Source organism: Mauremys mutica, chromosome 12 (genome assembly GCF_020497125.1).
Source record: "Mauremys mutica isolate MM-2020 ecotype Southern chromosome 12, ASM2049712v1, whole genome shotgun sequence".
NCBI lineage: Eukaryota > Metazoa > Chordata > Testudines > Geoemydidae > Mauremys > Mauremys mutica.
The window spans coordinates 5822362-5888446 of NC_059083.1; the positions used below are offsets into that span (position 1 = coordinate 5822362).

The 66085-nt window shown below is 60.6% G+C and overlaps 2 protein-coding genes across 4 annotated transcripts; both read left to right on the plus strand.

The window, feature by feature from the left end:
• Window positions 1-11707: 11707 nt before the first annotated feature.
• DDR1 (discoidin domain receptor tyrosine kinase 1) lies at window positions 11708-38267 on the plus strand. 3 transcript variants are annotated; one of them, XM_044983388.1, is made up of 18 exons: window positions 11708-11971; window positions 24035-24170; window positions 26306-26408; window positions 26724-26952; window positions 27714-27861; window positions 27962-28064; window positions 29025-29211; window positions 29415-29661; window positions 30289-30447; window positions 30546-30709; window positions 31052-31250; window positions 32841-32951; window positions 33610-33848; window positions 34851-34978; window positions 35606-35806; window positions 36003-36237; window positions 36586-36735; window positions 37749-38267. In XM_044983388.1, exons 2-18 carry the CDS (start codon window positions 24095-24097, stop codon window positions 37887-37889), a joined length of 2820 nt encoding a protein of 939 aa, XP_044839323.1. In that variant the 5' UTR covers window positions 11708-11971; window positions 24035-24094; the 3' UTR covers window positions 37890-38267. The 3 variants fall into 3 exon arrangements, with proteins under 3 accessions (XP_044839323.1, XP_044839325.1, XP_044839324.1); XM_044983389.1 differs by lacking the exon at window positions 11708-11971 and adding an exon at window positions 13106-13303; XM_044983390.1 differs by lacking the exon at window positions 32841-32951 and having other exon boundaries at window positions 11709-11971.
• A 4751-nt stretch (window positions 38268-43018) lies between these two features.
• On the plus strand, window positions 43019-48951 carry LOC123346044 (zinc-binding protein A33-like). Its single transcript, XM_044983243.1, has 6 exons — window positions 43019-43540; window positions 44923-45018; window positions 45785-46018; window positions 46572-46594; window positions 47040-47389; window positions 48530-48951. The coding sequence occupies exons 1-6, from the start codon at window positions 43112-43114 to the stop codon at window positions 48571-48573; spliced, it is 1176 nt and encodes a 391-aa protein (XP_044839178.1). The 5' UTR covers window positions 43019-43111; the 3' UTR covers window positions 48574-48951.
• The last annotated feature ends 17134 nt before the right edge of the window (window positions 48952-66085 follow it).

Genomic DNA, 66085 nt, shown 5'->3' on the forward strand with positions numbered 1-66085 from the left:
TTTGATCCACACATTATAATTTTGCATTGAAAATGGAGCCATGGGGATGTGGTGGCGCTACCTGATCTGGGCACCAGGGGTCACTGTCGAGCGAGAAACTTTGGCTGCTTGGTAAATCCCTCTTGGGAAGAGGCTGCCGGGTAGGGTCCCCCCCTCCCCGCACGCTCTGGGCAGGGGTGGGCAACTTTTTGGCCCGGGGGCTACATCGAGGTGGGGAAATTGCAGGCAGGGCCAGGGGGTTGGGGTGCAGGCAGGGGGCTTGGCAGGGAGTTGGGATGCAGGAGGGATGCAGCAGGGGGTTGGGGTGCAGCAGGGGACTCAGGGCAGCGGGTTGGGGTGCAGGGGGTGTGGGGTACAGCAGGGGTTGGGGTACAGCAGGGGACTCAGGGCAGGGGGTTGGGGTGCAGGAGGGGGTTGGGGTGCAGGGGGTGTGGGGTACAGCAGGGGGCTCAGGGCAGGGGGTGTGGGGTACAGCAGGGGTTGGGGTGCAGCTGGGGACTCAGGGCAGGGGGTTGGGGGGCAGGGGGTGTGGGGTGCAGCAGGGGTTGGGGTGCAGCAGGGGGCTCAGGACAGAGGGTCGGGGTGTGGGGTGCAGGAGGGGGCTCAGGGCAGGGGGTTGGGGGCAGGGGGTGTGGGGTGCAGCAGGGGACTCAGGGCAGCGGGTTGGGGTGCAGGGGGTGTGGGGTGCAGCAGGGGGCTCAGGACAGGGGGTTGGGGTGCAGCAGGGGTTGGGGTGCAGCAGGGGGCTCAGGGCAGGGGGTGTGGGGTACAGCGGGGGCTCAGGGCAGGGGGTTGGGGTGTGGGGTGCAGCAGGGGTTGGGGTGCAGCAGGGGGCTCAGGGCAGGGGGTTGGGGTGCAGGGGGTGTGGGGTGCAGCAGGGGTTGGGGTGCAGCAGGGGGCTCAGGGCAGCGGGTTGGGGTGCAGGGGTTGGGGTGCAGCAGGGGGCTCAGGGCAGAGGGTTGGGGGGCAGGAGGTGTGGGGTGCAGCAGGGGGCTCAGGGCAGGGGTTTGGGGGGCAGGGGGTGTGGGGTGCAGCTGGGGACTCAGGGCAGCGGGTTGGGGGCAGGGGGTGTGGGGTGCAGCAGGGGTTAGGGTGCAGCAGGGGGCTCAGGGCAGCGGGTTGGGGTGCAGGAGGAATGTGGGGTGCGGCAGGGGTTGGGGTGCAGGCAGGGGGCTTGGCAGGGAGTTGGGGTGCAGCAGGGGGTTGGGGTGCAGGGGTTGGGGTGCAGCAGGGGGCTCAGGGCAGCGGGTTGGGGTGCAGGAGGAATGTGGGGTGCAGCAGGGGTTGGGGTGCAGCAGGGGGCTCAGGACAGAGGGTCGGGGTGCCGGCTTTGGTCCTGCACCACTTACTGGAGCGGCTCCGGGGTGGCGGCAGCACCACCCCACTAAGGCAGGCTCCCTGCCTGCCCTGGCCCCGCTGCTCCCCGAAGCAGCCGGCACCACGTCCCTGCGGCCCTTGGGGTAGGGGGGCGCAGAGGCTGCAGTGCAGGGACATGGTGCCGGCCACTTCCAGGAGCGGCACGGGACCCGGTGCCATGAGGGTGGCAAACCCGCCGGCCAGGTCCTAAGCCCTGAGGGGCCGGATCCGGCCCGTGGGCCGTAGTTTGCCCACCGCTGCTCAGGGGGGTGGGGGAGCGGTGGCTGGATGGGGGGAGGGGAGGTAGATATTCCCCCGCAGCAGAACTGGCCAGCTGGAAATGAGCCGGGCCAGTCCCCCCCCCTGCTTCCTGCCCCCGACCTGGATCTGAGCCGGGGGCTCCTGGGTACCCCCTCCCCGGGGCCCAGCCAACCGAGGCCAACTCCGATTTCCCACCCGGCCGCTCCCATGACCCCAGCGGAGAAACATCCCTGCCCAGGCCATGAGCCAGCCCCGGCCTGGGGCTGGGACCCCGGTGCCCGGCTAGTCCTTTGGGCACAGGGCCATGGTGGGCACAAATCGTCACTGAAGGGGAACAGGCCACCTGCTCCTCCCCCTGAGACGCTGCTCTGCCCCGCGAGACCCCACTGCCCCCCCTCCCCTCCCAGAACCCGTGGACAGAACCCAGGAGTCCTGGCTTCCAGCTCCCCCTGCTCTAACCACCAGCCCCCGCCCCCCTCCCAGAGCTGGCAGAGAACCCAGGAGTCCTGGCTCAGCCTCCTGCTCTAATCACTAGCCCCCACTCCCCTCCCTAGATCCTTGGCTCCATAATCCCACGGGGAGCGGGGCCTCGTCATGGGGCAGGAATTCCTGAGAGGCACAAATTATCCTGCCGGGTGAGTGGGCGCGGAGCCGGCTCTTAAAGGCTCCCTGCCCTGGCACACGGGGGAGGGAGGAGCCCAGAGCCCTGGCTGGGAACCAGAGACATAACGAGCTCGTCAGCCAATGAGCCCATGGGGCCTGCAAGGGGGAGGGGATCCCCAGGAACTGTCCCGTTCCCTGACTCAGCTGCTCTCTCTGGAGCCCGGGGTTGGACCAGGACTCCTGGGTTCTCTCCCCAGCTCTGCAAGGGGCGTGGGGCCTAGTGGTTAGAGCGGAGGCTGGGTGCCAGGACTCCTGGGTTCTCCCCAGCTCTGGGAGGGGAGTGGGCCTAGTGGTTAGAGCGGGGGCTGGGAGCCAGGACTCCTGGGTTCTCCCCGGCTCTGGCTCAGGCACCTGGTGTTTCTAGGCAGCCCGTTCCCCTTAGGGGGCCCAGGGGACCCTGGCTAATGGCTGACCCGGCAGCTTCAGCCTCCGCTGATCTCCCCGCAGGGAGCCGCCTGCCCGTGACAGTCACGCCTGGGCCGGGAAACAAACGGGCTTTTAAGAACCCATCAATGTCAGTGCGGAATGGGTGGGGGAGGGCGGCGGGGGGGGGGTGCTGACCCCAGGGCGGCGCTAGGGGGCGCTGTGCTGGGCAGGGGCACGGGGCGGGGAGGGGAGCGGGGAAGCCAGGACTCCTGGGTTCTTTTCCCACGCTGCCTTTGTGGGCTGGGTTTGGCCAGATCAGAGGAAAGGGCTTTTCCCCACCCCCACCCCCACCTCAGCTGTTTCCATCACCCCCCCTCACCTTGATCCTTCTCCAGCTGTTCCTGAGAGACAACAGGGAGCAGCTGGAGCAACAGCTATGCCCCGGAGGGTGGGGGGTGAAGGGGGAGACTGGCTGGCTCGGGGGGTGGGAAATGGGGCAGGGGCCTGGCCCCTCTGGGGGGCGCCGGCTCCCATCTGGCCCCAGGGCAGGGACCGGCTGGCTCAGTGGGGCAGGGAATGGGGCAGGGACTGGCTGGCTCAGGGGGGTGCAGAGGATGCGACATGGGGCCTTTCCTCTGGATAAAAATCTCCCCCTGGCCTTGGCCCTGTGCTGGGTCTCAGTTCCCTTGGCCGGTAGCAGCAGTGACCCTGGCTGGTAGCCGAGGTGACCCTGGCCGTAGCCACGCCCCCGTTGGCCTGGGGAGCCCTGGAGCCTGCGGGGCTCTTGGCCGGTTGATGGGACCAGCGCATTGTTTGGGGGAAGGATCCCTGTCCCCTGCAGGAGAGACTGGGATGGGGAATGGGACCCAGGCATCCGGGAGGGCAGCGCAAGGCGGGACCCAGGTCTCCCTGCGGTTCTGATGTGCTCGGAAATCGATGGCTTCCTCTCTGCAGGGATCAATAGCGGCTGGAAGCAAAGCTGATTTAGTCACTTTTATTTGTGGAGGGGAGGAGAAAACACGGATAATCATTCGGAGCCCAGGGCTGGGCTGGCAGGGGCTGCGGGTCGGGAGTGAGGGGCATCGGCAGGGTTGGGCTAGCTGGGGCTGCGGGTCGGGAGTGAGGGGCACCGGCAGAGCTGGGGGGGGCAGGGTGCTGCAGGTCGGGAGTGAGGGGCATTCAGATCCGGGGTGACTGCATTATATTGCTGCCCCCCCCCGGTATTTTTAGCCTACGCTCTTGTTTGCGCCGGAGGATGCAAAGGTCACTGCTGCAAACGAGCCATTAGGTCACCACTCATCCATTCCCGGCCCCCTGCGCTGGTGGCTGGGGGCAGGGCTGGGAGCCAGGACTCCTGGTTCTGGCTTTGGGATGGGAGTGGGGTCTAGTGGTTAGAGTCGGGGGGGGCTGGGAGCCAGGACTCCTGGGCTCTGGCTCTGGGAGGCGAGTGGGATCTAACTTGCTTCTCACCCCTCCTGGCTCAAGGGGGCAGGATGGAGCCAGCTGCCCCCTGGCCTTTAGGGCTGGAGGCGGGGTTAACCCCTTGGCTGCTGCTCTGCCATGAAGTGAAGAGGGGAAAGCGACTGTCTCTGTGGCTGGGCCGGTGCAGGGGGTGGGGGGAGGTTCTGGGGGGGGCAGCGGCTCATCACCTGCTCCGGGGATCTGCTGATGCAGAACGGGTGTTATTGGCAGCGCCATCGATCCATCGATCCCACCCCGCTCGCTTAGATTCCCATTCGGCTCCTCTCTCTGTTAACCCTCCAGGGCTGCCTGAGCACCAGGGGCAGAGCTGGGAAAAGAACCCAGGAGTCCTGGCTCCCAGCCTCTCCCCCTGCTCTAACCACTAGCACCCATTCCCCTCCCAGAACCGTGGACAGAACCCAGGAGTCCTGGCTCCAAGCCCTCCTCCCCCCATCCCCGAGCTGGGATACCCAGGGGTAATGTGGTTGCCTTACATTGATTACCCATCATGCAGTTCAGTGTGTGGGGGGGAGATCAGAGCCCCCCAGGCGGATCCAGACCCCTTTGCACTGCCGTGCTAATATCACAGGGCGAGGGTGAGAAATTTCACACATGGGGCAAAATATTTCACAGGCGTCAGCGTGGCCTGGATCTCTGAGCCGCCGCCTTCTGTGGCCAAATTCCACAGCTCAGCAAGGTCCCCCAGGACTCCTGGGTTCCCGCCCCAGCGCTGGGAGTGAGCGATAGGGGTTAGCGGAGCCAGGACTCCTGGGTTCTATCCCCAGCTCTGGGTGGGGAGTGGGGTGGGGGGAAGGAAGCCAGGAGTCCTGGGTCCTAGCCCTGGGATAAAGTGGATGGTGTGGCTCTGTGCCTCAGTTTCCCCACTGGGAGGGAATGGCGCGGGGCTGCATCTGTGTCCCAGGCCCCTTCCCCGCCCCAGGCCGGTTCATCGATCGCTGGCAGCTGCTTTCCTGGGGCTTCTGAATAATTCACCAGCTCCCCCACTTCCCGTGGGGGGCTCATTTCACAGCCCGGCTGGTGAATAATGGATGAACGAGTCCTTGCTAATGGGGGCTGCAGACCCCGCAGGGGGGTGGGCGGGGAGTTTCTGTGAACAGCCCCCCGCCAGGAGAGCGGGGGGGGGGGGGGGAGAGGTGAGTCCATTCCAGGGATGGGGCGATCCGGTGCCGGGGTTTCCTTTAACCCCCCACCTGCCGGCCCCTAACAGGTCTCTCGCTGAAGCTCGGTGGGAGGGAAAACCTGGACTGGATCCACTAGGAATCCGGAACCTGCCCATCCTGGGTTCTAGAACAGGTTCTAGGTGCCCTGATCTGGGATGGTGCCTGGGAATTTGGTGGCCTTGAACGTGTGTGTTGTGTGGGTGTGCGGCCTGTAGCTGCCTGCCCCAGCTGGAGCTGTGGCTCAAGGGAGCAAGGGGGGGGTGTGTCCCTGCCTGTCTTTGTGTTCCCGTGTATGTGGTTGTTGCCTTGTGGGTCTGTGGGTCCTTGTGCTTCTGTGTTGCAGGGTACCCGTGTGTCGCACCGTGTGTTGCATTGCGCATCTTTGGCAGCGGGTGTGCGTTTCCTGCTGCATCGCTGTGGCCCGTGGCGTGTCTCTGTGTGGGTTGGCTTGTGCGCCTGTGTGTGTGTTTGTTTCCTTTGTGTTGAGTGGTGCGTTGCACGTATCTCCTTGTGTTGCGGGGTGTGTGTGTGTGTGTGTGTCTGACTCAGCCTGAGCAGAAAAACCGGACAAACCAGAAACTTGGGAAGGAAAACAGAGAAGGAGAAAGTGACTGAGATGGGGGTTGGGAAGAAATGATCTCAGCGGGGTGCGAGTGTGTGTGTGTGTGTGTGTGTGTGTGTCTGTGCAGGCATCTGTCTGTGTCTCTGTCTATCCCCCTATCGCCTCCCCCTCCCCCCAGCCTGTGTCTATATTTAACAGTCCGTCTCCAGCCGCCAGGAATCTCTGCTGATAAAAACCCACTTGTCAGGCAGAGCCCCCGGCTGCCGCCTCTCCCCCGCGCCCTGCCCGGGCTGGGCCCTGCCCCGTGCCCAGGGCTGGCAGCGCCGGGGACCAGCAGGGCTGCGAGGGGACAGGCCGGGGCTGGGGGGCAGGAGTGAGGGGGGCTGATGGAGCTGTGGGGTGCCCGGGTAGCTCATTATCTGGCCCCCCATCACGGGCCGCATGTGTCCCCGTGGAGATGGGCGCAGATGTGGAGCGAGAACTAATGAGCTCGGGCCGCTCCCGCTGTCTGGGGACGGTGCGGATCTGTGGGCGCGTGTGTGTGTGGAGAGAGAGATCAGCGCTGTGCTCGGCCGCGGGGATTCGGGGCGGTGTCTGTCTGCAGCTGTACCTCTCGCTCCTTTTCTGCCTCAAGGTCTCCCCTTCTGGCTGGGAAAAATGAGTTTCAAAGCCCTGGGTTGAAAGGTGCTCCCCCACCCCCACCCTGCCCTGGAGGGATGTGGGGGTATGAGCCTCCCTCCCCCAAATCTGGGTCAAAATCTCCCCCTTGCATCCTTTATTTAAAAATTCTTGCAGGGTTTTAGCTCTCTGCTCCCCACTGCCCCTTCATACCAGGGTAAAATGCATTTCAAATCCCCTTTCTTGCTGGGTTAAAAATCGGTTTCAAATACCCTCCTCCCTCTTCTTGCTAGAGAGAGAAGTGAGTTTCTAGTCCTGCCTTCATGCTAGGATAAAGTGAGTTTCAAATCCACCTTCCTGGGTTAAAGGTCAGTTTCAAATACTCCTCCTCTGGGAAGAACTAAATGAGTGTTACAGAGCCCCCCACCTCTCTTCTGGGGGACAAAAGAGTGTTTCAAATCCTCCCACAGGGACCATGTGAGTGTTAAATCCCGCCCACACCTTTGTTAGCACAGGCTGTATTCTGCCCCTGCCCAAGTCCTCCCCTCCAGTGGGGCAGGGATGTGTGTTAAAATCCCCGCACCAGACTCACTGCTATCGCTAGTGGTGGCCGGGGGGGAGCCTGGAAACAGACCCAGCTGTCCCCTCGCACTCGCAGCACGCTGCTCCCTGCCCCACTCCTCCAGCCTGGCAGCCAGGAGATCGCACCTGCTGGGGATGGGCCCCCGCACGCCTGCCACCGAACCCGGCACCTTCCCTGGCTTTATTGGCAAAGGTGCCCAGGGCGGAGCCGGGACAGGGCCTGAGCAAACAGCTCAGCTGGGGCCCGATTCCTATTAACCTGCTGAGTGCCAGTGCCGGGACCTTCACCGCTAGGGGATGCCGGCTCCAAGGGCTGCGGCAGGGACGGGTGGGTGGGGGAGGAACCTCTCTCATCCCTGGCTGGGGGATGATCTTGCTGCCTCCTGCAAACTGGCACCAGCGCTGATCTCGCATCCGACTCAGCTCCGGGCAGCTGGGGGAGGCAGCCTGGGAGCAGGCCAGAGATAAGGGGGAATGTCGGTGCCTCTGCCGGTGCCCCTCACTCCCGACTCGCAGCCCCTGCTAGCCCGGCCCTGGGCTCCCCCCAGCCCTGCCGGTGCCCCTCACTCCCGACCCGCAGCCCCCTGCCTGCCCAGCCCCGCCCCCGTTCTGCGGCTGCAGCAGACCACGGCCTGCTGGGCTATTCATGCCCCTTGTTCTTTTGAGCCCATTGAAATCTCAGCACAAAGCCCCCGTGTCTGGGACACACAGGATTCTGGGAAACCCGCTTTTCATGGCATCATGGCTCAGTGGCTAATCCCCCCCCTTGCAAACCCAACCCCCCAAATCACCTGATCCCACCCACCCCCCAGCGCTGCTGGAGCCTCCAGATTAACCCTCTGCTCTCTGAGGTTGGTGTTCGGGGGTGTACAGCACCTGGCGCAGGGGGTGCTGGCCTGGGAGGGGGCCAGACGTTGCCCTGGCTGGGGGGGCAGAAGGGGGCACACCGAGCAGAAGCGGGTGAGGGGCTGCAGTAGAGGGGGATGGAAGGTGGCTTATGGGGGGCCTGCCCCCCCTCTGGTTGCCATGAGCACAAGCTCCGAAGCCTGCGCCCCTCTGGTCACTAAGGCCCTGGCTGGGATGCTCAGACGCTGGAATCGAGCCCCGTCCCAGGGGCCAAGGGGCACTCGCTTGCCCAGGCCTGTCCAGCCCAGGGTCTCCCAGCTGCGGCTGCCGGCCACGAGGCCGGGGCTCTGGCCAACTCGGGCCCGGAGGGGGCTGGGGGCTGGCTGGGATGGCAGGTGTCCTATGGAGAGCTGATGGGGGCAGGGCTGGGAGCCAGGACTCCTGGGTTCTCTCCCGAGTTCTGGGAGGGGAGTAGGGTCTGGTGGTTAGAGCAGGGGGGGTTGGGAGCCAGGACTCCTGGGTTCTCTCCCCAGCTCTGGGCAGGGAGTGGGGGCTGGTGGTTAGAGTGGGGGGCTGGGAGCCAGGACTCCTGGGTTCTCTCCCCAGCTCTGGGAGGGGAGGGGAGTGGAGTCTAGTGGTTAGAGCAGGGGGGGCTGGGAGCCAGGACTCCTGGGTTCTCTCTCCAGCTCCGGGAGGGAAGGGGAGTCTAGTGGTTAGAGCAGGGGGGGCTGGGAGCCAGGACTCCTGGGTTCCCTCCCCAGCTCTGGGCAGGGAGTGGGGTCTGGTGGTTAGAGTGACGAGGGGCTGGGGGCTGCATGCCAGGACTCCTGGGTTCTATTTCTATTTATTGTTTCCCTGTCTGGGCTGTGGGGGGGGCTCTTTATCAACCAACCCCCCTTTAATCCTGCCTCACCCCACTTTCCTCTCCTTCCCTAGGAACGCCCCCGCCCCCACCCCCACCCCCTTGGCAGGAGCGCTGCCAGGGATGACGCGGGAGGGGAACAGGCGTCTCTGCCGGGTGCCCAGCGCCAACGTGCCCAGACAGGGCCGGGCAGGGGAATCTGCCGCACGTGGGGCAGCGTCTCCTGGCAGCTCGGACCGCGGGCGCTGGCACAAGTCTCAGCGCCTCCCTCCCGCTGTTTGTCTCTTTCTTCCCCCAGCCCTCGCCCCCCCCCTCGCCCTCTTCTTCGCTCCTGCCTCCCCCGGCCCCCCCGGGCCCTCCCCTCCCTGCCTGGCTTAGCACGGCCCTGCCCTGGTTTTCCCCAGGCCTCTGCAAGCCGGGGCCAAGATTTCCCACCTCGTGGGACCGGGGCGGGGGGAGACATGGGCCCCAAAATCTCCCTTTCCCTCTGCCCACCCCCGGCCTCGCCCTGCTCTGAGTCACCCCAGCGCCAGGGCCCAGAGCTGCCTCGGCAGAGCCGCCTGCTGGGAAAGGCTCTTCCAAGCCGCTGGAGGTCCCAGGAAGGAATCTGTGTCTTCAAACCTGCCGCCTCCCCCGCCTGGGGCCGGATCGGGGCCGGCGCCCCCTAGAGGGGACAGGCCCCTGCCCCATTCCCTGCCCCCGAGCCAGCCAGTCCCTGCCCCGGGGCAGGATGGGAGCCAGCGCCCCCTAGAGGGGACAGGCCCCTGCCCCAGTTCCCACCCCCTGAGCCAGCCAGTCCCTGCCCTGGGGCGGGTGGGAGACGGCGCCCCCTAGAGGGGACAGGCCCCTACCCCAGTTCCCGCCCCCTGAGCCAGCCAGTCCCTGCCCTGGGGCTGGGGGGAGCCGGTGCCCCCTAGAGGGGACAGGCCCCTGCCCCATTCCCTGCCCCCGAGCCAGGCAGTTTGGGTCCGAGTTGGTGCCCCCTAGAGGGGACAGGCCCCCGTGGCTGTAGGGAAAATCCTCCTCTGCTCTTGTGCTTTCTAATCCCAACTTTCACTCTTGCTATTTTCCTGTCCCCAAAGCCACGTAAGGCCTGGAGGGTGGCTCGAAGCCAAACTGAAGGGCCAGCAGGAGCCAGGATATCCGAAGATTGACTCCTGCGTGATTCACACCTTCAGCTCAGCTCTCACAAACGTTGACTCCGGCCGTTGCCTCTTGCTGGGAATAAATGAGTTTTGAAGCCGTGTCCAGTTACTGGGAAAATGTGAGTTCCCTCTCCCAGCTGTTGGCTGGGGAAATGACTTGTGATAGGAAATGTGAGTTTCAAGTCCCCCCCCCTTCCTTCCTGGTGAACGTGTGAGTTCCAAATCCTCCATCTTGTTAGGAGAAAGTGAGTTTGAAATCACACCTCTTGTGAGGACTAAAGACTTTCAACCCTTCTGTCTTGCTATGGGGGAAATGAGTCTCGTATCCTCCTTTTGGCTGAAGGGAAAATGTGAGTTTTCATATAAAAGTTCCCAGCACAGGGACTAGAACCCAGGTGTCCTAGCTTCCAGCCCCCCCCCCACTCCCTTCCCAGAGCTGGGGATATGACCTGGCACTACTGAATTCCAGTCTTGTGACTTGGTGACACAACAAGGCTGCAAAAGAGGGAGGCTCTTTTCCCAGCGGTGGCAAGAATTTGGGCTGGGGCAGAACCGAGGCCAGTGCTAGTGCACAGGGGCGACTCGAAACTCACATTTCCCTCCAGGCAGAAGGAGGGCGTGAAACGCTTTTTCCAGCAAGCGAGGAGGTTTTTCCTCACTTGTCCCATCAAAAGGGAAGATTTGAAACTCACATTTTGTCCCCCAGAGGATGGACTCGAAACTCATTTTTTCCCAGTGGGAGAGGAGATTTATAACTGACCTTGTTCCCAGCAGGAGGAAAGAACTGAAACTCCTAATTTCCCCACAAAACCCACAATCATTCAGACAAGTGGGAGGGATTTGAAACTCACTTTATCCAGACAAGAGTGCGTGGATTTGAAACTTACTTTGTTTTGCATGTGGAGCATGTGTGTGTGTGTGTGTGTGTACACAAAAGAGAGTTGGGGTTAAAACTCACTCCTTTTCCACAACAGGAAGGCAAGAATTGAAATTCCCTTTATCCCAGGAATGGGAGGTCAGGGGTAGGGGAGAATTTGAAAATCACTTGATCCTAGCGTGGGGGTGGGGCTGGGGTAGGGTGACCAGACAGCAAGTGTGACAAATCGGGACAGGGGGTGGGGGGGTAATAGGAGCCTATATAAGAAAAAGCACCAAATATCGGGACTGTCCCTATCAAATCGGGACATCTGGTCACCCTAGGCTGGGGGGAATTGAAATGTGCCTGAGCCTAACATGGTGGGGGGGGGAATTGAAACTCACTTTATCCTGGCTTGGGGCAGGGGAAGGGGGGAATTGAAACTCACTTGATCCCAGCATGAAGTGGGGGTTGGGGTGCAGGGGGGGGGACCCACTCACTTGATCCCAGCAATGGGGTGGGAGGAATTGAAACACTCTTTATCCTGGCATTGGAGTGGGGGGAATTGAAACTCCCTTGCTCCTAGCCCTGGGCAGGTGAGCAGAGAGAGGGACCCCCCTTGCTCCTTTCCCCAAGCCAGCAGGTGGGAATTTTGCAAACAGCTCTCAGACAACGTAGCTGGGATCCCCCCCCCCTTCCTTTCTGTGCTCGCTGGCCATCCAGGGACCCCCCCGGAGAGCTGCCTCCTTTCGGCCCGGGGTTACTAGGCGCAGCCCCCCCCTGCAAGGGGCCCTCCCGTGGGAAGCCCGCAGCCAGCAGCTGGGCGGGGGGGGGGGTTAATTCCAGAGCAGAGGGAGGCGGGGTGTGTGGGGGAAGGGGGGGGATTTCTGGGCTTTCTGCCCAGCCTCTGCCAGCGAATCGCGGCCCCTGCAGCAGGCACCAGGCTGCGGATTTGCATAAACGCCCGATGAGCTCAGGGGAGCAGCTGGGGAGACTCCGGAGCGGCAGGACTCCGGGCAGAGCCGGGCGCCGGGATTGTTCGGAGCTGGGGGGTTCGCTCCGGAGCCGGCTCCCCCGCAAAGCTGGATTTACACCGCGGAGGAAAACCCGGATCTTTCCCTTCCCTGCCGAGGGATTTCCCCCTTCCTGGTTTCCAGGGGATTTCATGGTGTTCGGCGCCCGCCAGGCGGAAGATCGGCGCGGCCGGGAGAGGTACCGTGGTTGGGCTTGACCTTGATCCGGGAGGGCAGGAATCCGGGGGGATCTGGCGGCTCCCCAACACTTCCGGATCTCTGACGGGGGGTGGAACTCCGCTGGCTTCTGATCTCGGTGATCCCGGTGTAAATCCGGAGTGACCCCGCTGCAGGTCCCGACTCCAGGCTGGATTCTGCTCTCAGTGACCCCGGTGTAAATCTGGAGTGACTCCACTGCAGGTCCCGAGTCCAGGCTGGATTCTGATCTCAGTGACCCTGGTGTAAATCCGGAGTGACTCCGCTGCAATGGGGTCCAGGCTGGATTCTGATCTCCAGTGACCCCGGTGTAAATCTGGAGTGACTCCCCTGCAGGTCCCGAGTCCAGGCTGGATTCTGATCTCAGTGACCCTGGTGTAAATCTGGAGTGACTCCCCTGCAGGTCCCGAGTCCAGGCTGGATTCTGATCTCAGTGACCCTGGTGTAAATCCGGAGTGACTCCGCTGCAGTTCCTGGAGTCCAGGCTGGATTCTGCTCTCAGTGACCCCAGTGTAAATCCGGAGTGACTCCACTGCAGGTCCCGAGTCCAGGCTGGATTCTGCTCTCAGTGACCCCGGTGTAAATCCGGAGTGACTCCCCTGCAGGTCCCGAGTCCAGGCTGGATTCTGATCTCAGTGACCCCGGAGCAAACTGAGCTCAGCGTCCGCCTGTTGCTATTTCAGGTTCCGCCCGGGCTGTGAAGTTCCCAGACGGCTCCGAAAGTGGCGTGCGGGGGAGACGCCAGGTAGCGCCTCAGACCTGAGCCATTTTTAACCAGCCACTTCCAGGCGGGTCCCTCCTCGCCAGCCGCTGCGTCCCACTCAGCCGCTCCCAGCCAGCTGCTGCGGGGCCAGCCCGGGGGGGGGGGGTAATTACCCCCGTGCAGGGTGACACCCGTTGTGCCAGGGGCTCTGTGTGGGTATGTAGCTTCCTGCTGCATGTTCCTCCGCCTGCATCCGATGAAGTGGGCTGGAGCCCAGGGAAGCTGGTGCTCAGATATGGTTGTTAGTCTGGGAGGTGACACAGGGACGCCTGTTCTTTTAGCAATTACAACAGCGCGAACAAGGACCCTTATTCCCTTGCTAGGAAGGTGGGGGGAGAAAATCTAGCACTCGTGGGCCATGAGTCCAAAGGAACAGGCCTGAGAACCAGCCCTGCCAGTGGTGACGGCAAATGTGAATTAACAGCGTTGCTACTGAATGAATAGAGACAGTAATAACTAGAGCCGCTGCTGCTGTTAAAAGTGAACAAAGAAAGTAGGAAGAAAAGGGAATATTAACAGCGAATGCAGCAGCACCTTGTTATGGCATCACAGGTGAGACTAAACAATAGAATCGACTGTTCCTATTACACTCATGTATCTAAGTATTTATTCTATTGTTTATGTATTTATTTGTGTATATGCTGCAGCTGAGATCAAGGCCCCGTCGTGCCGGGCGCTGCACAGACACACAGGTAGAGACAGTCCCTGCCCCAGCTGAGATCAAGGCCCCGTCGTGCCGGGCGCTGCACAGACACACAGGGAGAGACAGGCCCTGCCCCAGCTGAGATCAGGGCCCCGTTGTGCCGGGCGCTGCACAGACACACAGGGAGAGACAGTCCCTGCCCCAGCTGAGATCAGGGCCCCGTTGTGCCGGGTGCTGCACAGACACACAGGGAGAGACAGTCCCTGCCCCAGCTGAGATCAGGGCCCCGTTGTGCCGGGCGCTGCACAGACACACAGGGAGAGACAGTCCCTGCCCCAAAGATCTTACACACAAGCCAGACAAGGGGTTGGGCTGGAAACTGAGGCCCAGAGAGCAGGGCCGGCTCTAATATTTTTGCCGCCCCAAGCAAAAAAAAAGAGCTATGCCCTGCCCCCATGAGCGCTGCACCGCCGAACCCCCCCCGAGCGTTGTGCTGCCCAAGCTCCCGCCCCCCTGAGCGCCGTGCCGCCTAAGCCCCCTGCTCCTCACGAGCACCACACCACGCCACCCAAGTCCGCACCCCCAAGTGTTGCGCCGCCGAAGTCCCCGCCCCCCTGAGCATCATGCCGCCCAAGCCCCGCCTCCCAGCGCCACGCCGCCCAAGCCCCGCCCCCCAGCGCTGCCCGGCCGAACCAAACAAAAACAAAACCAAACCCTGAGCGCTGCCCTGTCCCAAGGTGCTGCCCCAAGCACGTGCTTGGTAGGCTGGTGTCTGGAGCTGGCCCTGCCAGTGAGGGCACAGAGCCAGGAGCAGAACCCAGGTGTCCTGCCGCCCAGGGTGGAGCCCAGCCCACTCGACTGTCCTCATGCAGATAAGCACTGATAGTAGCAATGACAACGGGTATAGTCAGTTAAGCCGTGGGGTGAAAGGTCGTGATTATTTCTGCAGCAAAGCCTCCTTTAGGAGTGAATCCACTGACTGAGCGGACATGGTCTGCATGGGTGGTAGCCTGGGGTGAACGCAAGAGGTGGATTTTTCGAATCTAAGTAATAGTCTCATTTTGATTTAGCTGAAAACAATTAGGAATTGATTTAAGTTTCAACCAAATGAAAACCCACCCCGGGGTTTGGCACCCGGCTAACACAATTGTTTAACGGTGGCAGATTTGTGGGCAGATAAAGCTGGGATTTGAGAGGGGCCTTGAGACTCACTTTGTCCCCCAACAAGATGGGGAGGTTTGAAACTCATTTTTTTTCTCCAAGGAAGAAAGAGGGGGATTTGAAACTCACTTTTCAAAGGCCCAAATCCCATTTTATTTCAGCAAGAACCTAGTGCTGTCAGAAATCTGACCTGAGATCCTCATTGCTGTGATGCCACTTAAGCATCCATGGTCTTGTCCTTGTTTCTTGTGAATATATTCATTGCAATTGCGGTTGTGTGTGATGTCATTGTTCAGAAGTGTGTGTGTTGCTGTTCTAATTGTCAGGGGGCATTGTAGTCTATTGTGTATGTTCATGTTGTGGTTGGCTGTTGCTACTGCAGACCTGCATCATTGTTTAGGTCTTGCTGGAAGTACATAAGAACATTAGAACGGCCGTACCGGGTCAGACCAAAGGTCCATCTAGCCCAGTATCTGTCTACTGACAGTGGCCAATGCCAGGTGCCCCAGAGGGAGTGAACCTAACAGGCAATGATCAAGTGATCTCTCTCCTGCCATCCATCTCCACCCTCTGACAAACAGAGGCTAGGGACACCATTCCTTACCCAAGTTGTTTCTTGCTACTATTTGTGTGCGTTGCTATTGTAATTGTGTGTTCTCATTTATTGTGTGTGCACCTGTATTGGTGGCTAGCATTGTGTTTCATGCACTGGTTTCTCATCTTGTGGTTGTGTGTTGGTTCTTGTCCTGGTTCGTATGTGTGCGATATGGTTATGCATTGTTGTTTATTGCAATGTGCGTATTATTGGGAAGTGTTGTAACAGTGACACATTTTGTTAGTTTTATGTTGTCGCTTCTTGTCACAGGTTTGGTAGATCTGGACAGGAACTGCCTTTTCCATTTTGTGGGAAATTCCACAATGTTGAATTTTTTTCCTGTTCTAAAGTGAAACAAAAACACATTTCGTTAAAATTTCCCATGAACCAAAATTCCCAAATAACACCATTTTCAGGCCAATCAAAATAGTCCATTTCAAGGGCTGTGAAACATTTCATTCTGCTTTTGAGCGTACACAACTTTTTATTATTTGTGTCTCTGAAGAAACAAGGCCCTGTGTTTCCAGGTGCAGTTTCCGGACGAGAACTCCAAACCATTCCGAAAACGTCAAAACCGGGACGTTTCCGCAGGAGCCAAACGCTTCGTTCCGGGTTGTACCAAAATGAAATGTTGTTGAAATTGACACGTTTTTTTGAAACGTTTTGGTTTAGCCGAAAATTGTGCTGGCGATGAGGGTGGGGGTTTTGTCACCAAAAAGAAAAAAGTTTAGATGAAAAATGTCCAGCTTTGCTGATCGTCCTGGAGTGTCGGGGTTTATTGTGCGGATGTGACTTGCAGACGGCAGTAAGTTTATGCCGAGGACTGGTAAATGTCTGAGTGGAATGATACACTGGGGCTGGCTGAAATAACAGGATTGGTCCCAGTGATCCTATGTTCCTCTTATCAGTAGCTCCTGTTGCCAATACAGGAGCTATATTCTCCTCCTTGCTAGCATGCCAAGGTACGTGTTGCTGTTGTGGTTTATTGTGTGTATCCATATCCGGTTGGCAGTGGCTGCTGTTGGTTTGTGTTCTTGTTAAATATATGTATCGTCGCCGGTGTGTGCGTTGTGGCATCTGTGTTTGGTTGTGGCTAAGGTCGCCGGCGGCGGGTCGTGTACTTGCTGTTTGTTTGTTAGTGTGGGGTCTGTGATTTCGATCCAGAACTCTCCTCTCTCCATCCCCGTCTGCGTCGCTCTGTATCCGTCCCTGCACGCCTCTCTCCCGATCCACCCCAAGCCAGTTTCACACCCTAGGCCGGCCTCCCATCTGCAGCCCGTGGCCAAGCGCCAGCCGTCTGACACGGGAGCTGTCTTCAGCCCTGGGCTCGTCCCCCACGGTGCACGACTCCGCGGGCACCAGGGTCGGCTGAGCATGTCGGGGGCGGTTACGGGTGCTCTGGGGATGCGTGCGTGGGCCGGGAATCCCAGCTGAGGGGGTCCCAGGGCCGTTACGGCAGGTTTCAGAGCAGCACACCAGTCTCCTGGCTGCTCCGGGCAGTGGGGGCTGGTTGGACGGCTCTGATCCAGGCCTGGGGGAAGGCAGGAGGCTTTGCAGCGGTGCCCGGGGAGGGCCGGCTGGGAGGTGCTCAGGGAAAGAGACCGGCTCTAAGGGGGCGTTGCGGCTGCGTGGGGAGCACGTGGGAGGTGGGAAAAGGGTGGCAATAAACGCTTAGCTCAATAGATCATTAATTATTAAGAATTCGTCGACTGCCCAGCTGGCTGTAATTAACCCGCATTATGACAACTCCAGAGCCCAGATCAATACGTTCTTGGTAATACTCACTCTAAGGGCTGGATCGCGACGTTAGGAAGTATTGGTGATAATTTCATACTCGTTTACGGCAGGTTGACAAGCGAAAGCACAGCGAGTGTGAGGAGTGCCTAGATTAACACTTCATTAATGACACACGAACAGTTATTAACCACTTAATGACTAGAGCAATACCTTAATACTTATTAATGACGAGATTAATCCTTAATAATTTGACTGCATTGATACATCATTACCAGTTGAGTCTAATGCCTAAATCAATACATTAATTATCTAGTCATTAGTGATAATTATTAATCATTAATGCAATGAGCTAGGCATTAGAGTAATTATATATTACTTGATTGTATTCATTAATGTATTCATTAGAATACTAAATATTAATGGATTGCTCTAATCATTACAGGAATTAATGTATTGAGTCATAATTATTTATGCATGTAGTCAGTTATTAATATATAATGTATGTCAGAGTAATAATTAGTGGATTGCGCTAATCATTAGAGCAATAATTAATGTATACTTATCTAGTTGTTAATCATAATTTATTAAATAGATCACATGAATAATCACTCTAATGACTAGAGGGATCCATTATAATTATGATGCTAATGGCTAATATTTGATCAATGATATATTAATAATCACTCCAGTGCCTAGATCAATGCATTATTAATTACTCATCCGCTGACTGGCTCAATACTCTATCACTTGTTACCCGACCAGCGGTTGGCAAACAAGAGCTGCACATCTCCGCAGTCAGCAGGTCTGTAGCGTGGGCCCAGGTCCCGAGAGGAGACAGGCACCTCACTGCACCCTTAGCCCCCAAAATCCCAGCACCAGGCCCCACCTCGGCGCCCAGGTGTCTACCGTAGATGCTCCCTGGGCGTGGCCGGCTCCGCGACCGCGACCCGCAGCGCCCCCTCCCTTCGGCATCCGGACGCCTCAACCCCAGAGCGCTGCCCCAACCTGGGGGAACATGGACGTTCCCCCACCGAACTCGCCTGTGGGCCCGAGTCGGCCGGCGAGCTCCCAATACGCTTCCCGGATCGGGCTGCAACACAGCCCTGGCTGGAGCCCCCTGGCTGGAGGGAACCTCGGTTCAATCCCCCCGGCCTGAAAAGCCGGGCTTTCAGGAGGGGATCTCAGGTGAGGGCTCTAACCACCGAGCTCCGGGGAGACTCGGCAGAGTGCGATTGGTTTATCATTTTGACAGACAAATCAATGTTTCTTTTTAAGCATCCCCCCTGCCCCCCAATGTGGATTGATTGACACTTTCGCAGTTGTGTGCACTCCTGGGGGGTTCAGCATTTCCCCCCTCCTCTCAGTTTGGTAGCGATTTTAGCTGTTCACAGTTGCAGGAGATGTGGGGGGTGGATTTGATGCTGGCTTTTTAGCCACATTAACGAAGAATTCTTCATACAGTCCTAGAAACGTCGGGCGGGGAGGGACCTCGAGAGGTCATTGTCCGGCCCCCTGCGCCGAGGCAGGACCCAGTAAACCTGGACCGTCCCTGACGGGTGTTTGTCCAACCTGCTGTTAAAAATGACGGGGATTCCACAGCCTCCCTTGGAACCTGGTCCAGAGCTTAACTCCCCTTGTAACTAGAAAGTTTTTCCTAATATCGAACCTAAATCTCCCTCAGAAGAAGCCAATTAACCCTTGTCCTGCCTTCAGTGCATACAGCAATTGATCGCTGTCCTCTGTAACAGCCCTTAACAGATCTGAGGTCACTTTGATCCCCCTTTGCCTAGCTGGGAATTTGGATTGTTATCGGCGGGAATAACTTTTCTTGTCGGTTTCGCTGTGCCCGGATGGTGAAATTGACATTTACCGACATTGACTGAGAAAAATCGACTCCCTCCATGCCTGGATGGCATGCGGCTCCCTCAGTCTGTCCAAACTTGGCCACTAGGGGAACATATTTTGAAGAAGCAGTTGGAGCGGGGGGCGCTGGGGCCTGACTTTCCTGTATGAGAGCTCCCGCTGCCGGACGACAGGGTCGTTCTCCTGCTTGCTCTCCTGCTGATCCTTTCGCTCCTTAATCCAGAGTGGCACCACTTCCGCAGGAGAGATGGAGGGAGCCGGGCAGACTACCCTGGTGCCCAGTGGTTCGGGCACCCCCTTGAGAGGTGGCAGAGTCCAGTTCAAATCCCGGCAGGCAGAGCGGGGAATCGAACCCGGGTCTCCCAGCTGAGTGCTCGAATGACCAGGCTAAAGGCTACTTGGGAGACTCTCCGCCCCCACCCGGCGGAGGCCACCAGGAGCGGGTTTGCGGCTGAGGCGGCCGAGCGGCACTAGACTTCGTCACCTGTCTCGGGGAGAGGGGCGGGGCTTAGGCCACACCCCTCTGGTCGGTCTCTCCCATTGGCTGATTTAGGCTGCTTCCCACTGAGCCTACATTCCGTTGTGAATCTGGCCCTTAGACGCCGCGTGCCTCAGTTTCCCCGTCTATACATTGGCTCAAAGAGCACTGCCTGCCACACAGGGCCTTGGGGAGGATAAATCCCTGAGTCTGTGAGATGAACGAGAGCTACGGGTGAGAAGTGCTGTCTAAGAACTAGGTATTCTAATTCCACATCTCGCCTGTTATCAACACCAATCAGCAGCATCAACAATTAGAGAGATTTTATTGTTACAGTCCACATATTCATCTGTGGCCAACAATGAATGCGATCAGCCGTTAGCAGCTACACATTTCTTATAATCATTTCATGAAACCAGCTATTAAGTATTATAACTAACCTTATTAGCAAGAACTCCTTTAACTGGGTTTTGCCGATTAGCGTTCAGTACGTTGCTGTTGCTATATCAGCTAGTGGGCGATAATTACTAAATATCACCTTGCTGTTATAACTGTAATTAGCAAATAGTCAGTCTGTAGTTGTCACTATTTGCTCTTAGAAGCATTTATTCATGCCAGGCAAAATTCTGACCCCGGTGTGAATCCGGAGTGAGCTGAGTGCCGTCAACGCAGTCAGAGCCGGCTTCTGATCTTGGTGTCCCCAGAGTGAATCCGGCGTGACCCCGTTGGGCTGGGTGCGGGGTGATACCTAAACAGGGTGGGGGAGATACCCGGTGGGAATGGCTGAGACAGGCTTTAGAACAGGACAGAAATTGGTACGTTTGGATGGAGTTGCTGGTACCTGATCTGGTTCTGGGGTTGGAGTCAGACTTTGATCCCCATTTTTTTCTTTCTTTCTTTTTCCCTCCACCTGCCTCCTGCCTGAACCCCAGAACCCCAACTGGAATGGGGGGCGGGGGCTGGAGTCTGACCGCTCCCATGCAGTGACTGGCTGGCTAGTGTGCTGCTTGCTGGGCAGAGGTGTATTATACTGGGAAAGGGGCTTGGCGGGTGGGGCTGGCGGGCGTCGGAAGCGGAGCTTGAGAGGTGGGTGCGTGTAGGTTGACCTGCAAGCAAGTGTGGAAAATTGGGAGAGTGCGTGTGTGTGTGTGTGGGGGGGGGGGGAATAGGCACCTATATAAGACAAAGCCCTGAATATTGGGGCGATCCTGATACCGTACGGCCGGGACGTCGGGTCACCCCGTGTGTGCGCCTGGCCTGGTCTCTGCGCTTTCGGGCTGGTCGGGAATTTTTTGACAAAACGTTTCTTCCCTCCCCCGCCGAAAAATGTCGATTCGGTCGAGCTGATCCCGCCTGCCTGGAAAACGGGGGGAATTTTGTTCCCGAAACTTTCCAAAGCTCCGGTGTTGGTATTTTCGGAATGAAAAGTGTCGGGTTTTTTTTCCCCCCGGCGAGAAACAACTTGTTCTTTTAACACTGAACTCAGCAGAACGTAGGGAGAGGCTGGACTGGGAACAAACCGTTTGGCTGGTTTCCACTCCCCCAACCCGACACTTTCTTTGTTTTGGTCCCAATTTTAGTTTAGTTTTGAAATTTCCACTTTCTGTCCCGATTCGGGTGGGAAAATCGGCCCGAATCTCAGGGTTGGGTTTTTTTTTGTGTGACGGGGGAACCAGGATAAGAAAAAGCCCTTTTGTGTGTGTGTCCGTGCGGCCGCGCCAGCACGTGGCTCTGTCTGGCTCTGTCCTGGGCCTGGTTCCCAGCCAGGAGCCTTGGCTGAAGGTTAATGAGATACCAGGGGTTGTGTTTGCAGGAGCTGTTCGGGAGCGGGGTGGGGGGGCGTGTGGACCCACCTGGTTCCCCAGGTGCAGAGTCTAGCTCAGGCTGAGCGCACTCGCCCTGCCCCCGCCAGTGTCTGGGCTCCCGCCCCCCCCCCCAACCAGCCAGGCCATTGTGCTGGTCTGAATAGAGCCGGGGGAGCGTGGGCAGCATGGCAATGAGATGGGGGGAGGGGAGACATAACATGCTGCTCACGGCACCGCAGGGCGCGCTCAGGGCCCCCCTGTCCCCACCCGCACAGAGCACTGGTACCCCATAGCCAGTCCCCAACACAGCCAGCCCCCGCTCTAACCACTAGGCCCCGCTCCCTTCCCAGTGCCAGGGAGAGAACCCAGGCATCCTGGCTCCCAGCCCCCCTGCTCTGACCCACCAGACCCCACTCCCCTCCCAGAGTCGGGGAGAGAACCCAGGAGTCCTGCCTCCCAGCCCCCGCTGCTCTAACCCACCAGCCTCCACTCCCCCCTTCCGAGAGCCGGGGAGAGAACCCAGGCGTCCTGGCTTCCAGCCCCCCCAATCTAACCCACCAGACCCCACTCCCCTCCAGAGCCGGGGAGAGAACCCAGGAGTCCTGACAAGAAATTGCTGAAGTTAGGCAAGTCGCCTGTGGGCCCCTTCACCCTCCCCTGCTGTCTGCTGTGTCACCGTGGCTGCACGCCCCACATACCCAGCTGCCTCTGACATTCAGCCAGGCCGCCAGCGGGAAATGCCTTGTGCTGTAACGGCCTTTGCTTGGGAACCACCCGAGCCAGTCGCCCGCCCTGGGGCCGGATCAGAGCCGGCGCCCTGAGGGGACAGGCCCCTGCCCCATTCCCTGCCCCCCTGAGCCAGCCAGTCCCTGCCCTGGGGCCAGGTGGGAGCTGGTGCCCCCTAGAGGGGACAGGCCCCTGCCCCATTCCCTGGCTCCCCGGCAGAGGGGTGGGTGTGGGGGGGAGGGGGGGCTCATCTGGTGCTCTTGGCAACTGGAAGGTCCCTGAGTTGCTCCGCCAGCATCTGAGGCTGGTGACCCGGCGACCTCCCCGGGCCCCTGGGCTGCGGGAGAAAAGGAAACTCATTGAACGGAGGCCAGGGCGAGGAATGGCAGCGATGTGCCAGGAATGCGAGGCAGCCGCGAGCAGCGCGCCAGCCCGCACGGTGCCCTGCGGTGCCCCTCACTCCCGACCCGCAGCCCCCCGCCAGCCCAGCCCTGCGGTGCCCCTCACTCCCGACCCGCAGCCCCCCGCCAGCCCTGCCCTGCGGTGCCCCTCACTCCCGACCCGCAGCCCCCCGCCAGCCCTGCCCTGCGGTGCCCCTCACTCCCGACCCGCAGCCCCCCGCCAGCCCTGCCCTGCGGTGCCCCTCACTCCCGACCCGCAGCCCCCCGCCAGCCCTGCCCTGCGGTGCCCCTCACTCCCGACCCGCAGCCCCCCGCCAGCCCTGCCCTGCCGGTGCCCCTCACTCCCGACCCGCAGCCCCCCGCCAGCCCTGCCCTGCGGTGCCCCTCACTCCCGACCCGCAGCCCCCCCGCCAGCCCTGCCCTGCGCTGCCCCTCACTCCCGACCCGCAGCCCCCCGCCAGCCCTGCCCTGCGCTGCCCCTCACTCCCGACCCGCAGCCCCCTTTGGCCTTGGCAGGTAACTGTGCCGGAATCCAGCTCCTGTCTAATGCCCAGGAATCTCCCCACCCCGGTGGGAGCCGCTCCAGCCCCTGCGTGGGACCCAGCCTGGCTTTGAGCAGCTTCAGTGGGTACAAAGGGACCCGCCCTCCATGCCCTGATGGCTCCTCTCCCCGTCCAGCTTGGCACCAGCCCCCCCGGCCCAGCCTGTCAGCTGCTGTTTACCAGGGCAAGAGCCAGGCAGCTGTTGGGAGGGACATTCCAGCACCGCGTTGTCGGAGCAGCTGGCCCGGGGCGCCCCACACCCACCCCCTCCCCTCTGCAGCCAGGGGCTCCTGCTGCTGGGAAGGGGGTTAGTTTGGGACACTGAGCTGCAGGGAGTGGGGCTCACTAGGGGGCACTGGACTGTGGGGAGTGGGGCGGGGGCTCAGTGGGGGGTTGGGCTGTGGGGCAGGGGGCAGCAGGGGGTGCTGGGCTGCAGGGAGCAGGACGGGGAGCTCAGCAGGGGGTGCTGGGCTGTGGGGAGTGGGGCAGGGGGCAGCAGGGGGCTGTGGGGAGTAGGGCGGGGGACAACAGGGGGCGCTGGGCTGTAGGGAGCGGGGCAGGGGGCATCGGGGGGCGCTGGGCTGCAGGGGGCAGCAGGGGCAGCGGGGGCTGTGGGGAGGGGAGCGGGGGGGCAGTGGGGGGTTGGGCTGCGGGGAGCGGGGCAGGGGGCAGCAGGGGGCTGTGGGGAGGGGGGCGGGGGGCTCAGTGGGGGGGTTGGGCAGGGGGCAGCAGGGGGCTGTGCGCATCCCGCTGGCCGGTCTCTCCTCCGCCCGACGTTGCGCCGGGGCAGCGCTGACAATCGCCGGAAGCCGCGATGCTCTGGCTCGGCAGCGTGTGTTACTCAGCCCTCGGGGATTCCCAGCGCAGGGACCTGCAGGAAACATCCCTGGCTGGGGAGGGGCAGGATTTCCCATTCATCAGCTTCCCCGGCCCTCTGCCGCACCCCAGAGCTGGCTGCATTTCCCCACCGGGGTCTACGCGGTGTCTCTGTGTGGCTGGTACCCAGCTGCCCCACCCCAGAGCTGGCTGCATTTCCCCACCGGGCGAACTGCATCCACACAGTGTCTCTGCATGGCTGGTACCCAGCTGCCCCACCCCAGAGCTGGCTGCATCTTAGTGCTGGGCAAACCTTCCCTTTGCAGAGCTGCCCTGCGTGGCTGTTCCCCCATTGCCCCACCCCAGAAGCAGCTGCAGCCCAGTGCCGGGCGAGCCGTCCTGGAGCAGCATCGCTGTGCGGCGGGTAACCCAGCTGTTCCGCCCCAGAGGTGGCTGCATCTTGGTGCTGGGGCGAGCGGTTCCCGCCGAACTGACCCCGCTTCCTCCTTTCCGCAGGCATGACGAGCCTGTTGCCGGCCTAACCTGGCCTGAGGGGCTGAGACCGGGCGGAGCACGATGAGACCCATAATCCTTTGCAGCTTCCTCTTGGCATCTGTCCGGCCATCGGAACTGGAGGGGCACTTTGATCTCGGTATCTCAAGGCGAAACCGGCTGGGGGGGCGGGGGCTTGTGCAAAGGGGCTTGTGGCCAGCTAGTGCCATGACGGGGGTGGGGGGAGGAGTGAACGAAGGGATGGAGGGAGCGATAACCGAACGCAGGGGTGAAGGATCGAAGGACAGCGGCAAGGCCGGGGGGGGGGGGAGGTGCGGATGATGGGGGGGAGGGAAGAATGGGGCGGAGCAGGGGAGAGGGTGCGAGTGGGGCACGGGGCGCAGAGGATGCGAGGGAAGCCGGAGAGGGGGTGCCGGGTGCGGGGGATGAGTTGGGGAGTGGGGGCTGCAGGAGGAGTGTGTGGGGGGGAAATGGGAAGAGGGATTGGGGTGGGGGATGGGGGTGAGCAGGGAACGGGGGCCGGGTGCGGGGGATGAGTTGAGGAGCGGGGGCTGCAGGAGGAGTGTGGGGGGGGGAAACGGGATGGGGGATTGGGGTGGGGGATGGGGGTGAGCAGGGGAGGGGTGCCGGGTGTGGAGGACTTTGTATGTTCTGTACATGCATGTTCTGTACATGCTAACACACACACACGAATATGCTCTGTATATGCTAAGCCACAGAACAGATCTGATTCCCACCAGCAGGGGGCGCACGCGCGCACACACGAGTGAGAAATGCCCTGCAGCTCCTCAGTCCCCCTGGGTGCCCCCCCCCACTTCCTCACTCCGGGCATGGGCGAGAGCCCCCCCCCCCACGCGCGCGGCCTGGACTCGGGTCCCCCCACACCTGCCCCTCCAGCTGTGCCGGGGGGGAGAGCAGCTCTGGGGTGTCGGGTGCTGCTGGACAGGAGAGGGGGCAGGGCAGGGGCGGGTGGGCAAGGGGCTACGGGCTGCATGAGCCAGGAAAGGAGGGAAGAGAGGATGGGAGGGGGAGGGCAGGGGAGGGGTGAGTGAGGAAGGGAGAAAGAGGTGAGTGTGGAAGGGGGGCAGTGGGGGTGTGGAGAGCAGGGGAGTGGGGAGGGGAGGGCAGGGTAGGGGGGGAGTGGGGGTGGGGAGGGGTGTGGAGGGCGGGGGAGGGGGGGCTGCGGTGAGTGTGGAAGGGGGGGAGTGGGGGTGTGGAAGGGGGGAGTGGGGGTGTGGAGGGCAGGGGAGGGGAGGGGTGAGAAGAAGGGGGAGGGGAGGGGTGTGGAGGGCGGGGGAGGGGGGGGCTGCAGTGAGAGTGGAAGGGGGGGAGTAGGGGTGTGGAGGGGGGGAGGGGGGAGTGGGGAGGGGAGGGGTGTGGAGGGCGGGGGAGGGGGGCTGCGGTGAGTGTGGAAGGGAGGGGTGAGTGTGGAAGGGGGGGAGGGGGGAGGGGAGGGGTGTGGAGGGCAGGGGAGGGGAGGGGGGGCTGCGGTGAGTGTGGAAGCCTCAGGACAGGGCCATGGCCAAGTGGCTTGGCTCATGTGTGGGGCTGCGGTGCCCCCTGGTGGCCGGATTGGGGCTCTCCCCCTCCTGCTGCTAGAAGACCCCCCCCCAGCCGGGCAGCGCTCCCCCCCTCGGGCTGGGGGCGGTGGAGGGGGCAGGTCAGGGGAGCGGAGGACGGGGCGGGAGGAGGGGTGCAGGGTCAGGTGGGCGTGATGAATAGGGTGTGAGGGGGAAGGTAGAGGAGACAGGTGCCTTATAGGGACATGTATGGGGTGTCGGTGGGGTGTATAGGGGCTGGATGTGCTATATGGGCCAGGTAGGGTGAACATATAGGGGCTGGCTGGGTTATAGAGGCAGGCGAGCTATGGATGAGCTTATAGGGCCCAGGTGGGCTATAGGGGATGTATAGGCCCAGGTGGGCTATTAGGATTTATTGGGGTTGCAGGGACTATAGGGGCTATAGGGGGTGTATTGGGGCCAGGTGAGCTATAGGGACTAAGTGGACTATCAGGGTATATAGGTTCTTGGTGGACTGTAGGGGGTATATAGGGCCCAGGTGGACTATCAGGGATGTGTTGTGACTGGGTGGGTTATAGGGGGTGTATAGGGGCTGGGTGGGCTATAGGGGCTGGGTGGGCTACAGGGGGTGTATAGGGGCTGGGTGGGCTATAGGGGGTGTATAGAGGCTGGGTGGGCTATAGGGGGTGTATAGGGGCTGGGTGGGCTATAGGGGGTGTATAGGGGCCATTCTCCATCCGTTCTCTCTCTGCAGCCAAGTGTCGCTACGCGCTGGGCATGCAGGATCGAACCATCCCCGACGAGGATCTATCTGCCTCAAGTGCCTGGTCTGACTCCACGGCCGCCAAGCACAGCCGGTGAGAGTCCCCCCTCCCCCACTACGATAAATTTCAGCCCTCCAGGGAGACCCTACAATAACAAAGCAACCCTGGTCCTTATCAAAGACGCTATGATAACAAAGGGCCTATGTAGGACTGCGAGGCAACCCTACAATAACAACCCAGCCCCAAATCTTACGAGAGACCCTACAATAATAACCCACCTTCAGATCTTATGAGAGACCCTACAGAAACAAACTTGCCCAGGCAGCCCCAGCATTTCCAAGACACCCTACAATAACACCGGGGCTAACCCCCCTGTGTGTGTCATGTCCCCCCCCCCCTCGGGCGCAGGCTGGACACGAGCGACGGGGACGGGGCGTGGTGCCCGGCGGGGCCCGTTTATCCCAACGACGCCGAGTTCCTGGAGGTCGACCTGCGGGGCCTGCACTTCCTGACCCTGGTGGGCACCCAGGGCCGCCATGCGGGGGGCCACGGCAAGGAGTTTGCCCGGACCTACCGCCTCCACTACAGCCGCGACCGGCACCACTGGCTCGCCTGGCGGGACCGCTGGGGCAACGAGGTACGGGGGGGGGGAGGGGACAGACGGCTGGGGCAGCAGGATGTGGGGGGAGGAGCAGAGGGGGAGGGGGACAGAGGAGGGGGGGAGGGCGTTGGGGATGGGGGGGTGGTTGATGGGGTGGAGGAAGAGGGGGTTTAGGGTGTGGGGAGGGGCAGTGAGTTGGGGAAGTAGGTTTCATGCCCAGGCTCTGTCATGCTGGACTTCCCCCTTCCATCGCCCCCCCCTGTGACATCATAATCGTCTCCCCGGGATGTCACGGCTCCATGTGACATCACTGTCTGTGACCTCATGACCCTCTGCGAGGGCTCCTCAATGCGACTTTGACATCATGACCCCTTTGTGACATCGTGACTTGTCTGTAACACCACAGCCCCTTGTATGTGACATCACGACTGCCTGTGACATCACAGTCATCTCCGTGATGTCGTCGCCCCTTCAGACATAGTCTTTGCCCACCTGCCTGTGACGTCCTCATGCCATGTGACTCTGATGACGCCGGTGGTGGCGGGGACACAATGTTACAGGGCTCCTAAGGTTACCGCAAGAGCGTGATGACATTACTCTCGGCTGTGATGTCACAATCAGACAACGATGACATCAAACGGGGGGCGGGGTGGCAACACCGTGGTGTGATGTGCTGTGATGTGATAGGGCCCAGGGCTGTGATGTCCGGCAGTGGGGGAGGTCCCAGCAGGGGTGGGTGGGGCTGGCGCGAGGAGCGGGGCTCCGGCTCCGGGAGTGATTAACCCCTCCCTGCCCAGGTGATCTCTGGGAACGAGAACACCAACGAGGTGGTACTGAAGGACCTGGGGCCGCCCATCATCGCCCGCTACGTGCGCTTCTACCCGCGCGCCGACCGCGTCATGAGCGTCTGCCTGCGCGTGGAGCTGTACGGCTGCATCTGGCGCGGTGAGGTGCCCCGCCCCCCACCCCCTACTTCGCTCTCCCCTTCCCCCCATCGTGTGGGTCCCGGTGGCTGATGCACGTCCCTCTGTGTCTCCCCCTGCAGACGGGCTTCAGTCCTACACCGCCCCCCTGGGCCAGACCATGGGCCTCCAGCCGGAGCCCATCTACCTCAATGACTCCACCTATGACGGTTACAGTGTCAGCAAGTGAGTTCTTACCACCGCCACCCCCTTCTCCCATCCCTGGTCCCCCACCCCTCCACCACTGACCCACCCTACTCCACTCTCTGCTGACCCTGCCACCCTTGTCCCCGAGCCCCTATCCCCCTGAGCCCCATGTCCGCCCTGGTGAACTCCCCCCCCAACCCCTAAACAAACACTCTGCCATCCCTGACCCCCCCTGCCTGGTCCCCTAAACAATGCCCTTCCCCCTCGGCTAAATCTGAAAATGGGTGAGTAAATGGATAGGTAGGTCAGAGAATGAGTGGATGGATGGATCTGACAAGGTAGAACTGAAGATGGTTTGACAGATGAATGGAAAGAGAGATCTGAGGATGGATGGAGAAATAGATCAGAAGATGGATGGATCTGGTGGGCAGATGGATAGATCTGGTGGGTGGGTGGATGGATGGATTGGTGGATGAATCTGGTGGGTAGATGGATTGACCAAAAGATGGATAGATCTGATGGATCTGGTGGATAGATGGTTGTATGGATCTGGTGGATATATGAGTGGATGGTTGGATGGATCTAGTGGGTGGGTGGATGGATGGGTGAATCTGGTGGGCAGATGGATAGACCAAAAAATGGTAGATCTAATGGATCTGGTGGATAGATGAGTGGATGGTTGGATGGGTTAACCAGAAGATGGATGGATCTGGTGGGCGAATGGATAGACTGGAAGATGGATAGATCTGGTGGGTGGAAGGGGGGAATCTGGTGGGTGGATGGATAGACTGGAAGATGGGTGGATCGGCCTCTCCTGTAGGTCCCCGTTCCTGTTCCCCAATGTACCAGCCCGATACACTGGTCTCCCCCATCTCACTCCCCCAGTGCAAGAAACCAGGAGTCCCAGCCAGTCCCCCTCCCAGTGCAGCACCTGACTCAGGGCAGGTGGGGAGCTGGCATTATTACCTATGTCCCTGGTGCTTTGTCTCCTCCTGGCAGGCTGCAGTTCGGGGGGCTGGGGCAGCTGACGGATGGCGTGGTGGGGCTGGACGACTTCACCCAGACTAAGGAGCTGCGGGTCTGGCCGGGCTACGATTACGTGGGCTGGAGAAATGACTCCTTCCCCAAAGGCTACATGGAGATGGAGTTCGAGTTCGACAGCCTGCGGGTCTTCACTTACATGAAGGTACCATCTGGCCCCAGGACAGGGACTGTCTGGCTCAGGGAGGCAGAGAATGGGACATGGGACCTGTCCCCTCTAGGGGGCGCCGGCTCCCATCCGGCCCCAGGGTGGAAGAACTGGCTGGCTCAAGGGTGCGGGAATGGGAGAATTTGCCCTCTATGGGGCACTGGCATCCTCTCCACGGCTGACCCTCCTTCTCCCCCCAGGTCCACTGCAATAACATGCACACGCGAGGGGTGAGCATATTCCGGCAGGTGGATTGCAGGTTCAAACGCAGCCTCCCCACAGCCTGGGAGCCTGATCTCGTCTCCCACGTCCTGGCTGTGGATGTCAAGGACCCCAGTGCTCGGTCAGTCACCGTGCCCCTGGAGGGGCACCTCGGGCGTTTCCTGCAATGCCACTTCCACTTCTCCGGCACTTGGATGCTCTTCAGTGAGATCGCCTTCCTCTCGGGTGAGTGGGCTTCGTTCGTTAGCTAGCTCATCCTTGAATCAATTAGTTTGTTAGCTCGTTTGTTCATTCGGGGTCGTTGGATAATTTTTGTGTAGATTCCCTCATTATTTATTTAATTCTTTCATTAATTGGTCAGTTCTCTTCATTGGTTGGTTAGTTTGCTGGTTGGCTGGTTGATTGGTTGTCTGCTTGGTTGGCTCGTTCATTGGTTAGCTGTTTGGTAAGTTTATTGATTGGCTTGTTGGTTGGTTGGTTAGTTTAGTTCTTTTGTTGAGTTCATTGGCTGGTCAGTTCCTTAATGAATTGGTTGGTTGGCTTGTGCTTTGATTGGTTGGTTATGCCATTGTTTAATGTGTTGGTTACTTTGGTTCGTTTGTGGTGGGTTAGTTTGCTGGTTGGTGGGTTAGTTCATTGGTTCAGTTGGTAGGTTGTGTTGATTGGTGTGTTGGTTCGTTAGCTCTTTATTTTGTTCTTTCGTTTGCTAATTCTCTCGCTCATTAATTAGTTGGTTCTTGTTGGTTGTTAACTCATTGGTTCTTCTTTTCCGCCCTCTCATTCTTCAGTTAGTGCATTCCTGGGTTCATTCTTTCGTCTGCCATCCATTAATTCGCTCCCTCTTTTCTCCAGATGTGGTGGACGACGTGTCCGTTTCTGGAACAAGCCACTGGCCCCCGATGGCTGGTCCCCGGCCCTCGGGCAGGGGTGCTGCAGCCCCCCCTGTCCTGGAAGACCCTGGCTCCACGCTTCACAGAGACACTGAGGCCACGTCCAACCTCACACTCCAGGGTAAGCCACTCGGCAAGGGGCTACTGTGGCCTTCTTCCCTGGGATCCACCCACCGAGAGGCTGGTCCCACATCTTCTCCTGGCTTCTGTCCATTTCAGACCTCGAGATCCAAGGAGAGTCTAAATCTGGCCAGCCAATCGCCAAGGATGATAACAGCAATACCTCCATTCTGATTGGCTGCCTGGTGGCCATTATCCTGCTGCTGCTGGTCGTCATCTTCCTCATCCTTTGGAGGCAGTATTGGAAGAAGATCCTGGGGAAGGTAAGTGAGATGGGGCCGGGGGGCTGCAGGTCGGGACTGAGGGGCCCTGGCAGAGCTGTATAGGGAGGTGAGAGTGTGTTATATTTGCCATTCGGTGGCATTACAGAGCATATACCTATCGATCCCTTAACCTGCTTGCTGCTCCTCTATCTCATGGGGCAGACATGAGTCAGGACATCTGGGTTCTGGCCAAGCTCTGGAAGTTGGGACTGGGGTCTAATGGGTTACAGCAGCAGGGGCTGGGACCCCGGACTCCTGGGTTCATTCCTAACCCTTGGGGAGGGAGCAGGGTGTTGTGGTCAGTGCCAGGGGCTGGTGTGATCTCTCTGCCGCCCCCCTCAGGCCCAGCGGCGAATCTCCGATGACGACCTGACCGTGCACTTGTCGGTCCCGGGTGACACCATCGTTATCAACAACACGATGGGCTCCCAACGCCACTCGAACCGCTACGAGCGCATCCACTCGGGGGAGACCGAGTATCAGGAGCCCAGCCGTGCCCGCATGAAATTGCCCGAGCTGCCCCATGGTGCTGAGAACTCTGGTGAGAGGCAGGGGATCGGAGGGACCCACCAGCCATGCCGTGGGGAGAGAGGATCCATCCAAGCATGGAGAGCCAAGGCCAAGGGGACTGGGTGGAACAGGATGGTAGAAGGAAGGGGTGGGAGAAAGAGGTGGATGGGTTGACAGGCAGATAGACAGATGGATGGACAGGCAAATGGATGGATGGAGAGATGGAAAGGTGGGTGGGTGGGTGGGTGGATGGATGGACAGACAGGCGGATGGTTGTATGGACTGACAGGTGGAGGGATAGGTGGACAGACAGGCAAATGCACAGATGGATGGCCATGTGGGTGGACAGGTGGATGAAGGGATGGATAGATGGATGGACAAATAGGTGGATGGATGGATGATGACCACACGGATGGATGGACCGACAGGTGGATGAAGGGATGGATGAATAAATAGGCGGATGGATGGATAATGGACAAGTGGATGAAGGGATGGATAGATGGCTGGACGGGTGGATGAAGGGATGGATGGATGATCAACATGTGGATGAAGGGATGGATAGATGGCTGGACAAATAGGTGGATGGATGGATGATGGACAGATGGATGATGGGATGGATGGCTGGACAAATAGGTGGACGATGATGATGATCACACGGATGGATGGACTGACAGGTGAATGAAGAGATGGATGGATAAATAGGTGGATGGATGGATGATGGACAGGTGAATGAAGGGATTGATGAATGGATGGACAAATAGAGGGTTAGGTGGCTGGATGATGGCCATGCAGATGGATGGATGATGGACAGGTGGATGAAGGGATGGAGAAATGGATGGATGGACATGTAGACAGATGAACGTATAAAAGGATGATTAGCTGGATCGGCTGGCGGATCGAGGGAGAAATAGAGAAGTGGGCAGGCAGGCAGGGAGGGAGGGAAAGGCGGAGACACAGCGGTGGAGAGACGTGGGGATTTCAGGGGGTGCTGGAGGAGGAGGAAAGAGCAGGAACAAGAGCGATGGGGGCCTGGAGAGATGAATGGGGAGGGCCGACTGGAGGACAGGAAGCCCGTGGCAGAGAGCAGGAGGCTGCAGGAAGGGGGCAGGGAAAGCCCGGAAGGAAAGATGGATGGAGGGAAAATCCGGGGTGGGCGGAGAGATGGAAGAGGGAGGCGGCTTCCTCCCATGTCCTCTTCTCTGGTGCTGCCCCTCCCCCCTCAGCTGCAGATTTGGGACCCCCTCCCCCACCCTGCTGTGTTTCCCCCTCCCCTCCCATCTCATCCTGTGTGTCCTCCCCCATCCACGGCCCCAGAGAGTGACTGACGCCCGGCTCTGGGAGGGGAGTGGGGTCTAGTGGTTAGAGCCGGGGGGCTGGGAGCCAGGACTCCTGGGTTCTATTGCCCCAAAGGAGGGGCCTGGCTTTATTACCCTCATGTGTCAGGAATGTCCATCTCCCTTCCACTGTCTCGGGAAAGATGGGGGCTAAAAGGGGAGGGGCATAATGTAGCCCCGCCCCTGTCCCCCTGCCCCACCCCTCTCGTGTGCGTCTGTCAGTCCGTTCTCATCCATCCGTTTGTCTCTCCCTCCCATCCCCGCCCCACATCCCCTTCTCCCGACAGCTCTGCTGCTCAACAACCCGGCCTATCGGCTCTTCCTGGCCACATACGCCCAGCCAATGGGAGGGCTCGCTCGCCCGCCAGCCGACGGGGCTAAGCCAATCAACACAGATGGTAAGGAGGGCGCCACCTGGCGGCCCGACCTGGGAGCGCAGCAGCTCGTGGGCTGCATTCCTCCGTCCCCCTCTAGGGGGCGCTCTCTGCTTCCCACCTGTCTGACCTTCCGCCCTGTCTGCATGTGTAACCCAGGTTGGCATTGACCCGTGGCCCTCTGCTCCCATGAACCTCTCTGCTTTGGCTTATGGGACCGGGAGGGGTCGGGGCTTTGATAAGAGATAACATTGTACCTTCAGCTCTGCAGGATTCTCCATCCTGGTGCCAGGATGCAGCTGGCTCTGGGGCGGGGCACATTCACACATAACGATGCTGCAGAAGGATCCCTCGCTTGATATGCAACCGCTTCTGGGCTGGGGCAGCTGTTCATACATGGATCCCTTATCTGGCATTGAGATGCAGCCACCTCTGGGGTGCGGCAGCTGTTTATACAGAGATCCCTTGCCTGGCACTTAGATGCGGCTGCTTCTGGGGTGGGGTGGCTGTTTATACAGGGATCCCACATCCATCACTGAGAGGCAGCCAGCTCTTGGATGGGGCAGCTGTTTATATAGGGATCCCAGCACCAAGATGCAGCTAGCTCTGGGGTGGAGCATATCAGGGTCTCCCAGCTGACAGGAACGTCCCCGCTAACCCCCAGTCTCTTTGCCCCCCGCAGCCTGCAGCGGCGACTACATGGAGCCAGACCCTGCCGGGGCCCAGGCCGCGGCGCAGAACAATGTCCCGCACTATGCCGAGGCAGACATTATCAACCTGCAGGGGGTGACGGGCGGGAACACCTACGCCGTGCCCGCCGTGGCCGTGGACGCGCTGGCCGGCAAGGACATGGCCCTGGGGGAGTTCCCCCGGGGGCGTCTCCTCTTCAAGGAGAAGCTAGGGGAGGGGCAGTTTGGAGAGGTGGGTCCCTGAACCTCATGTGCCCCTCTGGCCGTCCCCAGCCCCCCTCCACTGTCCCAACTCTCCACCGGCTTTCAGCCCATTCTCCCACTGCATCCTTCGCGTTGTGCTTTCATCCGTTCTTCCACTCGTCATTCCTTTGGTCCTCCCCTGGGCCTTTCGTTCATTCCTTCGTCCGTTGGTTTAGCCGCTCACGAGTTCAGCCTTTGCCTCATTCACCTGGTCTCGTGTTCGGTCGCCCCTTTCGTCTTTCACGAATTTAGTCCTTCACTTGTTCATTTACACATTCGTCAGTTCCTGTGTTCTCTCTGTCGTCGGTGCATTTGTTTGTGGTTTTGTGCAGTCGTTTCTCCATTCATTCATTCATTCAGTTGATGGTGTTTTCTTTTTTTCATTACACGCGTTTGTACTTCCATTGTCGTCTTCACTCATTGGTTCATTCTTTCCTTCAGTCAGACGTTTTTATTCGTTCTTTTGTTTCTTCGTGTGTTTGTTCGTCTGTGCATTCGTTTATACGTTCTTTGATCCATTTGTTCTTTCATTCTTTTTCCTCCATTCTCTCGTTTGTTCTTTCGTTCATTCGTTCCTTTGGTTCAGCCTTTCGTGTTATTTCATAATTAATTATTTTATTCTCTTCCCTTCTTCGTTTTTCTTTCTCTCTATCCATCTGTCCGTTCTCCCTCCAACCAGCCTAGACTCTTCCGTTCTCTCTCTCTCTCTCTCTCCCTTTCTCTCTCACCTTCTGTCTATCTCTTTTCCCAACCCCCCTTGGTTTCTGTCTGTCTTTCTCTGTAGACCTGTTTTCCCCTCCACACCTTCCTCCACCTCTTTCCCCATCCCTCTCTCTGCTCTGAGGAAGTGGGGGGACTATTTTATAGGCGGAAGGATCTGGGAGGCTGCGCTGAGTCCAGGGGAGGGTGTGTTAGTGGGTGGGTGGTGTGGCTGACCCTGCCAGGTGCTGATTGGCTGCTGCTCTCTGCCCACCCTACCCCTACCTCCCAGGTGCATCTCTGTGAGATAGAAAGTCCCCAGGATCTGCCCATTCTGGAGTTCCCATTCAACGTGCGCAAGGGACGCCCCCTGCTGGTGGCCGTGAAAATCCTGCGCTCTGACGCCACCAAGAACGCCAGGTGAGTGCACGAGGGTTGCGGGGGAGAGGTGGGGGACGGTGCTTGTGCAAATATGGAGCATCTCATTGCACATGGGGGGAGTGATCGTGGAGACACAGTATCTCCTGCTGCACATGGAGAGTTCCTTGGGAGACCTCAGGCCATCCCTTGTGAGTGCACGAGGAGGGGTACATGTGCAAACATGGCATGTCCCGATGCACAAGGAAGGATGCTTTTGCCACCTCAAGCCATCTTTTGTGAGTTCACGGGGGAAGGGGGGCAGTTGTGCAAACACAGACTGTCCCATTGCCTGAGGTGGATGCTTGTTCCACCTCGGACCATCCACTGTGAGTGCACAAGAAGGGAATGCACGTGCAAACTCAGCACATCCTGTTGTACCAGGGGAGACAGGTGTGTCACCAGAGGCCTTCCTTTGCACAAGGCAGATGGTTGTTTCACCATGGCTCGCTCATTGTGAGTGCATGAGAAGGTAGCTTGTGTCCCCTTGGGCTGTCCCATTGTGAGTGTGCAACAGGGATGCTTATGCAACACCAGAATGTTGCACGAGGAGGATGCTTGTGCAGCCGTGTGTTATTCCCTTGTGAGTGCACCACGGGGTGCTGATGAGACCTTTCCCCCCACCCCAAGGAACGACTTCCTGAAGGAGGTGAAAATCATGTCGCGGCTGAAGGACCCCAACATCGTGCGGCTGCTGGGCGTGTGCGTGCGGGACGACCCCCTGTGCATGATCACCGAGTACATGGAGAACGGGGACCTCAACCAGTTCCTCAGCAGCCACGAGCTGGAGGACAAGCTGGGGGGCAGCACCAGCGATGCCCCCACCATCAGGTACCCCCCGGGCAGGCCAAGGACGCCTAGTCCTGCCAACCCTGCACCCTGTGGGGTCCCAGTGCATGCTGGGAATATCTCATGTTCCCTCCCTTTCTCAACCTCAGTGCATGCTGGGAATATCTCATGTTCCCTCCCTTTCTCTACCTCGGTGCATGCTGGGAATCTCTCTGACCTGCCCTCCCCCTCTGTCCAGCTACCCCACGCTGGTCCACGTGGCGGCCCAGATTGCCTCGGGGATGAAGTTTCTGGCCTCTCTCAACTTCGTGCACCGGGACCTGGCCACGCGCAATTGCCTGGTCGGGGAGGGCTTCACCATCAAGATCGCCGACTTCGGCATGAGCCGCAACCTCTACTCGGGGGACTACTACCGCATCCAGGGGCGCGCCGTGCTGCCCATCCGCTGGATGGCCTGGGAGTGCATCCTCATGGTGAGACCCCCCGGGAGGCAGGGCCTGCTGGAGAGGGGCGGGGCCTGGGGAAAGGGGTGGGGCTAGTGGAGAGAGGACTATGCCCGCATCCTGGGCCACAGTGTGCAGCCCATTTGCTGGATGGCTTTGGGAGAGCATCCTGCCAGGGACAGGAGGCGGGGCCTGTTGGGGAGAGGGGCGGGGCCTAGGGGAGAAGGGAGGAGTGTAGAAGGGGGGAGTGTGGAAGGGGAGAAGGAGGAAGGGAGCGGGGGAAAGAGGAGTGTGGAAAGGAGAGAGGAGTGGGATGGGGGGCACGGTTCTGTCTTGGGGTTTATCCCCCCCCTCCACTAACCCTGCCCCCCAATGCAGGGGAAGTTCACCACGGCCAGCGACGTCTGGGCCTTCGGGGTGACGCTCTGGGAGGTGCTGATGCTGTGTCAGGAGCAGCCCTACAGCCAGCTGACCGACGAGCAGGTCATCGAGAACGCCGGGCAGTTCTTCCGGGACCAGGGCGAGCAGGTACCGGAGACAGGGCATTACCCCGCCCCCGCCGGTTCCCATCCGGCCCCAGGCATTGGCACGGCTGGTTCAGGGGGGCAGGGGAATGGGACACGGGATCTTTCCCCTCTAGGGGGCACTGGCTGCCCTCCGGCTCCAGAGGTGGCTCAGGGGGTGGGAATTGGGGCTGTATCCTCTAGGGGGCTGTGACATCCCCCGGGGTACAACCTGGCCTGTGGAATCGCTGCGCCCCCGTAGCTCCCTAGCACAGGAAAACCCCTCCAGACTCTGCCCTCACACAGCCATCCGCATGGGACGCTGCACCCAGCAAAGTTACACGAATCCTCTCCCAGCCACCCATGAACGGTACACGGGGAGACACCCCCAAATCCCCGCAGCCCCGGCCTTGCACCCCAGAACTGTGAGTCGTCTCCCTGCTCCCCACAAACACACAGTTCAATTATTCTTCTCTTTGTCGTCCAAACGATCTGCTGTCCATGTGTCCAGATGGTGATGCAGATGCCATTGTCTCTCATTTTATACCCTCCTTCTCTCCTTGAGGGACATCCTCCCCCAACCCTGCGGGGGTGTAGACAACGCCGTCCCCTGCGTACGTGAGGTTCGAAGCATCTCTCGGGTGCATTGTACATTTCTTGCTCGCACCTTCTGGTTCATGACATTTGGGGTGACGGGCAAGGCCTTTTTTTACAGTCCTTTGTGACTTCTGAGGAGCTAGTCCGTGAGCGTTCCCCAGACTCACAATATGTTTCAGTAACAAACACGTAGCAGCATCTCATAACTCAGTATACAATGACACACACAGCTTTTAATGGGACAATGATGTTCAGCAAGTTATGACTTTTCAAACGATACCTCACAAGGCGTACTTTGCACAAAATATATCATAACCACATACAAGGGGTGAATATGGAGGTATAGTATGTCACAGGGGTACTGGCTCTGATCTGGCACCAGGGCGGGACAGCTGGCTGGCTTGGGGGACAGGCACCCACTGACCCCTCTCTGCCCCCCAGATATACCTGTCCCGGCCCCCTGCCTGCCCCCTGGCTCTCTATGAGGTGATGCTGCGCTGCTGGGTCCGCGAGTCCAAGGACCGTCCCTCCTTCCAGCACCTCCACCGCTTCCTGTCTGAGGACGCCCTCAACATGGTGTGAGCCAAGCTGAGCAGAGGTTGGGGGGCCAACCCATGTGGACCCCCAGGCGTCAGCTTCTATTCTGCATCTCTCCAGCTGCAGCTGTGGGTCGTCGGTGCGGGAGCTCGGGTGGGGAGCCGGATTCGGGAACTGGAAGCTTCTCTACTGGGGCGTCTTAAGGGGCATCTGTCCGTGTGTCTGGCCCTACCTCTGTCTGTCCATCCCTGGCTGGCCAGCCTGCCGGCCACCCCTCCAGCTAGCTCACCCCTCTCCAGGCATTCCTGAGCCTTTCTAGCCATCTGTGTCTTCTTCTGTTCATGCTTTCTTTCTCTCTCTCTCTCTCTCTCACACACTCACACACACACACACACTCTCTCTCTCCATATCCCTCTCTCACTCTCACTCTCTCTCTCTCTCTCTCTCTCTCTCACACACTCACACACACACACACACACACTCTCTCTCTCTCTCTCTCCATATCCCTCTCTCACTCTCACTCACTCTCTCTCTCTCTCTCACACTCACACACTCACACACACACACACACACACACACACACACACACACACTCTCTCTCTCTCTCTCCATATCCCTCTCTCACTCTCACTCACTCTCTCTCTCTCTCTCACACTCACACACTCACACACACACACACACACACACACACACACACACACACACACACACAGAGTCCATATCCCTCTCTCACTTTCTCTCTCTCCCCTACTCTCTCTGTCACCATCTCTCATCCCCTCTACGTCTCTCACTCCCTTTTTCCCCATCTACCCTTCCTTACTCCTCCTTTTACTCTCCCCCCCTGTGTCCCTTGGAGGGTGTCTCTTTCCTCCCCACTGCCGTCCTGCAGCGGGGCTGACTCCAAAGGGGACCGGGCAGAACTGGCTTGGGGGGTCAGACTTCTGTATTATTTTAATTTCGCGTGGATTGGACTAACACTGGGGAAAAAATAGCGCCCTGGTCTCATGGCACTGGGGTGAGCTGAACACTGGATGTACGAGTGCTACTGACATGGACAGGGGAAGGGAGGGGTGGGGCGAAGCTACGGGACAACAATGAAACAGCCTGGAGGCAACCAGGCCACCCCCAGAGGAGGGAGACTGGTCTGGAGGGGCCTGGGGGTCGGCGCTAACAAAGCAAGAGACACTGTTTGTTCTAACGGCCAGATCCCCAGCTGATGCCAATCAACAGCAACGCAACTACTGCTGCTTGACACCAGCAGGGGACCCGGGTAACGTAATTTAATTTTTCCTTCCTCCTGAGACTCGGAGGAAGGGATTGTAGATACCGTACTGTAGAGTCTGGGGGCAGCGAGATTTTCACTGGGGCCTCGTGTTTTAGGGGGCGTTCATTTCTGTAGCGGGAAAAAGGCACCGCGCTAAAGGGCCTTCTCGGAAAAGCAAGTGCCTTTAAGGTGCGAAATCACGGACCACTTTGCAAAGTCTTGAGCTGAGCTTCTCAAAGCAGGCGAAGGTGAGTGAAGGGCTCAGAGAAATGAATGACCTTTGAGCACTAAATTGCCTTAGACGTCTCCGAAAGCCCCAGTCCTATTTTTGTTTCCAAGGAGTAAATATTGATGACGGTGATATAGATTTAATGATCCGGATGTGTATGTTTTTGTCTCTCTCCGCCCACACACAACCCTGTCAAATGCTTTTTATTCATTTTTTTTTTAAATTCCTTGCTAATCTTGGTAGTTTTTCTCTTTTTTACTGTTGTTATTTGGAAACGGGATCTGTACATATTTGGCGAGTAGAGAAAAAAAGATTTTTACACTAATATATAGATTTTTGTTGTTGTTTAGCTGTTTCCTTTTATGTGGTGAATAAAAACTTTGCATTTTCTATACATGTCTCCTGGACGTTGCTTTCCTCATCAAAAGTTGTGGGAATTCGGTTGTAACGTTTTGTCAGACGAACTTGATATTGGGTTTTTTGATGATTTCAGAACTGCGGTTGAGTGTTGTAGATACACAATGTTGAGAGAGGTACCTCTGTTGACATAATACAATGCGACTTTTGCACCACACCACATCCCAATTTTAAAAAATCAGCACTCTGAAAAGATCAAGGCAGCCCACGTGAAATGGGTAAAAACTGACATACCGATAAATCTCATGACGTAGTTTTCAATGGGAAATCATTATTGAGCGAGGGGGCGTCTAGTTGGAGCTGTTCTGGCACTTACACTGGTCAGTTTGAGGGGGAAATGTGGCCTTCTGTCCCCAAATTATGCCCATGTAAAAAAGTGGGCAGGCTTCCCCCCACCCCCAACCTCCCCAGTTCTGGCACCCCTGGTTTCAGTAAACAGCCCCAAGATTCCAGGGTTGGAAAACCTGCATTATAGGGTTGGGAGGGGACCTTGGGTACTACAGGCTACACAATGGAGGAAAGTGGGGAAAAGAAGGCAGGGGGTTTCGGGGGTGGGCCACCCGGGTGACTGCCCAAGGCGCTGTGGTCGGGGGTGGGGGGGACGGACGTGGCAGCACAGGAGGTGTTTATGCTGCGGGTGTCGTGTCAGAAATTGCTCCCTGCTGCTGTCCTGCCCTCCCCTTATACAGCCCAGGTGGGAGAAGTGACCTGGGTGCTGGGAGCCCTGACGTCGCTCCCCCCTCACAGCCCCCAGGGCAGGGCCGACTCCAGGGGTTTTGCCGCCCCAAGCAGCCCCCCCCCCAAAAGCCACGATCGGGAGTGAGGGACCCTCCGCCGAATTGCCGCCAAATACCTGGACGTGCTGCCCCTCTCCGGAGGGGCCGCCCCAAACACCTGCTTGCTAAGCTGGTGCCTGGAGCCGGCCCTGCCCCGGGGGGTGGGTGGAGGAGCAGCGTTCGGGGGAGGGAGCAGCAGTGCATCCGTGCATCCGGGCCAGCTCCCCCATGTGGGTGCAGGACGGGGGTGGGCAGGGTTGGAGTAAAGGCAGGGAGTGCCGGGATTAGGGGCACAGGATGGGGTGCAGGGGTTCGAGATGAGGGGGCACAATACAGGGGTTAGGGGTGCAAGGGACACGGTGCCAGGGTTAGGGTGAAAGGGGAAGTGCGGGGATTAGGGGTGCAGGGGTTAGAGAGTGAAAGAAGGGTGGAGAGCCAGGGGCAATGGGGGGCACCCACAGGGGGCCGGGGCAATGGGGGGGCACCGCACACACGGGCCAGGGGTGCCAAAACCCAAGTTCCCCCAGGGTGGCATTTTCCCTGAGGCCGGCCCGGGCAGAGGGGAAGAAAAGGAACGAAAGCAGCCGAGCGAGCGAGCGAATGAAAACCGGTGGGCTGGAGGAGCGGTTACCAGCGGGGAAAAGAGGAGGGTCGCGCACAGAAAACCGAGCAAAGGGAACAAGGACAGAAAGGGTCAAGGAACAATCGACTGAGGAAAACCCTGGACGGTTGCTGCAGGTTGGCAGGACCTGGCTGCAAACTGGGGAAAGGGGCTGGACCGAGAGCCAGCGAATACAGGTCTCTGGGAGGGCCACAGCCGCAAAACAGAGGCCGGCGGGATGGAGGCAGCCGGCGGCAGAAAAAGAGAAAATGGCTGAAGGTTGGCAGGAGCTGGCTGCAGACTGGGGCCAGGCTCCCAACGGGCGCACGAGGGCCAGAAGAAAACGGACAAACGAAAGTTGCCGCAGGGCGGCACGAGCTGGTTCGGAGCTGGGGGCAGGCCAGGATCTGTCAGCGCCGCCCGGCGGATTCAGGGGGCCGGGGGCAAAGCAATTTCGGGGGCCCCTCCATAGAATAGTCTATTCCCGTGGGGGCCCCTGCAGGGCCTGAGGCCTGGGGCAAATCGCCCCCCCCCCGGGCAGCCCTGGGACCTGGGGGGACGGGGTGGGGTGCAGAAGAGGCTGGAGAGAGGGGGGAGCGGGCGAACAAACGCGGGAAACCGAGTCACAGGAGGGACCCTGGAAACTGAGCAGCAGGAGGCGGCGGGGTGGGCGGAGGGGCGGGGCTTACAGAGCACCTGAGCGCAGGGCTGCACCCTGCTGGTGGAAAGCCCGAACTGCAGGCTCTGCTCCAGCAGGGATGGGGGAGGGGTTCGCCCGGGTGACCCCTTCCACACAGCAAGTCTCTGAGCGTGACCCCCCCCCCCCGTATAAATTAACCCCCCTGGTTTGTATATTGAACACCATTAGAAATGCTGCAGGCGAAGCGGGTTTGGGGTGGGGGTTGGCAGCTTCCGACCCCCATGTAACAACCTCGCGACCCCCTGAGGGGTCCCGACCCCCTGGATTGGGGGAGGGGGGAATTCACTGCAAGGGGTGTAGAAAGCTGCTGGGGAGTGGAAGTTTGGATCCCTCCCCCCCCGTACACGTTGGTTATGGGCGAGGTTGGCTGGGGGGAGAACAGGACGGCAGCGGGGAGGAAAGAAACACCCTCCAAGGGGTACAGAGGGGAATGGGGGAAGGAGGAGTAAGGAGCAAGGAAGGGTAGATGGGGGAAAAGGGGTGTTCTCTCTCCAGCTCTGGGGCGAGTGGGGGCTAGTGGTTAGAGCAGGGGGGGCTGAGAGCCAGGACTCCTGGGTTCTCTCCTCAGCTCTGGGAGGGGAGTGGGGTCTAGTGGTTAGAGCAGGGGGGCGCTGGGATCCAGGACTGCTGGGTTTTCTCTCCAGCCCTATGAGGGGAGTGGGGGCTAGTGGGTTAGAGCTGGGGGGAGGGCAGGACTCCTGGGTTCTCTCCCCAGCTCTGGGAGGGGAGTGGGGTCCAGTGGTTAGAGCGGGGGTGGGGGGATCTGGGAGCCAGGACTCCTGGGTTCTCTCCCCAGCCCTGGGAGGGGAGTGGGGGCTAGTGGTTAGAGCGGGGGCGGGGGGAGCTGGGAGCCAGGACTCCTGGGTTCTATCTCCAGCCCCGTGAGGGGACTGGGGGCTAATGGGTCAGAGCTGGGGGAAGGGCAGGACTCCTGGGTTCTCTCTCCAGCCCTGGGAGGGGAGTGGGGGCTAGTGGTTAGAGCGGGGGCGGGGGGAGCTGGGAGCCAGGACTCCTGGGTTCTATCTCCAGCCCCGTGAGGGGAGTGGGGGCTGGTGGGTTAGAGCTGGGGGGAGGGCAGGACTCCTGGGTTTCCTCTCCAGCTCCAGGCACTGCTTATGACTCATGCAAAGGAGCTGAACTTTGGCCAGCCTGCGGAAGCGTGTGAGGCGGTGACAGCTGCCGGGTTCTCCCTTTCCTCTGGCGGGGGGGTGTGTACGGGTGTGCAGGAAACGAAAGCAAAAGCCCCGGTGCCCGTGGCTCCGGCTGGCCGGGGGGCTGCGATGGCGTCGGCGCTGGACGTGTCCAACCTGGCCGAGGACCTGCTCTGCCCCATCTGCCTGGCCCTGTTCCGGGAGCCCCGCACGCTGGAGTGTGGGCACAGCTTCTGCGCCGCCTGCCTGGAGCCCTGCGCCCCCAGGGGGCAGCGCCGGGGGCTGTGCCCCGAGTGCCGGCGCCCCTTCGCCCTGCGCAGCGCGGCCACCAACTGGGCCCTGGGCCGCCTGGCCGAGAAAGCCCGGCTGCTGCGGCTGGACGAGGGGGCCCAGCCGGGCGGGGGCGGGGGCGGGTGGGCCATCTGCCTGGAGCACGAGGAGCCCCTCAAACTCTTCTGCAGCCAGGACAAGGGGCCCATCTGCGTGATCTGCCGGGACCTGCCCCAGCACCGCGGCCACGTCTTCCTGCCCGTCAAAAACGCCGTCCAGAAATATCAGGTGAGGGCCTGGGGTCTCTGGGAGGGGAGTGGGGCCTAGGGGTTAGAGTGGGGTGGGGGAAGGAGCCAGGACACCTGGGTTCTCTGGGAGGGGAGGGGGACTTAGTAATTAGAGTGTGGGAGGGAGCCAGGATGCCTGGGTTCTCTGGGAGGGGAGGGGGACTTAGTAATTAGAGTGTGGGAGGGAGCCAGGATGCCTGGGTTCTCTGGGAGGGGAGTGGGTTCTAATGGTTAGAGCTTGGGGGGGCTGGGGGTTCTCTGGGAGGGGAGTGGGGTCTAGTGGTTAGAGTGGGGGGGGTGGGGCTGGGAGCCAGGATGCCTGGATTCTCTTGGAGGGGAGTGGGGGCTAGGGGTTAGAGTGGGGTGGGGGAAGGAGCCAGGACACCTGGGTTCTCTGGGAGGGGAGTGGGTTCTAATGGTTAGAGCTTGGGGGGGCTGGGAGCCAGGATACCTGGGTTCTGTGGGAGGGGAGAGGGGTCTAGTGGTTAGAATGGGGGGGGTGTGAGACTTAGGATGCCTGGGTTCCCTGGGAGGAGAGTGGAGTCTAGTGGTTAGAGCAGGGAGGCTGAGAGCCAGGACGTGTAGGTTCTCTGGGAGGGGAGTGGGATTTAATCGTTAGAGTGCAGGGGGGTGGGGCTGAGAACCAGGATGCCTGGGTTCTCTGGGAGGGGAGTGGGGTCTAGTGGTTAGAGCAGGGGGACTGGGAGCCAGGACTCCTGGGTTCTCTGGGAGTGGATCTACTGGGTTAGAAGATAGATGCTGGAAGTCAGGACTTGTGGGTTCTATCCCCAGAGCTGAACCCACAAGGGGTCTAAGTAGGTCGAGCTAGGCTGGGGGACACTCCCGGGCTCTGTCCCCAGCACTGCTCCTGTCTCATTGCATCCCCTGGGTGGCCAGTTCATGGGGGCGGGGAGGGGGGCTCCTCGCTGTGTCCTTGGAGAATGGGGCTGAAATCAAGATGCCGTTCAGTAAAGACACGTGCAAAGTGCTACACTTAGGAAGGAAAAAAAATCACACGCAGGCCTGCAAAGCCGGGAACCACAGGCCGGGTGGCCCTGCTGCTGGAACGGAGCCGGGGGGGTCTAGTGGCTCAGAAACGGAAGAGGAGTCACCCGGGTGATGCAGCCCCAAAAGAGGCTGATCTCATTCTGGGGGGGTTCACGGGTGTCGTGCGTAAGACACGGGAGGGCAGTGTCCCGCTTGGCACTGGGGAGGCCTCAGCTGCAGGGTCGTGTCCGGTGCTGGGCGCTGCACGTTCGGGAAGACGGGGCCGAACTAGAGAGAGGCCACAGGGGAGCAATGAAAAGGATCCAAGGTTGAGAAGCCCTGGCCTGTGAGGAAGGGGTAAAGCCCTCGCTGACGGGGGGTCTCTCTGCTGCACAGGACAAGCTGAAGGCATCTCTTGTCCCCCTGAAGGACAATCTGAACTCGGCCACCCAGGACCAGCGCCACCAGCAGAAGAACATGGCAGAGCTGGAGGTATGGTCCCGAGATGGGGTCAGGCTTTAACCCACGTTTACGGGGGGGGGGGGGGCTCGCTGTCCCCTCCTAGTGGCTGGGCCATGCATATAGGCCTAGGTGAGCGATGCCACGTACCCTGGTGGCTCGAGCGCTGGCAAGGAATTCAGGACGCCTGGGTTCCATTCCTGGCTCTGCCGCTGGATGACCTTGGGCCAGTCCTTGCCCCAATCCGTGCCTCAGTTTCCCTACCCGTCAGACAGGGATTATGACACTGGCTTCCTTCGGAAACCCCCCTCTTGAAAAATCAGCCTTTCCCGCAAGTCCGTTTTTTTGGCCAGCACTCGTTAACCAAGGGCCAGTAGCCAAGACTCAGGATTACGGAGCAGACCCGGAGGTTGGCAGAGCCGGGAAAACTTGCCAAGGGCTGCTGGATGTGAGGCTGAAACGTGCTAGGTGTTGTTATTGTTAGGAGTCAGTGACTGGCCCTAAGTTACCAGAGCCTGGCCGTTACCTCACCTTCCCTGCCAAACTGGTCCTGATTTAGGAGATTTGTCGCGTCCAAACCCTGTTTCACGCAGTTTCGATTGTTCTGAATTTTTCTATAAAAAACATTTTGTCAAAAAAATTCCCCTCTCACCCCTCTCAGCCTCCCAGCTCCCCCGTGAGGTAAGGAAGTGCTGTTCTCCCCACTGTACAGTTGGGGGAACTGAGGCACCGATCGTCCTGCCTCCCGCACACGCTCCGTGGGTGGCGTGTTTTGAACCTCCCGCTGGTTTCTCTGCAGAGCTGCACCCAGGACCTCTTGGGCTATATCGCCAAGGAGTTTGGGGTTCTCCACCAGATCCTGCAGGAGAAGGAACAGGGCATGAAAGAGACCGTGGAGAGGCTGAAGGAGGAGAACCAGGCGGAGATGGAGGAGAGGCTGAAGGAGCTGGATGAAGAAGTGACCTTCTGTAACGAGACCCTGTCCAGGGCCCGGGCGGGGCTGGACACCTCCGATCACATTGCCTTCCTCAGGGTGAGGCGGGATTTCATCTGCCAGGCGCTGCATGACGGAGCTGTGGCATGGGAGATTGTGTAATGGGGCTGGGAGCCAGGACTCCTGGGTTCTCTCCCCAGCTCCAGGAGGGCAGTGGGGTTTGTTGGGTTAGAGCGGGGGGGCTGGGAGCCAGGACTCCTGGGTTCTCTGCCGGCGCTGGGAGGGGAGTGGGGGCTGGTGGGTTAGAGCAGGGGGGGCTGGGAGCCAGGACTCCTGGGTTCTCTCCCCGGCTCCAGGAGGGCAGTGGGGTCTAGTGGGTGGAGTCTCTGGGAGGGGAACAGGCTGTCGAGGCAGAAGCAGGTTAGGGGGGATGGGCAGGTGTATGGCGTGAGGAACACGCCGCAGAAGGGTTATGGAGGGAAAGCAGCTGGGGACAGGAGGGGTTGGATGAGGCAGGGGTGGGAATTGGGGATGAGTGAGGGGGTGGGAAAGGGCTGTCCCATAGGGCTGGCATCTCACCCACAAGGGGGCACTGGTGTTCCTGTGGTGGGGAGTTCCAGGGGCTAATCCTGTCGCCTTCTCGCACATCTAGGGCATCAAGGAGCTGATGAGAAGGTGAGTGTGGTTCCCCCCCCCCCATGCACACTTCTTTCGAGGGCTACTCGGTCTGCGTGTTCCTCTCTTTGTGTTACTCACACACACACACACACACACACACACAAAATCGCACATGGAGTCACACACACATCTGCCCTCACACACAGATCTGTACACACACAATCGCACATGGAGTCACACACACATCTGCCCTCACACACAGAGATCTGTACACACACAATCGCACATGGAGTCACACACACATCTGCCCTCACACACAGAGATCTGTACACACACAATCGCACATGGAGTCACACACACATCTGACCTCACACACAGATCCGTATGAGAACACACACACACACAAAGAGATCCATATGTACACAGAGGGAGAGGGGTGTGTGTGTGTGTGTGTGTGTGCACATGCACAGGTGGCTGGTGTAATAGCTTTCTCCCTCTGTAGAGTCCGGGAGGATCAGTCGAGCCGCGGTGGGGAAGAGGACGGTGCAAGTGACGAAGGGTCCAGCAGCGACGACGATGATGGGATTGATGAAGATGAGGATGTGGCTAATGGCGAGGAGGAGGAGGAGGAGGGAGATGAAGATGAAGATGAGGATGTGGCTAATTGTGAGGAGGAGGAGGAGGAGGAGGGAGATGAAGATGAAGATGAGGATGTGGCTAATTGCGAGGAGGAGGAGGAGGGCGATGAAGATGACGATGGGGACATTGTTGCTGTGGACCCGGCTCTCGAGGAATTCAAGGACTCGCTGGACTTTGAGGCCTGGCAGGAAATGCTGGGGACCATCCAAGCAGGTCAGGCTGGTTTCTCACCCTTGTCCTTGTGGCGGGTTGTCACCCCCGGGCTGCAGTCCGGGAGCCGTGGGAACGGCTGTGCCCCTAACCTCTCAACTGGGTTGGCCCTTCTCACGCGGCTCTGCTGGTGGCTCAGCCAGCCTCTCCGGGCCCTGTTATCACCCAGCACGACAGCAGGTGGCGCCACACGCCCAACTGAACTACCTGAGTGCTTTACCCGAGCCCCTCGAGGACCTACAGGAGACAAGAGCCAATTTCCCAGCTCCCCAGCCCTGCACCCAGAATTGTCCTGTTTTGCACTGCACGGGGATCTGCACCATGCAAGCTCATTAATACAGTGGCTTTCCTCTCGATGTGGGAAAGATTTGCACAACAAGCCTGTGTCCACCAAGCCGAGATTTCCCCAGGCACTTCACTTCAAGACCCTCTGGTTAAGAGAAAACCTTTACACAAGTGTATTAACTGCAGGAGGAGAGATTTTAAGGGATTATAAATCCTTTGTCTTCCCGAGCTGCTTTCAGCTGTTGAGTTGTGGAGGAGTGAAAACCAGTCATGCTGTCACTCCCCACCTCATAGCGTCTCTCCACACGGCGGGAACCCCTTTATTTCAAGCTAAGTTCCCAGCCCAGTTTCTGGCAAAATACAGGTGCCAAACTGGAGTTTAATGTCACGTGGTCTGGTCACAGGCCCTTTCTGGGGCATAGAAGCCATCACTCATAGGCTTCCTGCCAACGTTTCAGCCGGCCTAAGCTCTTCCATGGGCCATTGTCTTTGCTGACGAGCCACCAGCCCTGGCTAGAGTCCTCTTCCTTGTACCTGGAAGGCTAGTTGTGGGTGTTACCCAGAATAAGCCCATTTGAAATACAGCTACAGAATCAATATTCAGATACACAAATGATACATGTGTAAAAATAGGATAATCATATTCAGCAAATCGTGTCTTTTTCATAGACGCCTCACATGACACATCTTGTACAAAATACATCATTATTATGTCACAATCATGCCTCATGCCACTGTGATGAATATGGGGTGCAGTGTCACAGTCCCTTTTGCAGACATCAGAGGGGAGCCGGGACCCACCCCAGAGCTGGCTGCATTTCTGCAAGGTATCAATATCCAACTATTTTTCTTTTCTAGCCACTGTCCATGATGGGGAGGACACACCTATCACATGGAACTGACGACCACCCGGGGTGCCTCTGTGCGGCCGATCCCAGCCCTCGGAGAGTCCGATTCAGAGGAAAAGCTGCCATATATTTTGAGGAGGAGATTTGGTGGAGGGTGAAGGCACCAGGATCCAGCCTCTCTAGCCTGCCAGTGTGAGGGACACGCCATGGAAATGTACCCGGATTGCCCAGCAGGCAGGACACCGGCATTTCATTGCGTGTTGCAGGAGTAGCTGATTCTATCGAGTCTTTGGACGATATTAACCTGGTTACGAGGACTTTTCAAAGTGGTGTATCAAATAAACCAGAGCTCAGAACAGAACCCAGGAGTCCTGGCTCCCAGCCCCCCTGGCTCTAACCACTAGCCCCCACTCCCCTCCCAGAGCTGGGGATAGAACCCAGGAGTCCTGGCTCCCAGCCCCCCCGGCTCTAACCCACTAGCCTTCGCTCCCCTCCCAGAGCTGGGGATAGAACCCAGGAGTCCTGGCTCCCAGCCCCCCCGGCTCTAACTCACTAGCCTTCGCTCCCCTCCCAGAGCTGGGGATAGAACCCAGGAGTCCTGGCCCCCAGGCTTCATGGCTTGTTGTGGGGCAGTTTCAGGAAGGGGGGGGGAGGTGTTTGCTTAGACTGTCCCCCAAAATGACTTCACCATGACCCCCCCAACATTGCCGGGGCAGCTGCCAGAGCCAATCACCGAGGTGCCCGGTCATTGCCAGCAGCCCTGGAGAAGTGAGGGTTAATGGGGGGCGGGGGAGAAAGCAGATTGGTGCTGAGTCAGGGCTGGGTGGGGAAGGATGGAGGCACCTGGCAGGAGGAATCGCCGAGTCAGCAGAGGAGGTGGGTCCTGCGGCAGCTGCAGCCTGGCCTCATTGCACTGCAGCCGGCTCCAGGGCCTCTGGGCTTGGGGACAGAGACAGGGCGTCCCGGCCCTGGGGAGAAGGGACGTCCCGGCCCAGCAGCGTCCCGGCCCCGGGGAGAAGGGACGTCCCGGCCCAGCAGCGTCCCGGCCCCGGGGAGAAGGGACGTCCCGGCCCAGCAGCGTCCTGGCCCTGGGGAGAAGGGACGTCCCGGCCCTGGGGAGAAGGGACGTCCCGGCCCAGCAGCGTCCCGGCCCCGGGGAGAAGGGACGTCCCGGCCCCAAGGAGAAGGGACGTCCCGGCCCAGCAGCGTCCCGGCCCCGGGGAGAAGGCACGTCCCGGCCCCAAGGAGAAGGGACGTCCCGGCCCAGCAGCGTCCCGGCCCCGGGGAGAAGGGACGTCCCGGCCCAGCAGCGTCCCGGCCCCGGGGAGAAGGGACGTCCCGGCCCAGCAGCGTCCCGGCCCCGGGGAGAAGGGACGTCCCGGCCCAGCAGCGTCCTGGCCCTGGGGAGAAGGGACGTCCCGGCCCTGGGGAGAAGGGACGTCCCGGCCCAGCAGCGTCCCGGCCCCGGGGAGAAGGGACGTCCCGGCCCCAAGGAGAAGGGACGTCCCGGCCCAGCAGCGTCCCGGCCCCGGGGAGAAGGCACGTCCCGGCCCCAAGGAGAAGGGACGTCCCGGCCCAGCAGCGTCCCGGCCCCGGGGAGAAGGGACGTCCCGGCCCAGCAGCGTCCCGGCCCCGGGGAGAAGGGACGTCCTGGCCCAGCAGCGTCCCGGCCCCGGGGAGAAGGGACGTCCCGGCCCCAGGGAGAAGGGACGTCCCGGCCCCGAGGAGAAGGGACGTCCCGGCCCAGCAGTGACCCGGCCCCGAGGAGAAGGGACATCCCGGCCTAGCAGCATCCCGGCCCCGGGGAGAAGGGACGTCCTGGCCCAGCAGCGACACAGCCCTGAGAAGTAGTTTTTTTAATATTGCGAGGGCTGTGTCCTAGACACAAAAGCCCAATGGCACCATGACTGTGTGACTTGGCCATAAACTGCAAGCTCCAGGGCCTTTGGAAAGCTTATTAAACACTGTTCTTGCCGGAGGTGATGCTATGCAATGTCTTGATAAATGCCGTGTGATTCAGTGGAGACCCTGCCCGTGTTTTAAAGAAAATGACCAACCTGGAAGATGCTGGCTTCCAGCGTTCTATCGACCGTCTGGTGCGCGCAAAAAGTTACAGATCCCTGCTTAGGAAAAAGACTATTTGTCAGCAATCGAAAAGGATTCAGTTAGAGAATGGTGAGGGGACAAACGTGATAGAAAACGTGGTAGCTGTAAATAAAATATATATATATATATATATAAAAGGGCTTTGGGACTATCGGTGTTTCTGTTAGAAGGTCTCTGTGGCCCTGAAGCGAGCTAAACGTTGTGATGGAGCCGCTTGGTTTGTTTTCAAGGAGCTGTACGTCTTTTCAATGTAAAAAAAAATTGTTTGTGAGGAGCTAGTTTTTGTGTCTTGTGTAAAAGAGACCCGCTGACGGGAAAAAGCTGAGATGTATCTTGTAGAATCGTGCGGAGGGGGAAAAAACCAAAAATGTGTTTACAATAAGAATAAAACCCCCCCGGGATGTTTCAGACGTGTGTTTGAGTACAATGGAGCTGACCCACCCTGTTGAACGGGATGGTTTAACCACACCCCCATTGACTAGCCAGGGTGACTGAGATTCCCACCCTTGTTGCCGTCAGGGTGAAGGTGTTAGTGATCAGTAATTACAGTTGATGGGTGCACACCCGCAGCAGTCAGGGGGGTGGGGGGGTGAGGGTGGCGAGTTCTGATTAATATGAAATGGAAATAAAACCTCAGGAGCCCACAGATGCTATTGGACAGTTTAAATCTGACCCCTGGAGTTGGGGGAACTCTATTGGACAGCCCCTGCAGGAAGGTCTCATGAGGCTGACACGGAGCCAGTGCCACCAGCAGGAGAACGTAACAGTGCTGCAGGTAGGAGGCGGGATACCGGGCTGGATGGGCACATGGGCTTCTTCCAGGGAGGGAAGGACTCCTGGGTTCTATCCCCAGCTCTGGGAGGGGAGTGGTCGGAGCAGGGAGGGGGGGCTGGGAGCCAGGACTCCTGGGTTCTATCGTCAGCTCTGCAATGGACCTTGATGTAGAAGTAGGTCTGGTTCCTGACGGATCAGACACACACTCAGGTCTCCATCCTTCCCCCGCCCCCACCACCCCGCCGCGTCGCCTAGAGCTGCTCCGAGTTGCTGTTTGACCACATCTCGGGGGAGCTGGAGAAGATGCGCCGGCTGCTGAGCCTGCGGCGGCTGGGCCTGAAGGAGGCGCTGGAGCGGCAGAGAAAGAAGAACCTGGCGCAGATGGAAGAGAAGCTCCAGGAGCTGAATGGGAAAGTGGCCTCCTGGACTGAGACCCTCCCCAGGGTACGCGTGGGGCTGGAGCGCGAGGACGACATCGGCTTCCCCAAGGTGAGGGGAAGGGCCAGACCTTGGCGGAGGGGGCAGGGAAGGCGGGAGGGGGGCAGAGCTGGGGCAGAGCTAGCCTGGGGGGCAGGATAGGGCTTTGCAGGGGGCAGGGGAGAAGATCTGGGGTTTGGTTGCCAGCAGAGATGGGTCAAGGGGGGCTGACAGGACAGAGAGGGAACAGAGATGAGGATGGGGATCAAAACTTGGTCCCGGGAGGAAACAAGGGTCCTGTTCACTGGGGTGAGGCAGCAGTTATGGGGCTGGGGAGCAGAGTGTCTCCCATGGGCAGAGGTGGGGGGAGGCAGAGGTAGCTGCTCTGGGGGTTGACTCATCCCCATCCCTTTTCTCCTCTCATCCAGGATGCCAAGGAGCTGATGGAGAGGTGAGGATCTTTGGGGTTCTCCCCACGCCCCACATTTCCATGAGAAAGTTTGAGTCACCTGCAGGGCTCAATCCAGGGTCCACCAGACCTAGGAGCAGGGGCCGCTACCGTGCGAGCAACAGGAGCGACTCCGTCTAGCTGGTCGCGGTGATAGGCTGTTCTCTCCCGTGGGCCAGCGCACGCTGAACTCTGCCACTGGAGCTCCGGCAGTACCATCTTAAGTGGTTCCAGCAAGTTCCTGATTGTTATTGAACCGCCCCTGTTACCTCACCCAGGGAAAAGGGACCTGCTTAATCTGGGGCAAATATATCTGCCTTCGATCGCTCTCCTGTACCACATAGTCGCGGGACCTCCTAGTCAGTCTCCTCCTGGCCCTGGCTACAATGGCCAGCTATAAAACCTGGGAGAGGAGGTTGGCCGGTGGGGTCTCCTGCAACGGTGGGGCCTATTTCCGCTCCTCCGTCCGCTCACCCAGCTGGGCAGAGTTCCTCTGGGCGGCGTCCGCTGGCTCCCTTGACGCCTGCGAGGAGCAGTGGGCGCCGTCCGGGCTCCTCGGCTCGGTGTCCCCGTCAGGCTCCCTTCGTCTGACCTTTGACCGCACTCGCGTCCGTTATGTCATGACTTGTCCCCCGGAATCACTTGCTTCCAGCTCCTGTGGATCCTCCCCTTAGGCTGGGGGGGGGTGTCCTTTAGCAGTGGGTCGGCTTCCGCCCGCCCAGTTCCTGGATCCCAATGGGATCACTCTCCTGAGGCCATCTGGCCTGACCCTGTCACACCACACAAGGAGATCCTAAGCCAACGTAACAGTCACATTGTTAAAGGTTACAAAAGTCATATATAGAAAAACTAGACCTGCCTGAGGTAGAAAAGAAAAGAGAGAGAGAGAGAGAGAGAGAGCTGGGATCTCACCACTCCATGAAGCTTGAACTGGTCGGGGTTCCCAGGTGATGGTGGTAGCTCAGAGTCCTGAGGGCTGGAGACAGGCAGAGCCCCCAGCATAATCAGTCAGGAGAAGATGAAACCCCAGTGGAACTGATGCAAAGTTTGGGTCCAGGCATCAGAACACTGACTGGAGCGTGAGTAGGGGTTTTGTAAGGAAACAATGGTTCAAGGGAGAACACTCGATTTGTTTCTGGGTAAACTGATAACTCAAGGGTTTCTTTAGGTTAGACAATAGGAGCTGATCACTCCTAGCTATGGGTGATGTTCCTTCCAGGGAGCTCCCAATGCAATTAGGCAGCTTCAGTATTTTGGATTCAATCAAAGATTCATTACTAGAATTGGTCTGATAACTGCTGAGCTGGGTGTGTGCAGACGTGGGTTCATTGACATCTGGAGCAGAGATCCCCCACGATGCAGTGCTTCCCTGCTTGTCTGGTCCCAGAGTTCAGTGCAGTTCTTGCCTTGGAATCTCTGTTCTCCATTCTGTAGGCTAATGGAGATGCCTCCCTGTCCCATCTTTGATGCAGATGAGGCTGGGGAGTTGCCTTAATCCTGTCACCCTAGTCAGGAGGGGTTTAGGTGCGTCTTCCACCGCCCTTCACTGCTCTCTGCAGGACTTTTCTCTGATCGGTTTTGGTTCCAGCAGAGGCGGCAGCGGAGGGGGGTGGGGTGGTCCTTTCATGGGTCAGACAGGCTGGATACTGCGCCCTGGTTCCCCAAGAACACAGAGCTGCCTGGTATCACCACACACACGCCAGACATTACACCTGAGCTAAAGCAGTAACTCCGCTAGCTGGCAGCGGTACATAGGCCAGTACCCTCATGATGCCGTTGGTTGACAGTGGTAGGTAGGCGGTTATCCTTGTGACACTATTGGCTGGCAGAAGTAGGTAGGTGGTTATCCTTGTGACCCCGTTGGCTGGCGGTGGTGGGTAGGCTGTTGCCGTCATGACCCCGTTGGCTGGCGGTAGTAGGCCGTTATCCTCAAAAACCACAGTAGGGCCACTCACGCCAACCCACAAGCTTCTCCACAGGGTCCGTGAGGGGCAGGGAGCCCAGGGGAAGGAGGCGGAGAAGCCGGACGAGGTGGAGGCGGAAGAGGAATTGAGAACCAGTGACAACGATGACGACGAATGCGAGAAAGAGGAGAACGGGGAAGAGGAAGAGGAGGAACCTGAGGTGGAAGAGGAGGACGAGGAGGAGGAACCTGAGGTGGAAGAGGAGGACGAGGAGGAGGGGGCCGAGGAAGACAAGCCTAAGGAAGAGGAAGACGATGGGGTGGTGCCTGTGGACCTGAACCTCGGGGAGTTTAAGGGACCCCTGAAGTTCTGCGCCTGGAAGGAGCTACCGGGGATAGTCCACACCAGGTGAGGTGACCGCACTCAGCCTCTGTGCTGTGGGGAGCGGGGCAGGAGCTCAGCAGGGCGGGCTGGAGGCTGAGGAAGAAGAGGCAGAAGACGAGGGGGTGGTGCCGTTCCCGTGGTATTGCTTTGCATGCCCCCAGTGTTGGTAAAAGCACCCCCCACTCTGCTCCCTGCAGCACAGCGCCCCCTAGCCCTGCAGTGGGGTATTGGGGTCAGCAGTGACTGGGGGGGAGAGCTCCCCCTACGGGTCCCCCACCCTGCTCCCTGCAGCACAGCGCCCCCTAGTGTTGCCATGGGGCCAGCACTGACTTGGGGGAGAATACCTCTCTTTAGTTGATGGGGAATCCCACTCCCCTGCTGCCAGTACGGGGCATATGAAACACAGCCCAGGCATTAACCCCTTCCTCTCACGTCCCACCCTGGACTGCCACTCAGCCCACCCCAGCCTGGTCCTCATTGAGGAAGCCACCGGCGTCAAGTTCAGCCCTAATCCTAACCCCAACCCCTAACCCCAGCGCTTCACGGCCAGCCCGTGTGGTGGGGCAGGAGGGCTGCGCAGGCGGCCGGCTCTACGGGGAGGTGCGGGTGGGGGACAGCCCCGGCTGGGTGGTGGGCAGCACCCAGAGGTCTGTGAAATGCAAGAGACGTCTCAGCTTCCAGGCCAGGAAGGGGTGTGGGCCATGGAGCGGCGAGGGGGGCGGTACCGGGCCCTGAGGGACCCCCGCCTCGCCCCATCCGTCTGTGGGAGGCTGGAGAAGGTGGGGGTGGATCTGGACTTCGAAAGAGGCTGGTTGTCCTTCTACAACAGCTCCAGCTGGAGCTTGAGCACCCAGTCCAGCGAGCCCGTCTCCCTGTGGGACCTGGAGCTCTGACGCCCTGAGCGGGGAGAGGCTCCACGTCCCATCGCCCTGGGCCAGCCAGTCCCCCGACCCTGCGGCCTGACCAGAGCCACCTTGCTGCCATGGCCAAGTTACCTGAGTCCTACACCTGGACGGATTCTTCTCTACTCAGTACCTGAGGCCCAGGGAGTCCTGGCTTCTCCGCCAGTGACAGGGGGCCAGTTAACAGCAGGGTCAGTGATGATGGCTTCAGAAACCCTTCCTCAGGTCCCGCCAACATCCCACCGCCTTGTTTGAGCCAACCCGACCGCCCTGGGATTCGAACCTGCAACCTAGAGGCAAAGGCAATTTTGGCTGTAAGTCGGTGACATCCCGACTTATCCGCGAGCTGGGGTGGTTCACACTCCCTGAGCCTCTAGCTTGTTGCTGGTCCTTTGTTCTCAGCAGCTCCTGGGTGCATGGTCCGGCCAGTTCCCCGGTGAGATGTAACCTTAAATAGGAAGCATTCGATGGCAATTAGACTGGTTTCCTTTGAGAATTGCTGGGTCATTCGTCCCTTTGGTGCTCCACAGAGGTCAGCAAAACACCCCCCCACACACACACCCCCACACACACACCCACCTCCCTCCCTCCCACCCTCCCTCCCTCTATCACTGCCTTCTGCCGGCTCAGCACATTACCGGGCCTCGTGTGTCAAAAGTCTTCTGACTGTGGCATGAAAAGAGACAAATTAGTTTCTTTATTCAAGCAACATTACCAAGTTACAGTGGGGAAGACAGATGGTGGGGGGGGAGGGGGGGACATGGGCCAGGAGGGATCCCGGCAGCGGGAGAGGCGGGAGATGTGGGGAGCGGGGGTGGGGTGGGGATCCCGGCAGCGGGAGAGGCGGGAGATGTGGGGAGCACAGGGCGGGGTGGGGATCCCGGCAGTGGGAGAGGCGGGAGATGTGGGGAGTGCAGGGCGGGCTGGGGATCCCGGCAGTGGGAGAGGCGGGAGATGTGGGGGGGCGCAGGGCGGGGTGGGGATCCCGGCAGCGGGAGAGGTGGGAGATGTGGGGGGCGCGGGGTGGGGTGGGGATCCCGGCAGTGGGAGAGGCAGGAGATGTGGGGGGGCGCAGGGCGGGGTGGGGATCCCGGCAGCGGGAGAGGTGGGAGATGTGGGGGGCGCGGGGCGGGGTGGGGATCCCGGCAGCGGGAGATGAGGGCGCCGCTGGGTGCGCGGGGGATCCCGGCAGCGGGAGAGGCGGGAGATGTGGGGGGCGCGGGGCGGGGTGGGGATCCCGGCAGCGGGAGAGGCGGGAGATGTGGGGAGCCGTGGGCGCGGAGGGGATCCCGGCAGAGGGAGAGGCGGGAGATGTGGGGAGAGCGGGGCGGGGGGGGGATCCCGGGGGGGGGGGTGGCGGGAGGGAGATGTGGGGGGCGCGGGGCGGGGTGGGGATCCCGGCAGCGGGAGAGGCGGGAGATGTGGGGGGCGCGGGGCGGGGTGGGGATCCCAGCAGCGGGAGAGGCGGGAGATGTGGGGAGCGCAGGGCGGGGTGGGGATCCCAGCAGCGGGAGAGGCGGGAGATGTGGGGAGTGCAGGGCGGGGTGGGGATCCCGGCAGCGGGAGAGGCGGGAGATGTGGGGGGCGCAGGGCGGGGTGGGGATCCCGGCAGTGGGAGAGGCGGGAGATGTGGGGAGCGCAGGGCGGGGTGGGGATCCCGGCAGTGGGAGAGGCGGGAGATGTGGGGAGCGCAGGGCGGGGTGGGGATCCCAGCAGCGGGAGAGGCGGGAGATGAGGTCAGAGCAGGGCACGGAGGCGATCCCGGCAGCGGGAGAGGCGGGAGATGTGGGGAGCGCAGGGCGGGGTGGGGATCCCGGCAGTGGGAGAGGCGGGAGATGTGGGGAGCGCAGGGCGGGGTGGGGATCCCGGAGGCGGGAGATGTGGAGAGCGCAGGGTGGGGTGGGAATCCCGGCAGGGGGAGAGGCGGGAGATGTGGGGGGCGCGGGGCGGGGTGGGGATCCCGGCAGCGGGAGAGGCGGGAGATGTGGGGGGGCGCAGGGCGGGGTGGGGATCCTGGCAGGGGGAGAGGCGGGAGATGTGGGGAGCACAGGGCGGGGTGGGGATCCCGGCAGCGGGAGATGTGGGGAGCGCAGGGCGGGGTGGGGATCCCGGCAGCGGGAGAGGCGGGAGATGTGGGGAGCGCAGGGCGGGGTGGGGATCCCGGCAGCGGGAGAGGCGGGAGATGTGGGGAGCGCAGGGCGGGGTGGGGATCCCGGAGGCGGGAGATGTGGAGAGCGCAGGGTGGGGTGGGGATCCCGGCAGGGGGAGAGGCGGGAGATGTGGGGGGCGCGGGGCGGGGTGGGGATCCCGGCAGCGGGAGAGGCGGGAGATGTGGGGGGGCGCCGGGCGGGGTGGGGATCCTGGCAGGGGGAGAGGCGGGAGATGTGGGGAGCACAGGGCGGGGTGGGGATCCCGGCAGTGGGAGATGTGGGGAGCGCAGGGCGGGGTGGGGATCCCAGCAGTGGGAGAGGCGGGAGATGTGGGGGGCGCGGGGCGGGGTGGGGATCCCGGCAGCGGGAGAGGCGGGAGATGTGGGGAGTGCAGGGCGGGGTGGGGATCCCGGCGGCGGGAGAGGCGGGAGATGTGGGGAGCGCAGGGCGGGGTGGGGATCCCGGCAGCGGGAGAGGCGGGAGATGTGGGGGGCGCAGGGCGGGGTGGGGATCCCGGCAGCGGGAGAGGCGGGAGATGTGGGGGGCGCAGGGCGGGGTGGGGATCCCGGCAGCGGGAGAGGCGGGAGATGTGGGGAGCACAGGGCGGGGTGGGGATCCCGGCAGCGGGAGAGGCGGGAGATGTGGGGGGCGCGGGGCGGGGTGGGGATCCCGGCAGCGGGAGAGGCGGGAGATGTGGGGGGCGCTGGGCGGGGTGGGGATCCCGGCAGGGGGAGAGGCGGGAGATGTGGAGAGCGCAGGGCGGGGTGGTGTTCCCGGAGGCGGGAGAGGGGGGGATAGAGGAGCGGGGTGGGGATCCCAGCGGGGGGAGAGGCGGGAGATGTGGGGGGCGCGGGGCGGGGTGGGGATCCCGGCAGGGGGAGAGGCGGGAGATGTGGGGAGCCCAGGGCGGGGTGGGGATCCCGGCAGCGGGAGAGGCGGGAGATGTGGGGAGAGCAGGGCGGGGTGGGGATCCCGGCAGCGGGAGAGGCGGGAGATGTGGGGAGAGCAGGGCGGGGTGGGGATCCCGGCAGCGGGAGATGTGGGGGGCGCAGGGCGGGGTGGGGATCCCGGCAGCGGGAGAGGCGGGAGATGTGGGGAGCGCGGGGCGGGGTGGGGATCCCGGCAGCGGGAGAGGCGGGAGATGTGGGGGGCGCAGGGCGGGGTGGGGATCCCGGCGGCGGGAGAGGCGGGAGACGTGGGGGGCGCGGGGCGGGGTGGGGATCCCGGCAGCGGGTGAGGCGGGAGATGTGGGGAGCGAAAGGCGGGGTGGGGATCCCGGCAGCGGGAGAGGCGGGAGATGTGGGGAGCGCAGGGCGGGGTGGGGATCCCGGCAGCGGGAGAGGCGGGAGATGTGGGGAGCGCGGGGCGGGGGGGGGATCCTGGCAGCGGGAGAGGCGGGAGATGTGGGGGGCGCGGGGCGGGGTGGGGATCCCAGCAGCGGGAGAGGCGGGAGATGTGGGGAGCGCAGGGCGGGGTGGGGATCCCGGCAGGGGGAGAGGCGGGAGATGTGGGGAGCGCAGGCAGGAATGGGGCTCCCGGCGGCGGGAGGAGGGGGTAGGCAGACAGATTCCAGTTTCCGTGAGAGCTGGTGAGTTTTAGGGCAAATGGGTTTATAGGCTGGGGGAGGGGCAGTGCGGGGCGGGGACAGGTTTGCTTTAACTTCTGGAGATGAAGGATTTGGTGCAGTCGCCCAGGAAGGAGCCTGCCTCAGTTTCCCCACTGGCCTCTGCTCAGCGGTCACTATTTGCTGTAACTGTAACGCTGGATGGTTTGGCAGATGTAGGCGACCAGCTCCCAGTATTCCTCGAAGGAGAGGAGCTGTTTCTTGTCTGTATCCAGCTTCTTGAACAGCTCCTTCCCCGCCTCCGTGCTCTGCACGTCCTGCAACGCACGGGAGACACGGCAAAGCCTCGGTGGGGGAAGCCGCCTGCCCGGGAAGGCTGCTACTGCTGGGGGGCAGAGGAGGGGATGGCCCCTGCTGGAGGGAAGCACACCTGCTACATGGGGTGTGTGTGTGTGTGTGTGGCTGAGCTGCAAGCTAGCGGCAGAGGTGGATAAAGGAGGGTGAATTAAGGGGCATCATCAGAGCTGATGGCAGGAAAGGGGGACCCCAGGGCCGGGCTAGCAGGGGGCTGCAGGTCAGGACTGAGGGGCACCGGCAGAGCTGGGGTGAGGGAGCCCAGGGCTGGGATAGCAGCAAGGGGCTACGGGTCGGGTTGAGAGGCCCCGGCAGAGCTGGGGCAGCAGGGGGCTGCGGGTCGGGATTGAGGGGCACCGCCAGCCCCCCCCCCTTTGCCATCAGTGAGCAGCTGGCAAGTAGCCGGGTCTCACCGTGAGCTGATGGCTCAGCTCGTTGTTGAGCAACTTCTGGAAAGCCGCCTGGTCCAGCACCTGGGCTCCGCCTTTTTCTTTAGCGTATTTGTAGAAGCTGCCCACGACGGCATGGAGGCCTTGCTCCAGCTCAGAGCCTTTCCCAGCCATCTCGGCCGGCTTCCTTCCAGCTGCAAAGCAAAGGCAGACGTCGCCTGTAGGGTCCACCAGCCCCCGAGACCTCAGCCAGGGGCCCATGTCTGAGTCTTGCTGGGGAATATCTGCCTGTGCGGCAGTGCCCTGTGCTGGAGACAGCCAGACCCACTCGACTGTGGGATGGATGGATCGATGGATAGATAGATAGAGGGGGTGTTTGGGGATGTGTATGTAAGCAGAGTCAGGAGGAGCTCTACCCTGACATCTGGTGGTGAATTATGGTGAGAGTTTCAGGGACTGATCATGTTTGCATAGGCACACCCACCCCACCTAGCATCGCGCACAGCAGCCTAAAATGGTGACTTTGACAGCTGTGGGATCCCCAATTTCTTTGTTATTGGGGCAGGAGGAATAAAGTGGGGTCACCCTGATTATGTGAATGAGGAACTGTGAAACTGCCTTATGACAGAGAATCTCACCATCAAGTAAATAGCACTCGCTAGACAAGGGACATGGGTCCCAAAACCCAGTGACTTGAGAGAGGTTGGGGACTGGTGTGTGTACCAGATGGTATCGGTCTTTTTTGATTGTCTTGGATCATCAATTGCACATCCTCCTCTCTTCACTGTTAAAGAGCAGAGCTGATTTTGAATAATTTAGGAGTCCATCTAGAGACTGCTGACCTGAATTCATGTTGGGCCAATGGTGTACCAGCACCTGGGCTCCCCTACTACAAGCTGAAATAACTAAGGGTACGTCTATACTACCCACCTGGGTCAGCGGATAGCATTTGATTTCTTGGCGTTTGATATATCGTGTCTAATCTAGATGTGATATATCAAACTCTGAATGCGCTCCCATTGACTCCGGAACTCCACCACTGCAAATGGCAGTGGTGGAGTCAACGGGGGAGCCGTGGACTTCGATCCCGTGGTGTCTGGACGGGTGAGTAGTTCGAGCTAAGGTAGTTTGAGTTCAGCTACGCTATTTGAGTAGCTGAACTTGCGTACCTTAGTTCGACCCCCCCCCCTTAGTGTAGACCAGGCCTAAGTGCTAAAATCACTAAAAGAGCTGAGCTGAGATCACTGAGTGCTGTGGGGGGAGCCTGAAGATCTATTGCTAAGTGGCTGGCAGAGCAGAGCAGTTGGCAGCACGTTGCAGCAGCCCATGGAACAGTGAGTGGAGTGGAGCGGTTTGTGGGGACGGCTGGAGCGGCTCACGGGTCGGCTGGAGGAGCGGCACAGCTGGTGGAGTGGAGCTGGTCGTGGGGAAGGCTGCAGCAGAACCCCACGGAGAGATGGAGCAGTCAGCCCTGGCCCACGTAAGGGGCCCCTTAACACCCTGTGTGTGCCCCCCCCCATTTCCACCCAGGCTGGGGGGGGGGGTAAAACTCTGCAGATAAACTTTTGAACTCTGGGGTGGCACTGACCAGAGACAGAGACTTTTGGGTTGTTGGACTTTGGGGCGATTGGACTTAGGATCCTAAGGGGGAAAGGACATTGCCAAACATACTTGGAGGTGGGTTTTTGTCGCTTATGGTTTGTGTATACTCCTGTTTGTGGTGTCTCTCCAACGGGATGCCGCACTGTTTCCCTCCTTTATTAAAAGGATTTTGCATCACTCAGATTCCGTGTTTGCGAGTGGGGAAGTGTTGCCTCCTAGAGGCGCCCGGGGGGGTGGTAGGTAATTGTCCCAGGTCACTGGGTGGGGGCTCGAGCCGGTTTTGCATTGTGTTATTGACACGGAACCCCTGGATACTGAACCCGGCCCTTGGTGCTGCCAACTCAGAGGGGCAGAAGGGTTACATGTAGATAGATTAGATACTCAGTGGTTCACAGTTAAGCTGGAAGGGCATATTGAGCAGAGTCCCGCAGGGCTCTGTTCTGGGTCTGGTTCTGTTCAATATCTTCATAAATGAGCTGGATAATGGCACAGAGATCACACTTGTAAAGTTTGCGGACGATACCAAGCTGGGAGGGGTTGCAACTGCTTTGGAAATGCAAAGTGCTGCACTTGGGAGAATGGGCGATGCCGCCTAGGAAGGGGCACTGCGGAAAGGGATCTGGGGTCATAGTGGATCATAAGCTAAATGAGTCAACAGTGTAACGCTGCTGCAAAAAAAGCAAACATCCTTCTGGGATGTATTAGCAGGAGTGTTGTAAGCAAGACACGAGCAGAAATTCTCCCGCTTTACTCCGTGCTGATTAGGCCTCAGCTGGAGTATTGTGTCCAGTTCTGGGTGCCCCACTTTGGGAAAGATGTGGACAAATTGGAGAACGTCCAGAGAACAGCAACAAAACTGATTAAAGGTCTAGAGAACATGACCTGTGAGGGAAGATTGAAAGAACTGGGTGTGTTTAGTCTGGAGAGGGGAAGGCTGAGGGGGGACATAACAGTCTTCAAGTATGTAAAGTTTGTTGTAAAGAGGAAGGTGATAAATTGTTCTCCTTAACCTGTGAGGACAGGACAAGAAGCAATGGGCTTAAATTGCAGCAAGGGAGGTTTAAGTTGGATATTAGGAAAACTTCCTGTCTGTCAGGGTGGTTAAGCACCGGGACAAATGATCTAGGGAGGTTGTGGGTGGGGATCCCGGCAGCGGGAGAGGAGGGAAGATTTGGGGAGCGCAGGGCGGGGTGGGGATCCCGGCAGCGGGAGATGTGGGGGGCGCAGGGCGGGGTGGGGATCCCGGCAGCGGGAGAGGCGGGAGATGTGGGGGGTGCAGGGCGGGGTGGGGATCCCGGCGGCGGGAGAGGCGGGAGATGTGGGGGGCGCGGGGCGGGGTGGGGATCCCGGCAGCGGGAGAGGCGGGAGATGTGGGGGGGGCGGGGCGGGGTGGGGATCCCGGCGGCGGGAGAGGCGGGAGATGTGGGGGGCGCGGGGCGGGGCGGGGATCCTGGCGGCGGGAGAGGCAGGAGATGTGGGGGGCGCGGGGCGGGGATCCCGGCAGCAGGAGAGGCGGGAGATGTGGGGGGCGCAGGGCGGGGTGGGGATCCCGGCAGCGGGAGAGGCGGGAGATGTGGGGAGTGCGGGGCGGGGTGGGGATCCCAGCAGCGTGAGGGGCGGGAGATGTGGGGAGCGCAGGGCGGGGTGGGGATCCCGGCAGCGGGTGAGGCGGGAGATGTGGGGAGCGCGGGGCGGGGTGGGGATCCCGGCAGCGGGAGAGGCGGGAGATGTGGGGGGCGCGGGGCGGGGTGGGGATCCCGGCAGCGGGAGAGGCGGGAGATGTGGGGAGAGCGGGGCGGGGTGGGGATCCCGGCGGCGGGAGAGGCGGGAGATGTGGGGGGCGCGGGGCGGGGTGGGGATCCCGGCGGCGGGAGAGGGGGGAGATGTGGGGGGCGCGGGGCGGGGCGGGGATCCCGGCGGCGGGGGAGGCGGGAGATGTGGGGAGCGGAGGGCGGGGTGGGGATCCCGGCGGCGGGAGAGGCGGGAGATGTGGGGAGCGCAGGGCGGGGTGGGGATCCCGGCGGCGGGAGAGGCGGGAGATGTGGGGAGCGCGGGGCGGGGTGGGGATCCCGGCGGCGGGAGAGGCGGGAGATGTGGGGAGCGCAGGGCAGGGGGGGATCCCGGCGGTGGGAGAGGCGGGAGATGTGGGGAGCGCGGGGCGGGGTGGGGATCCCGGCGGCGGGAGAGGCGGGAGATGTGGGGAGCGCAGGGCGGGCAGGGGATCCCGGCGGCGGGAGATGTGGGGAGCGCAGGGCGGGGTGGGGATCCCGGCAGCGGGTGAGGCGGGAGATGTGGGGAGCGCGGGGCGGGGTGGGGATCCCGGCAGCGGGAGAGGCGGGAGATGTGGGGGGCGCGGGGCGGGGTGGGGATCCCGGCAGCGGGAGAGGCGGGAGATGTGGGGAGCGCGGGGCGGGGTGGGGATCCCGGCAGCGGGAGAGGCGGGAGACGTGGGGAGCGCAGGGCGGGGTGGGGATCCCGGCAGCGGGGGAGGCGGGAGATGTGGGGAGCGCAGGGCGGGGTGGGGATCCCGGCAGCGGGAGAGGCGGGAGATGTGGGGAGCGCGGGGCGGGGTGGGGATCCCGGCAGCGGGAGAGGCGGGAGATGTGGGGAGCGCAGGGCGGGGTGGGGATCCCGGCAGCGTTAGGGGCGGGAGATGTGGGGAGCGCGGGGCGGGGTGGGGATCCCGGGAGCGGGAGAGGCGGGAGATGTGGGGGGCGCGGGGCGGGGCGGGGATCCCGGGAGCGGGAGAGGCGGGAGATGTGGGGGGCGCGGGGCGGGGCGGGGATCCCGGCGGCGGGGGAGGCTGGAGATGTGGGGGGCGCAGGGCGGGGTGGGGATCCCGGCGGCGGGAGAGGCGGGAGATGTGGGGAGCGCAGGGCGGGGTGGGGATCCCGGCAGGGGGAGAGGCGGGAGATGTGGGGAGTGCGGGGCAGGGTGGCGATCCCAGCGGCGGGAGAGGTGGGAGATGTGGGGAGCGCAGGGCGGGGTGGGGATCCCGGCAGCGTTAGGGGCGGGAGATGTGGGGAGCACGGGGCGGGGTGGGGATCCCGGCGGCGGGTGAGGCGGGAGATGTTGGGAGCGCAGGGCGGGGTGGGGATCCCGGCAGCGGGAGAGGCGGGAGATGTGGGGGGCGCGGGGCGGGGATCCCGGCGGCGGGGGAGGCTGGAGATGTGGGGGGCACAGGGCGGGGTGGGGATCCCGGCGGCGGGAGAGGTGGGAGATGTGGGGAGCGCAGGGCGGGGTGGGGATCCCGGCAGCGGGAGATGTGGGGGGCACAGGGCGGGGTGGGGATCCCGGCAGCGGGAGATGTGGGGGGCGCAGGGCGGGGTGGGGATCCCGGCAGCGGGAGAGGCGGGAGATGTGGGGGGCGCGGGGCGGGGTGGGGATCCCGGCAGCGGGAGAGGCGGGAGACGTGGGGGGCGCGGGGCGGGGTGGGGGATCCCGGCAGCGGGAGGAGTGGGTAGGCAGACAGATTCCAGTCTCTGCGAGATCTGGTGGGTTTAGGACAACTGGGGGAGGGAAGTGGGGGAGGGGGACAGGTTTGCTTTAACTTCGGGAGGTGAAGGATTTGGGGGAGTCGCCTAGTGAGGAGCTGCCTCGGTTTCCCCACTAGCCTCCACTGAACACTTACCTTTGCTGTAATTGTTACACCGGATGGTTTGGCAGACGAAGGGGACCAGCTTCCAGTATTCCTCGAAGGAGACGACCTTCTTGTCTGCATAGCTCTTCAACAGCTCCTTCCCCGCCTCCGTGCCCTGCACCTCCTGAAACACACGGAGACACGGCAAAGCCTTGGTGGGGGAAGCAGCTACCCAGTGAAGGCTGCTACTGCTGGGGGGTGGGGGGGGATGGCCCCTGCTGGAGGGAAGCACACCTGCTACATGGGGTGTGTTACTGAGCTACAAGCTAGCGGCAGAGGTGGTTAAAGGAGGGTGAATTAAGGGGCATCATCAGAGCTGGTGGCAGAAAAGGGGGACCCCAGGGCTGGGCTAGCAGGGGCTGCAGGTCAGGACTGAGGGGCACTGGCAGGGCTGGGCTAGCAGCAGGGGGCTACGGGTCGGGTTTAAGAGGCTCCGGCAGAGTTGGAGAAGCAGGGGGCTACGGGTCGGGAGTGAGGGGCACCAGCAGAGCCCCCTTTGCCATCAGTGAGCAGTTGGCAATTGCTGGTGCCGTGGGGTGCGAGTACCCGGGTCTCACCGTGAGCTGATGGCTCAGCTCGTTACTGAGCAACTTCTGGAAAGCCGCCTGGTCCAGCGCCTGGGCTCCGGGCGGGCCCTTGGCGTACTTGTAGAAGCTGCCCACGATGGCATGGAGGCCTTTCTCCAGCTCAGAGTCCTTCCCAGCCATCTCGGCCGGCTTCCTTCCACCTGCAAAGCAAAGGCAGACGTGGCCTGTAGGGTCCACCAGCCCCCGAGACCTCAGCCAGGGGCCCGTGTCTGAGTCTTGCTGGGGAATATCTGCCTGTGCAGCAGTGCCCGCTGCTGGAGACAGCCAGACCCACTCATCTGTGGGATGGATGGATGGATGGATGGATAGAGGGGGTGGGAGGGGATAGGTAGATAGATATATGGG

Excerpts from the sequence above, each read along its gene's own strand:
- DDR1 (XM_044983388.1), top strand. The coding sequence starts at position 24,095 with ATGAGACCCATAATCCTTTGCAGCTTCCTCTTGGCATCTGTCCGGCCA. Across the intron at positions 26,409-26,723 it reads ACGGCCGCCAAGCACAGCCG|GCTGGACACGAGCGACGGGG; the intron begins GTGAGAGTCCCC and ends CCTCGGGCGCAG. Across the intron at positions 32,952-33,609 it reads TAAGCCAATCAACACAGATG|CCTGCAGCGGCGACTACATG; the intron begins GTAAGGAGGGCG and ends TGCCCCCCGCAG.
- LOC123346044 (XM_044983243.1), top strand. The coding sequence starts at position 43,112 with ATGGCGTCGGCGCTGGACGTGTCCAACCTGGCCGAGGACCTGCTCTGC. Across the intron at positions 46,595-47,039 it reads ATCAAGGAGCTGATGAGAAG|AGTCCGGGAGGATCAGTCGA; the intron begins GTGAGTGTGGTT and ends CTCCCTCTGTAG. Across the intron at positions 47,390-48,529 it reads GCTGGGGACCATCCAAGCAG|CCACTGTCCATGATGGGGAG; the intron begins GTCAGGCTGGTT and ends TTTCTTTTCTAG.